Below are 56,490 nucleotides of genomic sequence, written 5' to 3'. Positions count from 1 at the left end.
AGGTTGTGCCTGCTCTGCAGTGGCACAAAAATAATCGACTCAGTTCCTGGACATTTCTCGAGCACCTACTCTGTCCCAAGTCGCACTCCTCCCAGAACCATGCAGTTTCCTCCCCGTGTTTATTTCCTCTCACGTTTCCGCCAACTGCTAACACTGCTTCTGTAGTAGACAGCATTTCCAGAGTTTAGCTGTTTCTGTTCCAAATAAGCACAATAAGGAAAAGGGATATTTTGTAAGATATAGCTTCTGGTTAGAATAGTAATCAAAGGTCATGAAATGCATATTTTTTTAGAAAACCTGACATTTGCATACTGTGTGAAACAATTGAGAAACAGTTGTTTCAAAAGCATTAGAGAATCCAAGTTTACCTAACAGTGGAAAATATTATGCATTATGCAAAACCCAACATTTTGTGATGTAAATGCAGTGAAAAGGGGACTCCAGTTGTCACAGGTTCTGTACCCTGAAACCCCCTCCCGCCTCCTGCATACATGGCAGAGCTGGCAAGAAATAAGGAGTACTCAGCAGCCAGGGGGTGTCGGTTGGGAAGATCACCAGGCAGCACATGCAAGCTGACGCTTGTGCTCGAAGTAACCCAGGGACCCAGGTGTTCACTCACAAGTGGACCAAAAACGGAGGTCCTGACCCCAGATGAGGTGGAGAGATGTGAGCGGGAGCCACCTACAGATCAAGGACGGTGCCACAGACCAACCTGCCCCTTAGGACAGGTGACCGATGGAGGCATCCAGTGGGAGAACAGTCAGTCTCACCACACTGTGCGCAGGGGCTTAAACGTGGCATCTCTTGAATAGACCCATGACACCCAGGATGAGAATCGATGTGAAAAACTGTTACTGGTCTAAAATGAGCCTGGACGACCCACAAGAAGAGAGGGAGAAATGGCTCTGAAGAGATTCTCCCTCGCTGAAGTCCTGCTAGGCTTCCTACAGACACAGCTTTCTGGAATGAGTTCACAATTCAGATTATAAATCATACAAGGAAACTGTCGTCCATCCTGCTCAACAGTCAAGACACACCGAAGAGCTGGAGTCACCCACAGGACTTGGGGATAATCAAACGCTCTAACAGAAGTAAGTAGTTTAAAATGATTCAGATAGCAAAGAAAGAAACAAAAGCTCAAGACACTGTGAAAAGAGAACAGCATTGTGAAAAAGGAATCAACTAGTCTACAAATGAAGAATGCAGTCACTGAAATTACCATGTATGCATGGACTGGCTAGAGAACTGAATAGACACAAAGGTGAAAAGAAACTTCTTGATAAGAAAAGTCAGAAGAAAATACACAGAAATAAAGAAAGAGAAAATAGAAAAGAGGTTAGGAGACAAGGAGGATACTATGAATAGAGCATATTGCTAATTCCAAAGAGAACGGGGGCGGGGGGAGAAGCAGATATTCCAGAAGTGTTAGCTAAGGATGTTCCCGAGTTGATGAAGCACATAAATGCTCAGTTTTAGGGAACACGGCAAATTCTGAACAAGATCAAACAAATGAATATATTTCTCATGCTGGAAATTGTAAATTTCACTATATGCTCCTTTCCTTCAAAGCAGGAAAGAAACTCTTACAGTAATTTTAAAAAATGAATGCTGTGTATCCTCTAACACCCTTGCTGTTAGGGCTGGAGAGACTTGGTTTGGGCTTGAGGTGAGGGTGGACAGCGAGCAGAGAGACTCTGTGAAATCATTTAAGCAGCTCAGGGGGAGCCACAAAGGGGGGGCCTGTGGGGAGATCTAGCACTGTCACATCACTGACCACACCTTTCCTTTCCAAGTTATCTTTCAGGCTTTTTGTTTGAAGTTTTGTGTCAGTTGGGTACTGGCAGGAAACAGATGGCCCACTCACACCGGGTAGTGGAGGAAGTTTAAGTAAGAGACTATTTGCAAGGACACGGTTAGGGTTTAGCTAAACCAGGGGACTGTGGGGCTGCAGAGGCCATCGATGATGAGAAGCCCTCACTACCCAGGGCCTACAGGAGGGGGAGGGCAGCTTGTACCCCACAGGCAGCTGCAGGGAGCGGCCATGCGACAACAGCTGTAGCCCTCCGTGGGGCCTTGCTGCCAACCTATTCAGGGAGACCAAACCCAACAGAAGTGCCCAGGACAGCGTGGTGGGTCCCTGTCCTTCTTTCTCAATCATGTCCCAGTTCGGACAATAACTGGTTTGATCACTTGGGCCAGGGCACTGGCTGACATAGTCTACATGGAACAGCTTCGTGAGAGACGAGGCAAAGCCGAGAGCGATACAGCGGAGCGAGGCTCAGACCAGGGGAGAATGCTCCGGAGATGTGCGGTCCAAGCATTTCCCACTGAGTGCCAAGTAGCTTTTCTTTTCGTTTTTAAGCTTTATTGAGATATAATTCACGTGCCATAAAATGCACATTTTGAAGGGCACGTTTTGGTGACTTTTTAGTATGTTCCCAGGGTTCTGCGATCATGAGCACAGTGCGTTTTAGAGCCCCACACCCAGTAGCAGTCACTCCCCAGACCCTGTCCCAAGACCTAGGCAGTCACTAGTATTCTTTCTGTCCTTGCAGAATTGCCTGTTCTGGATGTTTCCTGTCGATATCTCTTGCAGTGTGTGGCCTGTGTCTGGCTTCTTTCATTTAGCATAATGTTCACAAAGTTCATCCATGTTGCAGCCTGGATCAACATTTTATTACTTTTTATGGACAAACAACAGTGCATTGTAGATTTGCCACATTTTACTTATCCATTTACCAGGTGATAGATAATTGAATTGTTTCTACTTTTTGGCTTCCACTGTTTGAATAAAGGTGCTATGAAATTCATGTATGAGTTTTTATGTGACAGTGAATGTGTGTTTTTAATCCTGTTGGAAGTGTGTGTGTGTGCATGAGTGTGTGTGTGATTCTTCCAATTGCAGGATTTAAAAGATTTTATAATTCATTTTAGAACATGCCATTGTTTAGATGCTTCTGGCATTAAGGCTCCTAGGTAAACAGAATTTTACTGTAGTTGACTAATATTCTGAGATCAGTCGGGCAGAAGTGTGGCAGGCAGAAGTCACTGAGAGAGAGTCAACTTAACTCTGGGTTCCCTGCCAAGGCCACAGTTCTGGACCTTGTATGCAAGCTTCTAGCTGCATCTTGTTTGTTTGGACATCAGAGTATTAAATGGCCCTGGAATTAGCACTGAGGCAAGACTTTGAGGGCACAGGAGTTTGACTCTATGTAGTCTGCTCTGCCCACTGAACACATTTAAGTACTAGAATGGCTCAGGGCCTTCTCTCCCCCAGGAACCCTTCCAGAATGACTGCAATTTCAAGAGGTTTTACCTGAGCAGAGAGGAGGCTTCCTTCTCCAAGTCTTAGGGGTACGGAGGATCAAACTCAGGTCCTTGCACTTGCGAGGCAGGAGGTGGAACCACTGAGCTAAATCCCTGGCCCCTTCTCCAAAGTCTTGAACTTTCTTTGATATCAATAATAGAAACAAGGCACGGAGGGCCCGTGTTTAGCTGGAGCTTGTGGGCCTAGAAGGCACAGAAACCCAAGTTCAAATTCTGGTGTTTCCATGTTTCAGCTGTATCTATGAGAAAATCACCTGCCCTGCCCTTGACATCATTGGTAAGATGGGAAACAGAGTGCTCAGGTCTCCACCTTGAGGCTTAGAGGTAACGTGGTTACTGAGCGTGTCTGCACCAGGTGCTCAGGATCAGGAGGGGCACTTCTGTTTGGGTTAATAAGGGCGAATTAGGCCTCTGGGGCTTGAAGCATTTAGTCCATTGTTTTGAAGCAATTCTGCCCTGTTTGTTTTTAATAATGGGTTGGTTTGCTTTTAATAAGAAGAACCCAGCCCTCCTGCTCTCTGAAGCTTGTGAGCAAATGACACTCACGAGCCGGAGCTCAGGGGCAAACTCTGCAGCCACAAGCAGCCAGTGGCTGCAGGGAATGAGTGAAAAGAGGTTGTGTTCAGGAAACCGTTTCGTTTGCAGGGGAAATGCTGTGATACCTGTGATCTTATCCAGTAGCCTCATAGGCATTGGCAGCCATCTCCCAACTATTGAGCATGCCATCCCCTGGCTCCCTGTCCCTGAGGCAGGAATGATGCAGAGTAGCAGCCTCCCCACCTGGTGCACATCAGGAGGTGGAGAGAAATGAGCTACACACCTGAGTGGTAGGTGAGTCAGAGCCTCTCCAGGCCTCACTTTCCTCAGTGGTTAAATGACAGCATTGGCCCCGATGTCAAAGATGTCTCCCTTAGGACTGTGGCTGACCTCCAGGCCTGGTTTTTAGATTCTCTCCATCATCTGCCTATACATCTGGATGTATGTATGTGTTTGTCACTCGGCGGGTGTGTTTTATGTGATTCGGAGCCACCTGGAGATTGAGCTTGGGGAAGGAATGAGTGCTATTTGCTCCAGCGATTCAGCCGCCGTGAAGGAAGGAAGTGTCTTGTCATATGGTGCCTGAAGCTTCTTCTAGCCCTGACCTTGGTTGCAAATACACAGATACAGTCAGGTTCCCACCCCCAGTGCCAGGAGAAGCAGGACAGCCTTGACCCTTAGCTCCTTCCACACCACTCCCCGCTGGGCACTTCCTTTCCCGCTAACCTTTCTCCCGCTTATTTTACCCTAAAGCAATCTTTAGCTAACTCTCAGAGGCCTCCCATCTGGAACCTCTGATAGCAGGTTTACACAAAATTGCCCTCCATAATCTAAACATTTTTAAAGGGAGTTTACTACTCCAAATGGCAACCTATTTCCTTACTGGCCATAACCATTTATTTGGAATATTTCATTATAAGTTGAAATCTTTCTTCCTTTGCTGAAGTGAATTATTGCATGCAGGACCTACACAAGACACCAGCCTTCTTTCTTTTTTTCCCCCAGTACCAGGGATCAAACTCAAGACCTTTCGCTTGTGAGGCAGGTGCTGTGCCACTGAGCTAAATCCCTGGCCCTGTGACACCAGCTTTCTTTAGACCTCATTTTTCAAAGGAAAAATATCAGGAGCCACCTAATTAGGCCCTTTGCATTAGGCCCTTTGCATCTTGGGGTTCTTCGTCCATGGATTCAACCAACCCTGCATTAAAAATATTAGAAAAGGGCTGGGGATTTAGCTCAGTGGTTCCGCTGCTTGCCTCACAAGCATAAGGACCAGAGTTTGATCCTCAGTACCAAAAAAATATATATTAGAAAAAATTGTGGGCCAGGGATTTAGCTCAGTGGTGCCAATGCCTGCCTTGCAAATGCAAGGTCCTGAGTCCGATCCCTAGTACCAAAAAAAAATTGCATCTGTACTGAACATGTAAGACATGTTTTTCTTGTCATCATTTCCGAATCAGTACTGTATAATGTCTATTTACAGTGTTTACCTTGCATTAGGTTTTCTAAGGAATCTAGAGATTATTCGTGCATATGAGAGAATATGCGTAAGTTATATGCAAGTGGTGTGCTGTTTCATATAAGGAACTTAAGCATCATTGGATGGGGTATTTGTGAGGATCCTGGACCCATCCCCACCTACTTTTTAGGCTTTGGGTCTCTATAATGCTTATGGTTATTGAAACTACCCTAATAATAATTTGAACACTGAATTATAAACATTCAAATTTAGAAAAACCAGTTCTCTCAGGGGGCTCATTCATGAGGATAGAAAGATCTTTTATCAAGTAATTCCCCCAGGAGTCTTTTAAATAGCAATCTCACCCATTTTGATTCAATTTGCGGAAGGCCCATTTAGACGCATTACTAGACCACCTCTTCATGTAAAGGAAGGTAACCATTCGGCTCTCGCTCCCAACCTGCCACTAATTCATTTTCCCATTAATCTGCTTTTCCCTGGAGGCCATTTGATCTGTTTGCAGGAGGACCGGGACTAAGAGCAGCCCCTCCAGATGCCACGGCTTTCAATACCCAGACAATCCAAAGGGACACTGTGTTAGAACAGAAGTGATTAATTGAAAAGCTCACTTGAAAATTGTGTGCTGCTTTAAAGCCCTAATCGCTGATCGAGGAAGACTCCCTAAAAACAATGCCAGCAGGGGAAAATTTTTTTTTAGAGTATGCATTAATGGACTCCTTAAAATGCTGGATTCCAGGCAATAACACTTCTATAATCCTGATAATACTCACATTTGCATAGCCCAGCAGTTTCTGAAGTATTTTCACAGACATTGTGGCAGGCCTTACCCTGGGTTGGCTGGGGAAGGGCCTCCCTGGACTCATGATCAGGTTCCAGAGGGGACGTGGGTTTAAAGCTGTTGCTCTCCAGCTGGGAAGAGGCAGACAGGGTACCAGGACAGGACTTCCTGTTTCCAGTGGCACCCACTTCAGGGCTGGGGAGCAAACCCAGGCCTCACACATGCAAAGCAGGAGCTCTGCGCTGATCTTCAGCCCTAGCCCTCGAATCTCTGTTAACAACATCCTGCACCGTCTCCCTGGAGCATCGAAGCTAATGCCACCCTGTGGGACTGCTTCATCCAAGACAGGGGAGCGTGACAATGGTGGGGTTCTCTTCCCCACCTGGCAAAATATCTGGCCCTGGAGGCGCAGGAGTCCAAGCAAGTTGCTCACCATGGAAAGCAGCTAAGGCCTGCCAGCATGATTTTCGGACATTTTGAAGCAACAGATTCCTCTCTGCAGGTTCTGAAAAGTGGTTCCTTGGTGGATTTCAGTGCAAGACACCCAAACATCCTTCTGCAGCACCAAACCTTGTGCTGGAGTGTGGTGCCTCCATCAAAGCTCATGTTGAAATTTGATCCCCACCGTGAGGCACTAAGAAGGTGGAAAAGTGATCTGACTGTGATATCTGGAGCCAGAACCTTTGGGAGGAAATTAAGGTTCAATGAACCCCTAAGGGTGGGGCCCTACTCCAATGGGACTGTGGCCTTGTGAGAAGAGGAGGCCAGGTCTGAGCTTGGATGTTGTATCTTGCCAGAAGTGCCTTGAGATTCTGCAGAGAGCCTGCCATGAAGATGTCACCAGATGAGGCCCCTCGATCTTAGACCTACAGAACCATAAACTGAATAAAGCTTTGTTCTTTATAGACAACTTGGTCTGCAGTATTCAGTTACAGCAACAAAAATGACTACACTACCTTGAACAGTCTATTGAGAGACTAAATATCCAGACAACAACGGCCACAGTTTACACCAAAATATACTTTTCTCCTACAACCCCATCAACCTGCCCAGCAAGCCAAACCCTAATCTGAAATGACCAGCCAGAAAGCCAGCCTGCTCTAAGCAGAGCTGCAGGGAGCCAGATCACTCTCTGTAGTGACAGTCCAGGTCAATGAACAGTTACTTCTATAGCAATCGGCCCCAAGTGGCTGGGACTTGATTAATGATGACACCTTGCCTAATTTGTGTCCCCACTTACAGTTTAGGACCAACCAGAGAAAGCCAAATATGTGCCCCTCACCAATCCTGTAGAACACCCAGCTTCTTTGCAGCCCCCCTCCTGGGTCAGCAGCACCTGAGGAAGGCCCCCCTGGGCCCCCCTTTGCCACTCTATGAGCTCCCTGCCCATCTCCTCCCGGCCTGGCTTTAAGCTCAGCCACATCATGAGTGTTGGTGGTTGATTCCTTGCTATCGAAAAGGAAAAAATAAATAGTCTTTGCTTTACTCATTTGGTTGTCTTTATTTCCACAGTATAAATCAGAAATAATATGACTCATATACATATGCTCTTCTACACATATGCTACTGTTGTGATGTAGAAAACACGTGTGTTTAGAATGCATGGCAACTATTAGGCAGTCTCTGAAATTGTGTTATTTTGCAGGACCAGTACATTAACTCCTTGTATTAAAGAACATGATGTACATCAATAGGCACTAGTTTGAAAATACTAAGTGTGAACGTCAGCTGTCCAGTAGTATGTATATTACTCCAGATTGTAGATGTAATAATGAATATCAGGGTGGCAAAGAAAGCAGGTTCTGGGATGTTTGTTGTTTGTTTGTTTTGCTTCTGTGATACTGGGAAGGTAACCCAGGGCCTTGCTCATTCGAGACAAGTGCTCTACCCCAGCTGCTGGACTCAAACTCTGCTCCACCACCTGCTGCATTAGTCTCGGGCTCTTGGCTAGTTTTTTTCTGCTCTGAGCCTCAGTTTCCTCTTCTGTTAAAAGGTGCCCAATAGTCCTACATCAGGATTGTGAAATTAGACAGTGTAGGTAAAATGTGAAATGCTTAGCAAATGCTTTGCTTATTGTAATACTAGCCAGTAATGTGGTAGAATGGAAGAAATAAAGATAAAGGAGAAAAGGGAAATTGTAATTCTAAAACTGTACTGAAGGAAAAAACTGTAATTTACAATTTCCCTTTCAAGCTCCTCATTCCTAAATTCGTGAGTCTTAAAAAGTATAATACATCAGGCCCGCGCCTTTCTCCTGTGACATGGGTCTTCCACCAGTGGAAGACCACCTGTTAACTGAGCCAGATCTTTCATAGGTTTCACCGATTCCACAGATTTCCACCCTCCTGACACACATAACACCCAGCCCCAGACCAGAACAGGTCTCTCCCCCAGGTCTGCATTGCACTCTTGCTCAATCAGTGCTGGTTTAACTCTGCCTAATAAAGATTTTGTGCGCTTCTCACGGACACACCTTGAACACCCTCCTTCTGCTGCAGGAGTGGTGAACTACAGCCTCTTCCATGTGTGGGAAGGTGAGTGTAGGTCCCCACCTCCTCCTGGGGGAATCTCCTCAGGCCCCATCTGGTGACAGCTGTCACCATCCTATAAATGCATTTAGTTTTAGATCAGATCAATACAATTTTAAAGGGTAAAGAGAGGTCTTTGGATTTAAAAAGAAAGCACATGGGAACTGCTATCATAACGTGTTAAGCTGTCCAGAGCGGACATAGAAGCACAAGGCTGTGTGTCGTAGAAATTGTGTCAAGTGGGAGAAGAACCTTCCAGAAAAGTCAAGAGACATTCAGTGGGGCCAAGCTGGGAACCAGGCTAGGAGGGCGCTGCCAGGCGTGAGCCTGCGAGTGAACTGGACGTGAGATTGTGTTTTATCTAGAACTTTCCTTCTGCTATCTCCACAGGCGTCTCCCACTACCCAGCCCTGTGCACAGCCAGTTCTATCTCCCCGGGAGGTATGAGGGGTGGAAGAGCAGAACAGACTTCACAGGAGGAGATAAGCACAGCCAGCATGCTGACCTTCTTGTTCTTCCACCTCCTCAGGAAGCAGCGCCTCTGCATTCCATTTATCTACTGAGAAGCATTGCTCAAGTGATTCTGCCTGGAGAAAGAAAAGAGCTTTCTAGAGGCTTTGTTCTCTAGCAGGAATTCCTAAATGGCGTGCTAGGACAACATTTTGTAAAAATCCCACTTCATTGCAGATGTAATCAAACCATGCACTGAAGCCCTGACACGGGCAGGCCCAAGGCAGAACACTGAATAAAATCAGGACTAGATTTGCTGAACACTCAGCTGGTGACCCCAGGAGTTCTGAGGGGGTCCCAGACACAGGCCTTGGCTTCAAGGGCAGATAGAGCTAAGGTGGGAGACTCCGGAAGAGTAAGGACCACGGAATGAGTAGCAGAGATACACAAAAATCCGGTCATGGTGTGTGACTGTCCTCACAGAAATCAGCACTCTTCATTTCATAGTCATTTCCATCCTCACTGCATTCTAGTTTGCCTTCCTTATGCAACAGAGCTGAGAAGGCGTGGCTCTGACTTGTCCTTATGCTACAGTGCAGAAAACCAAGACCCTGGAGTCCATTTGGGTGCTGGGGTGATTCACTTTACTTGTGGACCGGAAGATATTTTTGGATGAGGTTTACAGTGGTGAGCTTTGAGTAAAGCAGATTGTCCCCCTTAACCAGTTGAAGGCTTGGCTAGAATAAAAACACCAGCCTCTCGCAGCAGTAGGATTCTCCAGGAGACTGCCTGGGGCCTTCTACAAGGCACTGCTGGGTCTCCAGCCTGCCAGCCCACACTGCAGATTTAGCCTCCAGCCTCCGTAAGCACATGCGCCAGTTCCTTATAATGGATCTTTCTGCACACACAGACACACAGACACACACACACACACACACACACACGCACATGCATACATACATCCTGTTGTTCTGTTTCTCAGGACAACTCTCCTATAGGTATTTTTTTACTGCCTGCCCTCTTCCCGAATAAAGGATTCTGAAAAATGTTGCCAAGTAAGTACTCCCCTCCCCACATTGGTAAATAAGTCTTGTTTTTGAGAAATCGAAGGCAAGCTAGCTAGGCTTTGGTTTAGTGCATTATGCAGCACCCACCAAGGGAACTGCCAGGCAAGCCACATGGTGATGGTGATAAAGGCCATGCAGAAACAGAAGGGCACTAAGAATTGAATGGCAGGTAAAAACAGAGAAAAATGTATGCAAGTATAGATTATAAGCATGTGGAATGTACGTTATGTAGATAGGCAGGAGGATGATAGATGGGAATAATCACTTGGGATGATAAAGATATTTACTATTAACAATTGTATATTGAATATCGACTTTGTCCCAGGCACAGGTTTAAGTCTTACGAAGAAAAAATTGTTAGTGTTTTCTCTTTAAGAACTTACATAACACCCACTAGGATAGATATAGTAAAAAAGATGGACAATAGTAAATGTTGACACGGATGCAGAGAAACTGAAATGCTCATGTGCTGCTAACAGAAATCAAAATGTTACTGTCTTTTTGGGAAACAGGTCCGCAGTCCCTCAAAGGGTGGAGCATAGAGTTTCTACATGATACAGAGATTCCAATGCTATGTGTGCCCAAAAGAATTGAAAACACATGTGTCTACATAGAAAGGTATGCCCGAGTATTCATAGCAGTCATTAATAATAGCAGAAAAGATCTATCAACTGATGAGTGGATAAACTGTGAGGTCCATGCAGTGGATTATTATTCAAATGGCTGCACCTTGAGACCACAATGTTAAGTGAAATAAATCCAAGACACAAGCTCAAATATTGCATGGTTTTTCTTATATAAGAAACTCAAAGTATAAATAAAGAGCAAAATAAAAGATAGTAATGGGAGCCAAACACAAAAGGACACCGATGCTGTTTATTCCATTTATGTAAAATGCTTACACTAGCTAAAACCAGAGACAGGAAGTAAATTCACAGTTGCCCAGAGCTGGAGGCCAGATGGAGTGGGCTCGGTGGGAGGACCAGGGTCCCCACCAGTGGGCATGGGCTTTATTCCTGGGGATGATGAAAATACTGGTAGTAGCTGTACAACTCAGCAACTAAAAACCACTGAATTACACATGTGAAGGGGTGAATTGTATGATGGTAAATTATATGACAATAAAACTGTTATTAAAAATTACCTAATGGTGTTGTTATGTTGCCTTTATAGATAAAATGTATGATTAATGTTTTTTTAAGAAATAGCCTGCCTGTTTGGTAAGAAATTTACATCTGGTTTCTTAATGACAGTAGCATGCCCTCAATTTGCTTCAGCTGCACTCTGAGAGGACTGTCCTGGCAATTGCCCGGGGCAGATCAGAGGTACAAGCAGGAGGAGGAGGACCCCAGCTACCTCCTCCGAGCCAGGATTTCAGGACCACAGAGAAGTGTTCGTTATTTCAGTCAACCCTCAATGGCCTGACAGAAAAGGCACACGTTTAGGAACCAAAAGGTTAGCAAATGCCACAGTAAACTGAGCGTGAGATTCAACAATGATAATACCACAAAGCAGCTGCTATTTCGAACATTCGGTCCCCAATGAACGCTATGAGATGGACTCTATGTCAGCCTCCTTTAACAGGCTGGGCAAAGCCAGGCCTTTTACCCCAGGTTGCAAAGCTAGCGAGGTGGGATGAGGCTGCAGCGTGGTGGTCCGTTCCCACTAGGCCTTGACTTCTAGACTGGGTGGCCTCCACTCTAAACCCTTGTCTGGTGGGCTACGAGACAGGATGCTGACGCTGTACCCAAGGGGCACGCTGCTTTATCTTTCAGTCGTGCCGTGGAGCTGTGCTCCCAGCAGGTCCCTTCAGTGTGAGGACAGAGGCTGGATCAGAACCTACTCCTGGGTCCCCACAGGCCAGACCCAGCCGCACGTCTGGCTGTCAGAGGCGTCCCTCCTGGCAGTGTTTCTGTGACACAGCTCTGACCTCCTCCCTGTCCTCTGGGCTTGTCATTTGCTCAAGCTCTCCTCCTCAGCCCCTCTGGCCAGCAGCAGGAGTAACAGCCACCACCACAGGGAAACTCATTGGCCAGCTCTTCCTACGCACGGTCTCATAGCAGCCTCTTTCTGACCCCAGAGGTGGATGCTATCAGTACCTGCCTTTTGCCAATAGGGAAGTAGGCGAGGCAGGGCTAGGTAACGTGTCCAAGATCCTCATGCTTTGATGGGGCCAGGACTCTCCAAAGGCCACTCCACTCAGGAACCAGAGTGCCGTGGCTCTGGCCCCATGGCATCAGTGCCAAGTGGGTACAGCACAGGTGCCCTCACCCTAAACTCCCAGTCCCGCCATCGTGTGCTTGGTACATTGTGTAGCCCATCAGATGCTGTGAAATGAATGACTGTGTGAGTGAATGAACGAGTGAATGGCTGCTGTCTAACTGCTGTGGGGGACATCACATCCCACAGACACCAGAAGTCAGTAATGTTCAGCCTCCTTGATTGATTTTATTCACTTTTCTCCCTGGGCTGTGCTTATTACTAAAACCACAGGGCAAGACTAGTACATGCACATAGTCACTTGTTTAGTTGGCCTCTTCAGACTTTATTCATATTTGCCTGATGCCTCCACGCCCTGGAGGATGACAAAAAGCTTTGCTTACCAGGTGCTGGAGAACAAAGGGATCATTTGCTTCTTACCCACTCAGATCTAGACCCATATTTAGCTCTTTGTTCCCTTTGGTTGGGCTGTTTTTGCTGAGCCCTGCCACGCATGCTTCCAAGGGTGCCACCTGGGGGCCCTGCCCTTACTCCCTGGCGCTTGTCTGCTTCTCCTCAGCACCATTACAGGAAGCGGTGCTAAGCTTACAGCCTTGAGAACAGTACTCTGTGAACCTGATTCACACACTGAGTGCCATGCGATCTTGTTCACTGCTGGCAGCTTTTTTTGGGTCATTCATCCCCCTGCATGGCACTAATAGCTTTTTCAGAGCTCTCCTGGGATGTGTACTATTTTGCATTTGTAAGCCACCTGTATGGAAGGGCCTGCAGGTTCCCAAGTGTCCTGTGCGCACTCTTCTGTTGGAGACGACAACGTTGAGGCCTCATTTGCCAGAAAATGGCAATGTGTGGCCACTACTGTGACACTGAGAATGTCCTTGTGGCACTGGATGTTCTCGCAGGGCTGCATGAGGTTGGTTGTATGACGTGACATAATGTCAGGGAGAAAAAAAGGATTTTTCACACCTTAAGGATGGTTCTGCCTGCACTGTAAAGTAGGGCGGGGGAATAAAGAGAGAGTGTGATTGATTGGGTGGGGACAGGCTAAGAGAAAGGAAAGGACCAAGTGTCAAGGTTGAAGGCTGGGAGATTTTGCCCTTCCCCGGCAGCAGGGATCTACCCGATACCACGCCAGCAGCCTGACACGCCTCATTCCTGATTGTCAGGAGAGAGAGAAGTTTCCAGCACTGTACTTTCAGCCCCTGCTCTGTGCTAGGCACCCTCTCACTATTTGTCACGATATCACTCAGGGAAAGTTATTATTGGTTTGTTTTGTAGTCTGGGAAAGTGACACACAAGGAAACTACGTGATTTGGTCATCACACTACTAAGCAAGTAAATTCTCCGTGCCATGTAGTCTTGGGGAGGAAGGAAGGACGCTCCTGAAGACACAGAGCCCGATGGTGAGTTCTGTAAAGGTCCCCTGTGGGGAGGAAGCCTAGGGACAGGAGGAACGGGCAGAGACATGAGTCACCCTGGGTGCTTTACCACCAAGAGTCCAAGGAAGCCCCGGTGTTCGTTTGTTTCCATGGCTCCCACCCACTCACAGCATTAATTTCCCCTGGGGTGCTCTGTCCACACTGGGCACTCCTTTCGCTAGTCAAATATTTGTTGCCTGTATCCATGTGCTGATACACAGTCAAGATTAGTTTTACTGCACATAATGATAAGCACACACAGTGACCCGAGACTGAAGTTTATTTTTCTCCCACATAAAAATGAACAGGTTAGCCATGCAAGAAAACACGGAGGCTCCTTGGTGTTAACAGGGACTCTGACTCCTGCCTGTCTGCTCTTCCTTCTAGCGTGTGGCTTCTTTCCTCAAAGTCACTTCATGTTCCAGGATGGCTGCTGGAACTCTTGGAAGGAGGAGACAAAAATGGAAGCGAGTAAAAGGGCCTTTATCAAATGAATCAGATTCATTTAATCAGCCCTTCAAGGAATCCTAAAAAGTGCTTCCATCTGCTTCTCATTGGCTAGGAATTAGTCATGTGTTCATTCTTGGTTACAAAGGTGATTGAGAAATATAACTGTGTTTTGGGGGTTGCTGGACAGCAGTCTGAGTGTCTAAAATGAGGACTTACTGATGGAAGTATGGAAGTCTAGTTATTCTACTAAGCAGAAATCACCAACCTCTGTTTGGTCCACATGCCACCCTGGCCTCCAGGGTGGTTTCTCGGTAAAGTTTAATTGGTACGCAGCCATGCTCATTCACTTACATGTTCTCTATGTGTGTGTGTGTGTGTGTGTGTGTGTGTGTGTGTATGTTTTATAGCAGGAGAGTTAAGTATTTGTTATGCTGTATGTTCTGCAAAGTCTAAAATATTTATTATCTGACACTTTACAGCAAAGATCCCCTCCAGGGATCACACTTTGTCTTGCAGGGCTCCCCAAACACATGTGAGGTGGCTGCTTACAGCAGCATCATCTGCAATCCTGTTATACTGATTCTGGTGCCCTGACCCAGGGAACCAGAATTTAGAGTGGATGGGGAAGGGTGGAGGAACACTGAACTCTAAATCCAAGCTCGCTAAATAACAGAGAAAAGTGAGGTTTTTGGATTAAAATTCCATCCCCAATACTTCCTGTCTGCAGAACTCTGGACAGGTTGCTTAACTTTGCTGAGCTTCACTCTTCTTCACCTGTGGAAACAGGAGAACATCATGAGCTGGTGTAGGGTTCCACCTCGGCACCACTGACATTTGGGGCTGGGTAATCCTTTGCTGTAGGAGCACCTTGTGCACTGAAAGGTGGTCAGCATCTTTCAAGGCCTTTCCCATTAGATGCCAGTGGCAATCACCAAGTTGTGACAATCCAAATTGTCTGTAGACATTGCCACATGTTGCCTGGGGAGAAAAATCATCCCTGCTTGAAGACCGATGAGATCATATATGTACTATATGAGTGTTTAGTAAGTGTGGTTGATAACTCTTACCACTGTCTACATTAGTGCTCAGAAAATACTTGTTGAACACGCTCACGGAAGAAGAAAACTGCCTCACAGAAACTATTTCTGACTTTAGGCTGGCAAACCCAGGAAAGGAATGCGAAGCTGTGATAAACAACAACACTCTATGTTAAACTCACCTGTTGCACATACATGTAATGTTAGGAATGTCGGCTGAGGGGCATTTTCAAGTGAGCCATGGGGAACATCAGTTGTTTTGTTGCCTACGACATTGCCTCATTTGGTTCTGGGGGAAACGCCCACTCCCACTTTGAGCATGTGCTTTGCATGAAGCTGACGTCTGTGTGGGTCAGTGGTGAGTCACGGGAGTAAGGACCCAGTCTCCCGGGGAAGTTCGCACTCCGGTGTGGACTCGGTGGTTAGTCCAGGAGTGGAAGCAGGGCTTGAGTCAAAGCTCACCCAGAAAACCCCAAGATTTTCTTGGTTAACTGATGATGAGGCTGCCCTTCCCACGGGACTTGAATTGGAGGTCATAAGATCTGGAATGCAACAGCAAAGGGAGGTCAGGTCTAAGAATTAGAGCCACATGTAAAAGAGGACAGAGTTGAGCAGAGACATGGAAAGAACTGGAGTTCTGATGCTTTGTCTGGATTCCCATACTCACTTATGCCTTTAAGTCCAATTTATTCTCTAACCATTCATGTTTTTGAGTTGATAAATTCCATTTTTGCTTTTATTTGTGGGGGCTAGTTTTTCTGCCTCATGAAACCAGAAGCCTGTAACTAATACTTGGTCCTGATCATAGGAAGTGTAAAACACTTGATGGGTATCTATACATATTTTCAAAAATAGACTTTGGATCCGTTGGAATGCTTTGGGTGACAAATAACAGAAAACATATCTCTAGATGTCTAAAGCAATAAAGGAAATCCGTTGACTCCTTGAAAATGTCCAGTAGTCTTTTGGACTTTAGATCTAGGCTCCTGTTCCATTTCCCCGAAGCTCTCTTTGGGTTAGCTTTGCCTCTTGGATGGCTTTCCTGGTAGTCAAACAGTAGCAGTAACAGTGGATCAGCCTCATGGACATGTGTCACACATGAAAGAAAGAGGAAGGAGAATCTTCACAGCTTGAAACCATCAATAGAAGCCCGGCCTTCACTTGGTTAGACTGCTAAATTCATGCATTCACCCTAAAACCAAGCAAGAGAGAGGGGCTCTTCCATCTGCAGCCAGAACTCGGAGCTGATGCACAGTAGGGCAGGCTCACAGCCCACTTTAGAACAAGAAAGCAACATTAAATGTCAGTGAAAACATCACCTTTTAATGACAACTTTCAGTGGCCTCCATTGGATACCAGTGCTGCTTCTGGATCCTTGAGGGTTGCTTATTTATATATTACCAGCCCCATCACTGCTGTTGGAGTTGCCTGTCTAACATCTATTCTTCCTACCAGACAGTGAGGCCAGAGTCCAAATCCAGCATCTTTTATTTCCCTCAGTTCTGCCTTGGACTCGGTGGGGACTCCCTCTCTCTATTTTTTCATCCAAAGGACAAAGACTTTTGAGGTCAGCTTACCAAAAGAGTCAAGAGTGTCTGAATTATAGTTCTGTGGCTGGCACTGGACTCCCTCCTCCAAACTAACTGGCAGAACGGATCTGGAGAAGTTACCTGCCCCTCAGGACCTCAGTTTCCTCATCTGTAGAATGAAGATAACAGTGTTATCCAACATAGCAGGTTGTTCAGAAAAATAAAATAATGTCTGTAAAAGTGCTCAGTGTGCGCCGCACCCATGCGAAGCACTTTGTACTTGCTGTCACCCTTCTGTGTCCCCACTTCCAGCACAGGGCTGAAGGAGCATTGGTGTGGGAGGTGCACAAGGTCTGAGCTAGGGGAAGAGGAAGTCACCAGCTAACCGGGCAAAGCACAGACAGCTGTCTCACCAATGATGCTTGAGGTGATTGGTGGGTGAGCATTTCCAGGCTGGCTAGAGCCTTGTGTTGACACTGACTGACTTCTATTTTCAGAAAGACCAGAAGGGAAACTGTTGGCTAACTGGTCATGATTCTCAGTGAGGAGAACAGGTGGGGTCAGCTCAGACAGAGTGGCCAGATCCTTGGAGTGGAGTGTGTAACTGGTAAGTGTCCATGGCCAGCCCATCAGCTTGGAGACAGGAACACATGGGTGCCAGAAGGTCATTACACTCGGGTTGGGGATCAGGGAACCTGATCCTCCTGTCATCTCACACTCAGCAGGACTTGTGTCTGCTGTAATATATAAAACACAGGTCAGTGAAGGCCAGGTCCGGGTTTATGCACTGGGCCTGCTGACCATGGCCATCAGAAGTATTTGGGATATAGACTCAAAAAGCAGATTCTTAGATCCCCACACTTTACCTACTCTGTTAGGGTCTCTGGAGCAAGGGTAAAGCAATCTTCAACCAACTCATCCACTGCTCTCGACCCTCTCTCTCACTTTATACAGGAGGAAAATTAAGCCCAAAGAAGTGAGATAATTTCCCCAAGGATGCACAGCTAGTTTGCGCCATGCGATTGCTGGACAGTTACATGGGGTGTTGTTAGAGCTGCATTGTTTTATGCGTGGTCACAAAGTGTTTCATCTCTGCTCTCATTTGATTTCTTCAACCAGTCTCCACATGAAGAAATAGAACTATTGTTTTTATTATGAGGAAATGTATATATATATATATATATATATATATATATATATTTTATTTTTGGTACCAGGGATCAAACTCAGGACCTTGTGCTTGCGAGGCAGGTGGTGGAACCACTGAGCTAAATCCCTGGCCCTTTATTTATATTTTTGTGTCAGTAGGCAGACATGGCCTCCTCAGGAAAGCTGCCATAGGGAAGGGTGAAGGGGGTGAAGGGAGAGCAGGGGAATGGGGAAAAAATAAGAACCAAGATCCATCATGTAAAGGTGCAAGATCCTAATGATGAATGTGACTGTATTGTATACCTAAAATGCACCAATAAACTTAATGGCAAAAAAAGTTACCACAATCCAATATAGCACTTCTATGCAAATTTTCAGATGGCACTCTTTCTTCTAGAAGGACGGGGGTGGGTGTTGTCCCATGTGACCAGCACACAGGCTGGATTTTAGCCCCTACTCTCAGTCTTGCTGGAATGGCCTCTCAGTCTTTCTGGAATGGCCTTATATAGTTTCCAACTGGCACAACTGTGCCTGACAGCTCCACTATCAAGGGAGAGGAACTTGGACTGTGGTTTGTGTCCCTCAGGACCTGATCTAGCGCTGGCCTTGTAAGTGCTCCAAAAAGGAGGTTGAAATGAATTGCTTGAGGCTGCATGACTTATCCATAGCGGGATGGAAACTTAGGGTCCTAAGCATGGCCTCAGGCTACTTGGCACAGGGGACAGCAAATTGTAACCTGGAGTGCTGTGCTTACTCCATCTTTTGGGGAGTTGACTAATATAATCTAGAAGCAAGTCACTGAAAAGGAGTCTTGCAATCAAGGCTGGATCTGCAGGGACCCCCAGCCCAGATGTGAGCATCAGGCAGTGTTGGAAATAGCACGATGCCTCCAGCTGCATTCAACAATTCACATTCTGTCTTCTGTGTTTGCCCAAAATTAAGTAAATTTTCAGGGACAGAGCAACTCCTGTCCTCAGTCCCATTCTCCTTCTAGCACTTTGCAAAAAGCCCCTGGGAAGGACAGTGGGCCTCCCGTAGCCCATAGCCAAGCCTTGACGCTTAGGCCTGCCCACAGTGCAACTCTTAGCCCTTTGATTGTTCCGCTCTTTCCACTTTCCCGTTTGGAGGCTGATGGAGAAGCATACAGCTAACGGTGTCAGGGAAGGGGCCTGCTTCCCACCCCAAGATGTCTCTCCAATCCACCCAGGAGTGGAACTTTCATGGCTTCAGCTATAAGTAACAGCACTCACCATCATCACACAGCATCTGACACCTGCAACGTGGAGATGGTTTAATTTGGCTCATGGTTTCAGAGGATTCCATCCATGGTTGGCTGGCTCCATAGTGAAAAACATGGTGGAATGGTGTGGTGGAGCAAAATTCATGGTTGCAGGGAAGCAGCGCATTGGGTACCATACATAGTACCCAAGGCCATGCCTCCATGACCCACCCAGACAAACCCAAAAGTGTGCTGGACTAATCCCCTGGGCATTTTAAGCCAATCAGTTTGACACAGGTAAGGTTAATTGCTACACCAACTATCACTGAGCTCTTTCCAGGGGCTAGACCACAGCGCAGGGCTTTCTTTGGTAACTCATTTCATCCTAAGCCACTCTGAGATAAGCATTAGTTCCCCGTTTTACAGATGAGGAAACCAAGAGAGCATTCAGTGACCTGCTCTAGGTCACACAGCTAGCAAGTATCAAGTCCAGGACTCGGACTCAGACTCAGACTGAGAAGTGTCTGACCACCAGACCTGTGCAGCTATGTCTCAGGGTAGCCACACCTTTGCCAGTTTTGACAAAGTCCTAGGCCAGGAGCTGGGCCCCAGAGCCCTATCTTTTTTTGTAGGCAAGTTTATTTTGCTACATTTATTGAGTGCCTACTGTGTGCCCAACTTCTTGCAGCTTTCTGATTTGCATGTATTTTCTCATTTAATCCTCAAAGCAACTTAGAAAGTCAAACCATTGCCGCATGGTCCTTTGTCCCTCACTCAAAAAAAGGTAGGACTCAAGCCCAGGTCTATGAGACTCTGAGAGTGCAGTAAGAAATGCTTCCTGCCCTTGAGGTAACCACTAGTAAGTTTCCTTGTGTGTCCTATTTAATACATTTTACGATCACAGAAGAATATGTTTCTGGATCTAACATATACATGTGGATGTCTTTTATGTATTTGTGAGATACACACATTTAACACTAATGAGAGCTTAACCTGCATTTTTTGTTTGTTTGTTTTGTTTTGTTTTGTTTTTGGTACTGGGGGTCGAACTTGGGACCTTGTGCCTGTGGGCCACGTGGCAGAACCACTGAGCTAAATCCCTGGCCCAACTTACATTTATTTTTTGTTTGTTTGTTTGTTTTTTGGTACCGAGGACTGAACTCAGGTCCTTGTGCTTGTGGGGCGGGTAGTGGAACCACTGAGCTAAATCCCCAGCCCTGCATTTATTTTTAAATCAGTGTTCTATGACTCCAGAGTAATAACCTGAAAATGGGCAGGGGATTTCTTGCAGAAGAATTCCAACTAATATGCAAGGAATGCAAACCAGAATTAGAAAATCATCATTTTGTATGTATTTGTTATATCTTAGAAAAAGTTTACTGTAGAAGTCCCCTGCCCCAAAGGACATGGTCTCTCTGCTATGCACGCTTTGCTCCCTTTGCTGGTCTGTCTCATGCAGCACACACTGTTAAATTCCAGGACTAATTCTCACAGGCTCTGCAGTGCACAGGGCTGAAGAAAGGCCTTGAGGATGTCCCGGACTCGCCTCCTCCCTGAGTAGCGCTCTGGCACAAAGGTTACCAGCAGTTCTCATTTTCTTTTCTCCTGACAATTCCTCCAAAATAGATCGCCCAAGTGCTTCGCCCTGTAAGCTTCCAGCATGTTCTTTCAACCCCGAAACCCAAATCAGTACAAAACCATCCCTGGGGCCACGTGTCCTGGCCAATTGCCACGGCTTCTTCCTGGAGCACCCTCCCACGAATCACAGGGAGTCTTCGAGCTGTTCATCCCCTCTGCACTCAGTGAAGGGTCCTCCTCCTCCTCCTCCTCCTCCTCCTCCTCCTCCTCCTCCTCCTCCTCTTCCTCTGCTTTCCTTCCCTCCTTCTGGGACTCCATAGACCCCATCACAGAATCATCCCTGTTCTTCAGCCTCTACGCATTGATTCTTTGATTCTCTGACCTGCTCACTATTTCAGACAATTATTACAGTTGTGGCTTATATCTTGATGTCCCCAAGACCCTCGGAGCTCATGGGTGGGCTGTGGGAGGGAGATGGGATGATATGGCTCATAGCTGACTTACTGTGGGGAGCTGGGGTCTGGTTGGAAGACGCCATCACTGGGGCCGGCCTGGAAGTGTTTATTTCCCACCTCAGCTCCTCCCCTGGCACACCCTGCATACAGCGGGCAGTTCTCTGCCTCGTCCCTGTGCCATGCTGTCCTGCTTCAGGGCCAGCTAACTGTGGGCTGAAACCTCTACAAACTGTGAGCCAAAATGAACCTCTCCTCCTTTAAGTTACAAGTCTTTAATCCTTGGTCTGGTGTTTTGTCCCAGCAACAAGAAAAGTGATGAAGACAAGTACCTATGTGTTCCAGGAATTTTGCTAGGGACAAGAATTTAGAAGGAGAATTGAAGTGCTGGGCTGCCCTTGTGGAGCACAGTGTGTTTCCAAGTTGCTTTTGGCAAACACTTCTGAAGCTCTTTGTTTGAATAACAATAATGTTGCTGATGAAGATTTTGCTGATGAGAAAAAAGGGGGAGATGGCATATTTGGAGCCCTTTCTCCTTTGCTGTTTCTCTAGTGATCATTTTATTTTTGGCGTTGCTAGGGATTGAACCCAGAGCCTCATGCATGCCAGGAGAGCGTGCCATTGAGTTACACCTCAGCCGTGATCATTTTAGTTGTGTCACTTAATTACTTCAACAACCTCATGAAGCAGGAACTATTTTTATCTCCATTTTATATGTGAAGAAATCTAGACCCAGAGAAGTTAAGTAATTTTCTCAAGGTCACGCACCTCATATGGGATAAATCCTAGTGCTGACCCAAAGTCTGACCCAGAGAAGCCTCCTTAATTACTGTATTCTCTGGAGCCCCCCAAAACCCAATGAGAAGTATCAGAAAGGCAGGAAAATGGATTATGGGACAGGAAGAAGCAGATGAGGAACAAGAGCCTGACAGGAGCATAATTTCACTCTGTTGGGCCTTGGCATAAGGAAACCTGAAAATACATTAGCTATGAACTGTGGTTCCACTGTCCTGGAGCTGTATGGTCTGAAAGGCAGCATTTCCCCAGAGTTATAAAACCAAAATCTCTCAGGGCCCAGAGGATCTTGTCTTAGTTATTCTCTCTTCCCTGAGACACAGTTTGACATCCACAGCTTAAAGGAGAGCTTTATTTTGGCTTGGGGTTACAGTTCTGGCTTGGAAGCAGAAAACAGCATGAGGAAGAGGCATAGCAGGGGAAAAGGTCCTCTCATCACGGCGTCCAGGAAGTGGGGAGAGGAAGAAGGAGGCAGGGAGGAAGCCGAGCCCCGCCAGGTCACAGCCCCGTGACGCGTCTCCTCCCGCCAGAGTGTGTCTCCTGGCAGCAAGTCAGCTTATGGCCTTCATGACTCAGTTACCTTCCCAAAGCAATGCTAGTGAGCACAAAAGGCACTTGGGGGACATTTTGATCTAAAACATAACATTCTGGGGGCCGGGGATGTAGCTCAGTGGTTCTGGTGCCTGCCTCGCAAGCGCAAGGTCCCGAATTCGATCCCCGGTACAAAAAACCCCAAACAAAACAACCCTAAAACATAACATTCTGCCCCTGGTCCCCCAAAGACTCATGCACATCTCTGTGCAAAACGCCTTTAGTCCATCTCTAACCATCACCAAAGTCTTAACAGTTCCAGCACTGCTGAAAACTCCGAGACTCAAAGAAAACCGTTAGCTGTGGACCCCTATAAAAGTCAAAAAGAAAGTTAAACACCATGGACATACAATAGCCCAAGGTATCATTTCCATTCCAAAAGGGAGAAATGGGGGGTATAGAACAGAATTGGACCAAAGAAAGACCTAAACCCAACTGGGAAAATATTAAATCTCTCCGCTCCGTATCTAGTGCGTGGGGAGAGGTGGAGCAAGACATGAACTCCAAAGGGCTTGGGCAGCCCTAATCCTCTAGCACTGTGAGTCGCAGCTCTCATTATTCCTCTCTTGGGATGGCTCTGCTCACTGCCTGTGGCTTTCCTCAGATGCTCTATGTTCTCAGCTTGTCTAATTTCCTGAGTTTCTACTGCACTTTTGCCTCTGAGGGGCACACTGCCTGGTCTTCCAGGCCTTCTTCTGAAATCCAAGTGGCATCCTCCCTGACCCCAGGACTCTTGTACTCTGCACTCCTAAAAATCCATCACCACATGGATAGTGCCAAGATCCTCTTGATCATGGCTGCAGAGGCCTCTTAGTGCCTGGATGGCTGAGCACTGTGAATAGAACCCTGGGGAACCAATTTTCGAGCAGCCCTTCTTGGGCAGGGTGCCTTGAGTTTCTCTTCTCAAAAAAAAGTCTTTTGCTTCTGGACCTTTGAGCCTATGAAAAGTTGGGTCTTGCTAATTCTGTGTTATGGCTTGTATCTAGGTGTCCCTCCAAAGCCTTTTCAGAGGTGGCTGGATCTAGAATGTATGAATTAAGTGTGGTACAGTGTGTGAATTAAGGGTGTGATACTGGGATTGAGAGTGTGTGGTTCTGGATTGGTACACTAATTGGTTTAGTAGAGTTCTGGCTGTGGATAATGGGAAGGCCCACCCTGGGTATATGTGGTACCACCTAAAAGACTGGTAGCCTGGATGAGATTAAATAGGAAGTGCTACTGCTGCTCACTGCCTCCTGCCTGCTCTGCCATGGCCTGTTTATCCACTGGAATGTCTCTCTGCTATGCAACCCTGGCTTGAAACCAGAAAACTATAGACTGAATCCTCTACAAACTGTGAGGTGAAATAAACCTTTTCTCCTTTAACTTGTGGGTGTCAGGTATTTTGTTCCAGCAACAAGAAAGTAACGGAGACACTCAAAATGTGCTCACCACACCTTCCTATTATTCTGATGCAAAGTACTTGGCTTCTTTTCAATTTTTTCAGCAGTCTTACTCTCCAAGGCATCACCTTTGGAGGTGCTTGATTTCTGGCCAAGTTGAAAAATTTTCAAATGGGTTTTTGCTCCTGACTTTCAGTATACACCTGGCTAAAAACTGCCAGTAGTACCCAAGTTACAACCTGAACATTTCCTCTACCTTGAAATTTCTAGCCTTGAAATTTCCTCTACCAGATTAATTGATCTAGTGCCCATAATATCAGTCTCCTGCAAAGTCTCAGTAAAATATAGACACATTTTCTGTCAGAGCCATAACATACATGGTCTAGAGTTCAACTACCAATGGAGTCTTTGTTCCCAAGTGAGACTTCCTGAAGCTGCTCTTTACTGTCTGCATTTTTATCAGCATTCTGGTCTACTGAGCTCTGACCAGAATCTCACATCAAGTTTGGCTTACAGCATTCTAGGGCTTCTCTAGCAGGCATCTCCAAGCCTTTACAAGTTCCTCCCATGAACAATTTCTAAAGGTTTCTAAAACACATAGTCAGGTTAACAGTCACAGCAACAGCCCACTGTTGGTACCAAATCTTAATTTCCTCATCACTGGGGCAAATACCTGACACCCACAACTTAAAGGAGTTATTGTTTATTTTGGCTCACAGTTCACAGTTTCAGTCCATATTTAGCAGGCTTAAATAGAGAAACGGCATGGTGGAAAGGCCCAGGCAGAGGAAAATTGCTTACAACAAGGTGGTCAAAAAGCAGAGAATGAAGGGAAGGGATGAGGTGAAAGATACATTCTTCCAGGTCATATCCCCAGTGGCTCACCTCTTCCAATCATACCTCTCCTCCTAACAGCAAGGCAGCTATATTGCCCACACAATTCAAGGATCTTCCAAAAGCCTTGGTTGTAAGTGCATGAGACTCTTGGGGGACAGCTCAGTCTAAATCATAACAGATCTTGACATAGTATAATCCAAACCCCATATGAGTTCAGATATGAACTCATTACCGCCTTATCACCTCATGCTCATCCAATGTGTCTGGAATACCTGGAGGGATGAGAACCTCACTAGCTCCTGACATAGTTTATCACGTTTCTGTAGCAGATGTCTCGGTTTTGCCCGCCCAGTGTTCCTGTCCCCTGTGGGTAACAGCATCCCAAGTTTCCTTCAGGGACTTGCTTGCCTCCATTTCAGGTCATTCTAATAGGGGGTCAGGGAGGGAGGGGATGCATGACGCCAAGTTAGGCCAATCAGTCTGTCTCTCATGGAAGTGTAAGTCCAGAGCCAGATGACACAAGACAGAAAATTGACAGAGTCAAGTCACCTCTGTAAGGAGGGACTGCCCTTGAGGACCCTAAGCTGCCGTGAGACCCCTGTCCTTGCTCAGCCTGCCCTTTTCCCCATGGTGCATCTTGGTTTTACTCCTGGGAGGTGACCACTGTTAACCATTTCCTGTGCTCCTTACAGAAACTTCTGCTTCATGCATGAGTAGTACTGTTAGACATCTCTTGCTGGGACACAGCAGATATCCGTCAATCCGCAGCTTCCATTTATTGTGCAAGGTCTGCTTTGGGGAATCACATACTGAATGTCAGTGGCAGCCCGTCAAGAGACTGGTAGCTATCCTAACGCATATCCTCAGCCTTCTCGCCTTGGACAGGACACCTCAGAGCCTGTAGCCACTGTGCACAGGGCACCAGCAGGAGGCTGTCCCACTGGCCCTTCCTTTGAAACGTGCTCCAGGTTGCTACCCCTCTTCAGAGTGGGTGCCCAGAACTGAGCACTACCTGCTGCTTTCCTTGTCTTTCTCCTTCTCCTGCTAAATGTGACCGGGATTCCCTGAGTGACTGGTCTGCAGCCCAGTGACCCCATCGATCTTCCTGTCCACTGGTGGACACAGCCAAGCTCCAGTTCAGTCACATCTGAGTCTCTGTTTCTACAGTTTGTTTTTGAGCCAATTTGGAACCCATGTGTATCCATATTAAACCCTTTGTTATGCGTAGCTGCATGTGAATGTTTCAGGCTTTTGCTCAACTCAGAATTATCCACAGGCTCCTGGCTCTGAGAGTGTCTACCCTAGGGTACAGTCTCACTTGGTGTACATGAAAGCTCTGTGTGCTGAAATAGACACCACTGTCAATGTGGGCATCAGGAGCCTTGGGGTTTTGAATATTCTCTGATTCACTGATTCTGCTTCTAGGATGTGCTATGAAACATGGCTCAGTATAAACCCAAACTGCAAAGAGCTAAACAGCCCACAATAGGGATTTGGGTGAATACACTGAGGTACAAATGATAAAATATCCTGTGGTTATTAAAGACTATGCTACTGAGGAGTGATTCATAATGTGAGAAGTCATTGTTGCTGTGTCACTAAGTTTCAGAAAGGATTATGAAACACTTGAGGTAATTCAGTCCCACTTTTCTGTGTATTGAAATTTGTGAAACAAAGATAGAAAGGATGCAAACAAAATTGTTAATGGAAATCTTTGTGTAAAGGGATTCCAACTGATTTTTATTTTCTACTCTTTGTCTTAATTATATTTTCAGGTGTATCTTTCTACCACAAAATATAACTTTTATAACAAAAATTAAAAAAATAAGTGAAGAGGAGCCAGGTGCGGTGATGCATGCCTATAATCAATCCCAGCTACTGAGGAGGCTAAGAGAGGATTTCGTGTTTGAGGTCAGTCGGAGCAACTTAGTGAGACCCCATCTTAAAATAACACAATACGATACGATACAAGAGCTAGGGATGTAGCTCAGTGGTACAGTATTTGCTTAGCATGAGGAAAGCCCTATGTTCAATCCTTAGTACCAAGAAAAAAGTAAAGAAGTAACATAGCATTGACACTTCACAGAATGATCCAGAGCACAAAAATGAAGTTAAAAATTGTTTAAAAATATGATGCTATCTGTACAGTCAAAGGGTAGACACTTGGAGGATTTCTGGAGATCTAATGGACAGAATGGTAATTATGGTTAATCCTTGAGATCTGCTAAGGGGAGATCCTCAGTACTCTCACCATGAAACGAAACAGAGAGCTGTGAGACGAAAATGTGTTCATTAGCCTGATTGCAGCAGTCACTTAATGATGTGAACATATGTTGAAACATCATGATGTGCCCTTGAATATGTACAGTTTTTGTCAGTTACACTGCAGTGAGGCAGAGAGACAGACTGTCTGAAAGCTCTCGAGTTCTTAGATTTGTATGTCCATACTTGAGTCAAATTAGTTTGTGTGTCAGCTGAATCACAAAGCCTAGTAGTTCTGCATGTAGGATCCCTCAGAAATGCAGGAAAAAAAGCAGAAAGCTGCAGGTGCCTCCACTCCCATAGACCCAGGGTGTCTGCTTGCGGGATCACAACTCAGGAGCCTTGGGCTGGTCGGGTTATGTGAGTGAGGGAGGGACATGGTCAGGGTGGGAGTAGTCGTGGCTAGACAGCATGTGCTCCAGCCCCGCTATTGTGAAGTGGGAAAGCAGCCCCCTGCTGCACCAGAGCTTTCAAGAGAAGCCAGAAAGCTAGATTTTTTTTTTTTTAAGTGAAGTTGTCTAATTTTTAAGTGTTGAGAAACAATTCAAATTCCCGAAAAGATGGTGTGGGCCAAATACCATGTTGCGCCAGTACTGAGTTGGTCCGCTTCTGGCCTCTTCTCCCAGGCTTTGAGAGCTGACTGAGGGGAGGCCTTGCAAGGATAGTAGGAGGGAGACAAGCTGCAGGGGAAGGGGTGCTGAGGCGGTGAGCCAGGTGTGGAGCCAGGACTGGCAGTTAGGGAATGATCCTCAGTAGCACTTGGGTCTTCAGTGTCCCCAAAGGCCACGTGGCAGAGGTTGGTCCCCAGCATGGTGAGGTGGTAGAACTTTTAAAAAGTGGGGCCTAGTGAGAGATTTTAAGGTTACTGAGGGCTAGTTGGACCCATGCCACTTCCTTTTCTTCTCTCTCTTTTTCTGGCCATGAGGTGAGTGGCTTTGTTTTGCCATATGCTCATCACCATGATGTTCTGCCTCCCCACAAGCCCAGAGGCGATGGGATCAACTGACCATGGACTGAAACCTCCAAAACCATGAGCCAAAGTAAACTCTTCCTCTTTATAAATTGATCATCTTAGGTATTTGTTTTTTCTCTTTTTATTTTTTGGTACCAGGGATCGAACTCTGGTCCTTGCCTTAGGTATTTGTTATAGTGACAGAAAGGTGACTGATGAAATCCAGGAGGAGAGTTAGTGAGGTGGGGGAGTGTTGAAGAATCTTTGCTTTATTGGAATTGATGTGCAGAATTGTTTAGAGTTATGCTGTGTGACCATTAATCCTGGCATGACATCTTCGTTGGATTAAGAAACACCCAGCAGATTAGTGAGACATTCCGAGGTGTGTGGGTGAGTCATTTAGGTATAGCCTGGGGGACCTGGCCTGTGTATCTCTGGCACCCTTCCCCTGCTCTGCTTCCTGGCCATCATGAACTAAGCAGCTTGGCTCCACCATGCTTTTCAGCCATGATGTCTCTTCCTTGGAGCCAGGTGAGCACAGGCTGAAACTGAGTAGATTAAACCTTTCCTCCCTTAAACTGTGAGTGCTAGGCAACATCCAGGAAAGCTGACTGAGGTACACTGAGTGATTCTTCAGGTTCCCAGAAGGCCCAGAAGTAGGAGACAGCTCCAGGAAGGAGATTACGTGGCTCCTGTGTGAGTCCTCTGAACACACGCACGTATGTATGTATGTCTGTATATACATTCAAGTTTGTCACCATTAAACTTTAAAGCAATACAAAAGGAATTCTATGAATATTTACAATTATTTTCTTTGTGTACTGTCTGTAAGTTTGTGTACACAGTTGTCAGCATACATTTAGTGATGCTTCAGGAAGGCTGGGTCTGTCCTTGGTCAGCAGGGATCTATAGATGTTGCCGAGCCTTTGGGTCTCACTTAGTATTTCTCTTTTGTAAAATGAGAGAACCTTGAAGATTCTACCAGGAATGAGGTGAGGAAGATCTTTTTAAGCCAGAGGCCTCATTACTCTCGGGGCTGTAGATAAGCCTGGGCTGTGGCCCAGAGGAGTCCTGCTGCTTTCTGTGGTTGGAGGGAACACACAGTAGTTAATGTTCTGGCTTGGACAATGGCTTCAGCTACATCTGAGAAGGCGCATGCAAGGTAAATGTATCCCCCTCCCCCAACTTGATTTTACTTAGATGGGATTGAGAGACATAATTTGTCAAACTTACCCAGAAGCATTCCAGAAATATTCTTTACGTCCATCACCACGACTCAGCCCAAGCCTTCTCTCTGTTCTCCTGGCCTTAGTTTCTCCTTTAGGGGCAGAGACGTCATCTTTTAAAAATTGCATTCTATTGCCCTAGTGAAAAACTAATGGACCATCTGGTTCCCCTGGGATCAAGTTGATTCCTGCCCTGGCATTCACACATTGCACCTCAACCCTGGCCTCGACTCCCATCCAGCCAAAGTAAGCATCTCTCCTTTGCTCAGGCAAGCCATGAGCAAAGGATCGGCCTTGTATTTTAAAACCCTGCTTTCTCTGCATGGGTTGTTTATTTGCATGCTGGCAAAGCCCTGCTCATCCTGGTAGGAGAGGTGATGGAGATTCAGCAGTGTGTACAAGCGATGTCATTTCCATGTACTCAGCCTCACTGTGTCTGACCTAGGGTAGCAAAAAGGTACTCAATGAATGTTATGTTGCTGGATGAGGAACGAATACAGGAAAGGAGGGGTGAGTCCTTGAATAAGTTAGTGAATGAATGACTGAATAACAGATCGAGGAATGAATGATTAGAAGGATAAATGGAAGAGCAAATGACAATGAAAGTAAATGGATGAACTAATGAATAGATACATGAATGTTGGCAATTAACTTATAGTTTGAATAAAGCCAGACTCAGCAGCCAGAAAGGAAAGCAAAAGGAAGATGTGAGACAAGTTAAAACCATGCCGTGCCACGTGTCCCTATAGCTGCCCACAGGACTAGTGTTGTCCTCTCTTCTTGGAGGCTCTGGACTCTTCTTTTGCTTTGGTGACCTTGCCCTTGGAAGTCTGGAGGAGAAGTCAATCCTTTTGCCCAGACACATCCTGCTCTGCTCTGTGCTTCATTCTCAGGACAGGCCGCTTCCTCTGCGCACATTTACGAGGCACATGCTGTGACTCTCGGGGTGGGAGGAAGGAGGGAGATGCTGAGAAGATGAATCTGGGATCTCACGTGAGCTGGCTCTTTTCTGTTACTGTTTGGAGAGCCTTACGGAATCCCAGGGGCCACAGAGTTTGTGGTGGCATCCTCCTGGTCGTTCATTGGGTAGCCTGGTCCTTCATTGGGTAGCCTGGTCCTCACCAAGGAGGCGTGGGGCTGATGGATGCTCACACCTGCCTGTTGCGGAGATTAACCTGTCCCTGTTTCCACTCCTTTCCCACATGTTATCTCATTTGATCTTAAACCACCCAGAGCTGAGTATTCCTCTCCATCTTATACAGATGTGGAGCCTGCTCTAAGAAGTTAAAGAAGGAGCCTGAGACCACACAGGGATCTATATCTAGGGGACTGGGATACAGGTTTGGTTTTGTTCTTTACTCCGGAGTACATATCCCTAAGCAGTAGGTTATATGACTATGAAGGTTTCCCCTGGGGTGTATCCTAGGATCCCAGCAGGAGGCTGACAGCAGCTCTGATGGAGTTATTGAGGTGAATTTGAGAAGGGAGCATCAGTTCAAATGGGTCAGCAGGTTTGGGAGAAATCACAAAGGCCAGGGGATGCTGGGGCTAGGGAGAGCACGGAGTTTCTCCCACCCCTAGCTAGGTCCAAGGGGTCACAGCAAAGAGCTCTTTCCCTATTGGAGAGAAGGAGCCATCCCACAGGAACTGTGCCCCTTGCTGAGAAACCCAGACAATTTGAACCCAAAGCCCGGCAGCACCGGGGCAGGGGAGTGGACACCTCACCTCCCTCTTTTCTCACTCTCCTGTCTGAAAACCGAAGCCGCCCATTACCCAAACCCACCTGGTCAGGGGTCATAGGACCCCTAGGATGCAAGCCAGGAAGGTCAGCACCCAGGGTACAGGGCAGAGTGGATGGAGGTGGGGAGCAGATCTGCAGGGCATGTCGGCCCCACCTAGCAAAGTGCTGAGCTCCAATTTCACTTTGGTAACGCTTTGAGTCTTAACCAAGTCAGGCGAGGCCAGCTTGAAACTGCACTGAGCAGGCTTTAAAATATTATCGAATTAGCTTATAAATTGTCTATTGATTAAAATTCTGAGTCAATCCAAGGCCTACGTGTGACTTGCCAAATGAGCCTTAGACTGGCATATGGAGACAGGATTCCCTCTGCCAATGGTCACAGTTGAGATCTCCGTGATCCATGATACTGTGATGTCTCTAATGGCAAGAAGACTACAGCTGAGGAATTACCACTCTGTGCTGATGCTCTCCTAGATCAAACGTTAACTAAAGATAACACAGGTAGCTTGTTAACTACGACCTGCAGGTGACACAGGTGGCTTGTTAACTGTGACCTGTCCTTTGCAAAAATGCAATCATTCCTTCCTTTGAGAGCCTGCCTCATTAGTGGCTTAAGTCCCTCTATTCCTTACATCTGCCTTTATGTCCCCTGCTATGTTGTGTAATCAATAAATACTGACAAGACCGAGGATGGTGGTTGTAGCGAGGAGAGAGCTAGGACAAGATCCTGGCTCCCCAAGTAATAAATTATTGTTCATTCTTTATTCTTTATTCTTTGTTCTTTGTCTGTTATTCTTTCGTCCTCTGCTGTACCCTCAGTCAGGCGATCGGGCATCCCCTGGTAACCTATCGGGCAAACCTTGACAACTGCTCAGACATCCCCGGTAGAATTGGAACAGAACATTTGAACTCCCAGAATAGATGTCCTTTATACCTCTACTTGCTACAAATTTCCTCCTGATTTCTTTCTTAGGTGGATGTGTACATGCGTGAGTGTGGATCTATCTCCTTCCTGGGCTGCAGCATTTTAGAAGTGTGTTTACTATCAGGTTCAACTTTAACCCCCGCCGCCATCTGAGGGCAGAGACTGGCACTGGTGGGGCCTAGAATTGCTGGTTGGATTTGCTGAGTGCTAGCATCACACGAGGGGTTTTTCCTGGACAAGGGAGGTCTATTCAAGAGCTGCTTATTGCGCTGACTTAATAGGCTTGTACTGCATGCTTTCCTGCTTTTGTACATTTTTAGAGCATGAAAGCCAGAGCTAATAGTTTTAATTACTTAACTAAAGGCCTCAATTCCTCCCTTTAAAATGTTTTAGGGCCTTTATATCTACAAGCTTCTACACACTTTTGTTCCTTATTAAAGTGAGAGTTTGGGCTGCCTTAACACTCCCTGAGGAGTGGACACATCAGGGATCGATTTGCATAAAGTCATACCTGCTCACTGCACAGATGAGGTGTCCCTCTGGTTGGCAGATGACCGAATCTCTTTCAACCTCAGTTTTCTCTTCTGAAAAATGGATAGAATAATAAGGACATGCATGTGAGAGAGCTAAAGTTAATACACATACAAGTGACTATGCTTTTTTTTTTTTTTTTTTTTTGGTATCGGGGATCAAACTCAGGACCTTGCACTTGCAAGGCAGGTTGTGGGACCACTGAGCTAAATCCCGGGCCCCAGTGGCTATGCTTTTTTTTTGGTACTGGGGATCGAACTCGGGTCTATGCTTTTTAACAGTGGAGCAAGATGGTGGATGCTGGACAATTCTTCCAGTGTGATTTTTAGAGATATCACAATAAAAGTTTGTAAAGAAAGGCAGAGACCTCAGAGATAGGTATCAGATAGCAAGCGTGGATTGTAATTTTCATTAAATGGACATCTAAGTAATTCTCAATACTTTCTTGTTATAAGGCAATTTATTTAATGCTAATTAAATGAATTATAAGTATTAAAGCAAAAAAGTTGGTATGAGATACCTCAAAAATAAAATCTAGCCAGGCATGATGGCGCAAGCCTGTAATCTCAGCACTTAGGAGGCTGAGGCAGGAGGATCTCCATGAGTTTGAGGCCAGCCTGGGAACATAGTGAATTCAAGGGCAGCCTGAACTACATGAGGAGATCCTGTCTTAAAAAATCAAACCAAACCAAACCAAAAGAAACCAACACTATGTAGGAATTTTGGAAGTAAAATTCCCTAGTCGTGTTCTAGATCAAAGATGAACAAACTTTTTCTATAAAGGATCAGAGAGTGACTACTTTAAGCTGTACGGACCAGTCCGTACTCTGTTGCAAGGAAAAAGTAGCTGTACAATCCAGAAATGACGGGTGTAGTTGTGTTCCAGTAAAGCTACTCTGTGAAAATAAGTGCCTGTTTAGATTTGGTCTGCCAGCCCGTTATTTTTTTCTTGGTTTTGTTTTTTGAGACAGGGTCTCATTATGTAGTTTAGGCTAGTCTTGAACTCACTGTGTAGCCCAGGCCTCGACCTCATGAGATCCTCCTGCCTCAGCCTTCCACTTACTGAGACCACAGGCATGTGCCGCCATGCCCAGGCCAACCCGTTTTGGATGAGCCCAGCTTTGCTATGCCGGTGAGCGCTAGAGAAATTGCCCTCTGTCTCCTCTGTTGTCATGGTAAATTATAAGAGAAGGAGTTGGCCTTTACTGAGTACTTCCTGGACACCAGGAATATACTGAACACATTCCACATAGGACATCATTTAACTCTGCAAGGGAAGTAGAAGCAAATCCCCACTGTACATTCAAGGAAACAGACAGTGAAGCTGGGACTCGAATATACTCCTGCCCTACTCCAAAGCTCAGACTCTGTCCACTTCATGTCACCCTGTAGGGAATTCAGCCTCTGAGCATTGTTTGTCCGTTGATCTTAACTATAATATTGATATGTTTGGGTTTAGGTCTACTCTTTGCATACAGTTGCGTGTCACACACGCACTGCGTTGGTCTGTGAGATTGCGTTGCCTAGTGATGCCATGGCCCTTTTAGTTTGTGTATGTATACACTGGGTGTTCAAACACAGCGAAGTCACATAGTGACATATTCTGAGAAGTGTCCTGACCACGCATTTCTTAGAACACATCCCCGTTGTTAAGCAACGCATGACTTGTTTTCTGTTTTCCTCATCTGTTCTTTGGCCCTGTGGCTGCCTTCCTGCTTTCCTTTGATTTAATTTAACATTTCTCAGCCTTTTATCCCCATTATTGTCTTATTCCCTCTCCTAGTGAGCTATTTGGACGTCTCCCCCCAGTCACATCTCCCTGAAGTTTAACATCACAAGCACACTGTGTATTTGTTTATGTACGCTTTAAAATCTGTGCTTTGTACATAAAAAAGTAAAGGTCATTTTACTACAAAAAACCAGTTTCAACACCTTTGGTGCAATATTACTCAGATTGAGAATGCAGAGTTTAATTGAATAAGTTTTAGTACTACATTGAGGTTGATATAGTGACTTATTAGTTATAGCGCTTGTAAAAATTTATCTACCTACCCATCTATCATCTATCTGTCCATCCATCCTTAACCTTCCCCAGTGTGTTAAATCAATGCTGTGCCATTCTGTGTAAAATGTAAAAACTTCACAGCTACGCAGCCCCCCCCCACCTTGTGCCACTGTGCTCATGGGTTACCGTAGCTCTTACACCAGGTGTGTCTAACCTGTGGCCTGTGGGCTGCACGTGGTTCGCGATACCTAGCACGGTGGTCCCACAAGGCCACAAACTTTTAACATTATGATGTGATAGTTAGCAATGTTTTTTCGTGACTTGGTTTCAAGGTGCTCCGGGGTGGATGGTGCAGGCGACACCAGACGCTGTGTAGGGGACACAGCATGGTGGTGATTCCACTTCCTGCGCTGGGCCACACATGCCAACTCCTGCTTTTGGAAAATGTCATATCACAAACTATAAAAACAATGGAAGTGTATTATTTATATACATTAATTGTATTACACATAAGGCCTAAAACAATTCCTTTTCACTCAGTGACATTCAGGCTAGCCAGTTTAGAAGCCTATGATCAAAGTTATAAACTTACAAATGATTCTACAATTTTTGTTTATGCAGGCATATATATTTAGAAGAAATTAAGAGAAAAAATTATTCATGTTTACCTACAAACTTACCATTTTTGATACTCTTTTTTTCCTTCTTGAAGATATAAGCTTCCTTTTGCATAACGTCCCCTTGGCTTGAATAGTTTTCTTTTTTAATAATGAGGTCTGCTAGCAATAAGTTCCTTTAGTCACATTACAGGATGTTTCTACTGGACAGTTTTTTTTTTTCTTTTATCACCTTCAAGATGTTAGTTTACTCTTCTGTACTCTGTAATTTCTAATAAAAAGTTAGGAAGCATTCAGATTTGTGTTACTTCGTTATTCATTTTCTCTAGCTGTTTCAAAATATTTCTCTTTGTTTTTGTTTTTCAGAAGTTTGACTATGTTTCAGTATCTGAGTTTCCTTTGGTAATGTTTGCTGAGTTTCTTGAATGTGTAAATTTGTGTCTAACAACAAAATTGGGACTATTTGGCCACTGTCTGTTTCTTCAAGTATTTTTTTCTGTTCCCCTTCCTTTCCCTCTAGCACTTGAACTACATGTAGTGTGATTAAAAAACAGTAAATTTAAATTTTAAAAAATTATTACAGCAAAAGACAAACAGTGGTACCTTGGTTCAAAAAATTCTTTCCATAATTCTGGTCTCAGAATTCATTGCAATCATAGAAAGAATTCTGTGACCAGTATCGTGGGATGAATGAAGTCCTTGAGCTGAGGCACCACTGTATTGCCGTCATTTCCCCTCAAAATACTCCTCGTGCTTCAAATACCCTCATCCCATCATTCTTGCTATTTTCTGAAGCAGTTCTGGAGTCCTCTTTTGTGAATGTCTTTTCATAGCTGCCTTGGTACCCTGAATCAATTCAAATGTTTATTGCAATGTATGTTAATTAAAAATAGTATGATGTGTCTTCACCCACATTTTCCACTGGAGCTGGCACCCTGTGACCTCTGGCTCTTCCCACAAATCAAATTACCCATGAAAGGTAAAAGTTTTGAATCAATTCTGGACATCAAGGCAGCCACAACTATGCAACTAAGAACATTCCAAAGACAGGACTTCCAGAACTGCTTCAGAAAGTGGAAGAAATGATGGGGCAAGTGAGTTCAAAGTGAAGGGGAGGATTTTAGGAGGAATTTATGGCACTGTGTCTTTTACCATAATAGATGTTTAAAATTAAACATTCATCTGATTTTTCAATCATATCTTGTAAACATTAGACTGCTATTTTCATAGATCACCAAAGCTCTGTTCTTTTTTTTCCCTCCATCTTTCTTCTTTTCTTCAGGGTGAATTTTACTGACCCTGCTTCAGGCTCACTGGTTCTTTCTCTTGTTACTTCCAGTCCTCTGTTAAGCCCATCCAGTGAGTTAATTTCAGATGCTTTCTTTTTTCAGTCATAGAATTTTTACTGTTTTTTTTTTGTTGTTTCTATTTCTCTTTTGATAGTTCCTATCTTTTCATTCATTACAAGTATATTTTCTTTATATCCTTGAATATAATTTTAATAGTTTCCTTAAAACCCTCTCCTGCTAACTCCACCATATGGGCTATCTTGATTAAATCTCTCTTCATTAAATAATCTTTAGTTAGGGTAACATTTTGGCTGTTTCATATATCAATTAATTTTGGTTAGTATGCTAGACATTGTGAATGATATGTTGTAGAAACTCTGGATAATGTTGCACTACTACAAATAATAATATTTAAAGAAGGGAATTAATTTGGCTGAACTTCCATCCTCCACATGGTTGGAAATAGCTCAAGTTTCTTTTAGTCTGAGGTGGGCTATTTGGCATACTTACTTTATGTCAGCTACAGTGACCCTGAACTCTGATTACTCAAGTTGGAAGCAGTTAAACCTATTGGAAATTTAACTGGGGCTTGACTTCAGGTTCAAACCCATACAAATATGAAATTCATCCTGTACTGTTTTCTATTTCCAAATGTTATATTTTTTCCAGGTTCTATTTTTTTGTTCTTGGCTCTGCAGTATCTTCAGGTGGTGTGTATAGTTAGTTACAAGTGCTTTCCCCATTCATTCAATGGTTACCCTATAGATTTAAGTGTTCACCCTTGATTTATTACTCTTAGTATAAAGGGTACTTAGTAGAGCACTTTTACCACACAGCACAGTTCAGGCAGGACCAGGAGACCAGAGTGGATGCAGCCCAGCTGAGGCTTGTGCATGGCCTGGTCTGTCCCAAGAGCTAAGCACCACAGGCCACTGTAGTTGGGATGATGAGCAGTGCCTGGCTGGTATCGGGGTGTTATGCAAGGACTGGGGACACCCAGCGCCTCCTTCTCTCAGAGCCCATGGGTGCTGCAGAGAGCCAGGCCGGTAGGAGCGAGAGCCCCTTGCTCCCCGACTGCCTTCTCAGTCTTGGCTTTCTGAGCATGTCATGGTAGGTCAAGCTCAGTGCTCCAGGCCTCCTCTGTGTGCCTCCAACTTCCTGAATTCAGGACCATTCAAACCCAACTGTCCTGGGACCTCACTTTTGCAAAGTTGCATGCACTGATAGGCAATAAGGGGTTAAGAGGAAATATTGCTCAATGTTTCTCTAACACTTGAAACTTTGTTGAGCTGGGGATTTAGCTCAGTGGTTCTGGTGCCTGCTTCTTCAAGCACAAGGTCCCGAGTTTGATCCCTGGTACCAAAAAAAAAAAAACTTTGTCTACCTAGATTATCTTTTTAAAATCCCACAACAAAAGTATAGAAAATGCCAAGAAGTGAATACTTTGAGCTCCTACCCTCAGATGTATAAAATGGCTGATCTGTGTCATCTCTTCTAGTTCTCTGATTTCACTGTCTTAGTACAAAAAGGAGTAGTTAGCATGAAACCTTTTAAATCTGTTGCCTTTGCACTTTGAGAGAACCAAATGCTCACCACTTAAACCACCAGGGGTGCACCCTGAGCTCTGAGAATGCTTTGCAAGTGCCTGGCTCTTTCTAGGTACTCAGGAAACAGACGGTGACGGTGGAGCTGTGCCCTTGTGCCCGGCCTGGCCACCCTGGTTGAATGATGCAGAGGATGACACTCTCTGGAAGCGCAGGCTGCTCGCATTAATTAAAGCATTTCACTTCTTATTTGCAAAATATTTCTCCTTTAAAAGACATTAAGTAATCAAATTTTATTTTATTTTATTTTATTTTTGGTACTGGGGATCGAACTTGGGTTCTTGCGCTTGCGCAGCAGGCGGTGAAATCACTGAGCTAAATCCTGGGCCCTAAGTAATCAAATTTTAAACAAATGCTATAATTATAGAGCATTCTTAGGAACTCTAAAAAAATATGAACTAGTGATATACATGTTTCAGTCTTTGTTCAGCAACTTGAATTTTTGCAATGCTTCATCTTTGCCTTTTTTCACGCCCATAGAGATGAGAACTGTTTCCAACCGAGGGCTTGCTGGCAGGTGTCTGGGGCTGTCTTCTCTGTGGATGAGCTCATGGCTCTTCCTTCAGAAACTCCATGAGGTAAGTTCTATTAATAGTTCCTTTCAGACACAGGAACTGAGCCCTAGACATGAAGTAAATGGCTTTCCCAGAGTCTCTCAGTCAGAGAATGGAAAATCCAGTCTTGAAACCTGAGCTCATGCTCGATCATTTCTCTTTACTTCCTCGGTCTCTTACAGAAACTGTGGACATTTCATGCACTTGTCGAAAATATATTCCTAATGATTTGACTTTGAAATTTGGTGCATATTTGCTGTGTATGAAGTGTTGTGCTGAGTGTTGTGGTGCAGAGGACATTTAAATGTGGGGCTTCACAGTCTTTCCTGTCAGGACTTCGTAGTCTAGAAATGGTATAAATATTATATGTATGTATGTATGTATATCTATGTATATATGTATATCTATACATGGTATCAATATGTATATATTTATGCACATTATTCTAATGCAAAAGAAATGGAGGTAGAGACTACAAGTTATTGACATTCTACTATGTGGCAGGAACTGTGGATATTTTATTTATATGGTCTCATTGAATTTTCTGGGGGTTTTGAGATGGAATTAGATATTGCTTCCTTAATAATTTCCCTGACATACACACGTATGAAGTAGGAGAACCCAACTGCATTAGTCAGGATTCTTTAGAGAAACAGGGAAAAAAAGCTCGATACTTAGGTAGACAGATATTTATTATGAGGATGGAACACGTGTTACAGAGTCTGAGAAGCCCTGTGATCTGCCATCTTCAAACTGGAGGAACAGGAAAGCCGGGGCATTGCTCCAGACAAGAGAACCAGAGCCACTGGCCTAAGTACCAGTCTGAGCGCCAGAAAGCTGGGAGCACTGACGTCTGAGGCGGGAGAAGATGGATGCGGCCACTGAAGCAGAAACAAGTTGCCCATACCTTCTTCACTCAGTCCGTGGGTCCAAGTGCGAATCTCCTCCACAATCTCACAGACACACCAGCCACAGAGCTTCCCCATCTACCTGGGGAGCCCTCAGACCGGTCAAGGTGACACCTAAAATTCACCACCGTACCTACACACCAGGGCTTGACCCTTGGCCCCGATGCTTGCCTCAGGATCAAACAGAATGGGAAAAGTCACTTTCAGGGAATAAGTAAAAGTACGATGGGAGGAGAGGTGACATTTGGAATCACCAGAAGAAGGAAAGGCAGGCTGGGAATGGAGCAGAGGGAGAGGCCATTTCAGCGGAAGGATCAGTAATCCCAGAGCAGTGCTGCTTGAAAGGAGGTCCAGAGGGCGGGGCGGGCGCCTTGGGAGGACCAGCGCTTGTCTGTCGGGTGACGGGTAGTGGGAGGGGCAGGTCTGTGGGGAGTGAAGGAAGTAAAGTTCCTCCTGGGGCTGATTCAGAGCTGATGTGCCTGCTATCCCGGCCCCCCGCACTGCCTTTTCTTGTCTTCCATTTCCCCTGAACGCTGAGAGGAAGAAAAACTCAAGGACTCAAATATCAGAACAGAACAACAATTTTCTGCTCTTATTGTTCTGCTCCAGTAAGAGTTTCTTCTCTTGCAGTCGGTGAGGAAACACCTTTCCTCGAGGAAAATAGCTAATGAAGATATTTTTAAAAATGTAGCCCTACTAGCAATAAAGTACTCACTAAAGTTAAATACTCAGCACCCAACTGGTAATGATTTTCACAATGGGCAGCACTCAGTGCTTGCGACGCTGTAGTGACCCAGACACTAACAGGCAAGAGAGTGAGATGAACACAGTGCAAGAATTCTGCTCGCAGCCAGGCATGGTGGCACAGGCCTGGAATCCAAAGCTGAGGCAGGAGGGTCGCCATGAGTTTGAGGCCAGCCTGGGCTACACAGCAAGGCCCGGTCTCAAAAAACCACTCCCTCCAACTACAACCACAAAAGTATTCGGCTTGCAGAAATCCACTCAAAGGCCCTCACCTAAGCCTCAGACAAAGACTTCCACCCAGAGAAGTTCCCTATAAAATTATTTAGAAGAGTTAAAAATTATTTTAAAATTCTGATGTCCAGTCTTAGAAGAAAAGTCCCATGGTGTGATATTAAGCAATGTAATTATGACTTAACAAACTTTAAACCCTAGAAATAAGTTCAGCTAGTGGGTGTGATTCCACATGCCCATAACCCCAGCACTCTGGGAGGCTGCGGCAGGAAGGTCACAGGTTTGAGTTCAGCCTGGGCAGCTTGGTGACTTAGTGAGAGCCTGTCTCAAAATCAATCAATAAAAAAAAGGACTGGGGATGTAGCTCAGGGGAAGCCCTGGGTTCAATCCCTGTACCATAAAAAAGAAGACAAATAATTTCACCTATATGCACTGTACTTGGAAACGCGAGTTGCCCTCCCTAAGTGTTACAGATGTAACTAATAAAATGAGGACTGTTTTCCTGCCTCTGGTTTGCTCTTCTCCGTCTTCCCAGACGTATCTCACTATTCAGAGTTTGTTACGCATCTGTTCAGAGTTTCACAGAAATGTTTTCCTTGTGTGCATAGGAAATGCACATTACTATTTGGAGTTGTGTTTTTCCCCTTGGGCCAGACTATCGGCATTATTCTGTAGTTTGAATTCCTCCCTTATGAAGCACTTTTTAATTACATGGGGAGATATTCAGGGTGTACCAAGGGAGAAAAGCAGGAGACAGTATTGTGCGCCAGCATGTTCTCAAATGCACACAACCAAACTTACGCTTGGAAAGGAGAATTTCTCAGAAACATTAGTTGTCTACTGCTCTGCACTTGTGTGTGTGGAGAGAGATTTAAGGAGATCATGTTTTACTTTTTGCCTTTCCCCAGACTTAGCACTTGTTAATTTTACAATCAGAACAAAGTTCTAGAAATATATATAAACAAAGTTCTAGAGATATATATAATGGATCGGAATGTCTTTCGCCTGTGAAACTCCAGCCTTCCCCTCACCTCTCTTCCTCTCCTGGAGAATTTTCCCGCTTGTGCTCCGTGTGTCTCAGGGGCGTGGACAGAGGTTGGTCATCCTTTTACCCAGGGCATCCACAGCATCTTACCAAGTCGTTTCAAAGGCCCATGCTCCTCCATGTTGAATAGAACATCCTGAAGTAGAAATCACCGCGCTTGGTGCTTAGCGTTTAACAGACCTCTGAAGTGGTTTCCCAAACACAGTTGCCTGGCGCTCAGTCGAGGTGGCGGGGCTTCATGAGGAGGAGGCAGGCCGCTCGCCTGCTAGCTCTCCCCTCTGCCTGACGTCCCCAGGCTGGGCCCTCGTAGGGACCCTCTGCCCGGCCGTGCTTTGTCCTAGTGTCCCGACTGTGCAGCTCCCGGTGGGCGCTCGGTGGGTGCCAGTGTGAGATAAAGAAAGGAGGCCACAGAGGCCTTTAGGGGCAGGGAGGCAGAAGGCTCCGGGAGCGGCCGCCTCCTCGGCGTCTGGCAGAGCGCATCTCAGGGCTAAGGTAAGGTGGGTAGGACATGGGTAAAAGCCCCGCCTGGAGGGCCTAGGAGGCTGCACAGGCAGCAGGAGCCCCCCGTGCCCTGCCGCTCACTCGCGTGCAGGGAGAGCTGCAGGCCCCGCCGTGCTCCGCGCTGTGCCGGGGCCGTGGGAGGCTGTGAGCAGAGGCGGGCTCCTCTGCGCTGTTTCGGGTCCGCTGGAAGAAAGGCGAGCTTGACGAGACAGACAGGGAGCGAGTACAGGAGCCAGCGCCTTCAGACAGCGCGAAGCCCTCTCCTGAGAGCAAATCGAAACAGGGCGCTGTGGAGCACTGAAGTGGGGAGCAGCCGGAGGGGTTTGCACTGGGTGGTCAGCCGCTCTGCTTTGTCGCAGCCGACCCCACCGTATCCCATGTCCTCCTGCCTTGGCCAGCCCCGCTCTGTCTTGCTCATGCCCATCCATGTCAGTTCTCTCCTCTTCTTCCTCCCTCCCGTTCTTCCCTCTTCTCTCCCTCCTTCTTTCCCTCTCCCTCTCTTCCTTTCTCCTCCGTTCTTTCCTTTCCTTTTCCTTCCTTGCGTCCTCCCTCAGTCCCGCCCTCTCTCCCTTCTTCCTTCTCATACTGAGTTCTATTGTAAGACATTGTGCTTGGCACTGAGGCCACCACGGTGGAACACCACACCCTGCCCCTGAGCCCTCGGAGAGGCCTGGACAGTCTGATGACAAAGCGGTGGGATCAGCACTCTGAAGAGCCCCGGCAAGAGCAATGGGGGTGAGGGTCAGGGATGCCCGCAGGGAAGATGCTCACTGGAGGGGGTGTGGGCCTTGGCATCAGAAAGCCTTCACAGTTTTGTATGGGGTGGTGCAGGAGTCACAGAAAGGGTGCAGCAGCCTGGAGAGGGGCAGCCGTCCCGGGCTGAGGGTGGCTCACTCTCGGAGCTGCTGCCTTGGGAGCTCAGCTCTTCTGGTGTTGGGCCCGTGGGCCATTCTGAAGTGCGGTGGTCACTCGGCCACAGTGGGCATCAGGCCAAGGGGCGCTGGTGGTCAAGCAGGGCCCCTCAGCCAGGGAAGGCAGGGACGTGGCCAGTTGCTCTTGGCAAATGTCAGGGGTTGGTCATGCTGGCAACTTGTCCAAAATTAATTAGAGTAGTTAACAGGAGCATTCCTAGCCCCGGGCAGCATGTCTTCCTTTTTGCAGCTTCACTGGACTCCCAGGGCAGGGCCTGAAGGGTGTGGGGGCGGGATGTGCCAGCCCACTGGCCTGGTTTCGGTAGTCAGGGCACAGGGCACGAGAGCGTGGGCCTATGTACTGCTGCGGCAGCAGGTTCGGGGATCATCCTCTTGGCTGGGCCCTTGTTCCCATCACCGAGGGGCCTCCTCTCTGGGTCTCACCTTGGCCCTGCAGCCCTGCACTCTGAAGTTGACCTCGGTTTTGGGAGCTGCTCCCCTGTATCTGAAAAGTCAGTGGGGGAGATTTGCTCTCATAGGTCGAAGTCATTTTGGCTCCCAGGGCATTCGTGACATCCTCTCTGACCCCTCCAGTTGTTTCCTGCTCTTTAAGAATAAGGTGGAAGTGACCTTAGCGTTTTCATGTGTTTGATTATTTTTAGAAAGTAGAAGATCCTTCGTGTTTTCAAAAAGAAGAGAAATGAAATACCTATATGGATAATAAGCCATTATCCATGGAAAGCAACCAGTCCCCTTGGAGAAATGGCTGATTCCCAGGCTGCAGCACAGAAAGTACAAGATAAGTCTGGAAGGTTTTGTTGTGCCAAAAGAAAAACAAGAAGTGCTTTAAAAAATTATGGAGCATGTCAAAAAGGCATGGAAGTCGGCTTGAGTGGGCCTCTACCGGCAAAGCCTATAACAGTGTGAAGCATCGGGATAAATATGGACAGTAATTCTTTTTATGGTGCTGGGGATTGAGAAAGGGCCTCAAACATGCCAGGCAAGGGCTCTGTCACTGAGCTACTCCCCAGTCCTGGCAGTCATGAGGTGTAACCACTGCATAAATAAGGCCCTATGAGCCTGTTTTGATGTAACAACTGTGAAGGTCTTTGTCACAATTAATAAACATAGAAAGAATGGTTACATAAGAAAAACCACCACCTGGCAACTGATTCAAGTAAGATTCATCACTGAATTCTAAATGGGTGAGGAAGAGTCTGATAATGAATGGGCCATGAATAAGGTCTCAGAGTCTTCCCAGGAATGATCAGCAAAGGAGAAACAGTAACCATACTGTGGAAAGAGCAAGTGATAACTAAGTGTTGGATCTGGGTGAAGGGGACATGAAGCTGAGACGGGAGATTAGGGTGTGGCAAAGCTGGCTGGGGAGGTAGATGTGACCTGTTAATTGCAAAATCCCAGGACATATGTGCAGAACAGTCCCCAAAGCACGTGGACTTCTTGGGAGAACTCGAGCAGATTTTCAGTAGGATGGCCTAGGCCGGACCTCAGGACTGAGTCTTTGTGTAAGTTAGAAATAATTTAAAATAACACCTTTGAAGAAGAGCAAAAAATAACGTTGGGATTATCTATCTTAAAAGCAATTAAAACTTAGCTGTGAAAAAAGAGTACCTGTAATTTTATGACCTTCAAGTCACCCTTGCATGTGCCATGGTAGTTAACAACCTGGAATTGTTTTTCAAACAAAAATGGAAGCACAAGGAAGTCAAATTTTATTAGTAAGGCAAAGTATCATAAATGATTTTCTCTGTACCTACATGCAGACCCACATAATTTATAACTCATTGCAATTATCAACAGTATTTTTCATTATTTTGTGTTAGTCAACTGCATAAGATTACCTCATTTATTTAATCAATAGCTGCCAAACATAAGTTGCCTGTGGTTCTTCTGACTCTCAACAAGGCTTCTGAGAATATGCTTGTGGATAAATCTCTGAGTACAACTATGAATTTGTCCTAGAATAAATTCCCAGCAATGGAATATTTGGAGCAAAGTGCAAACACATTTTTAGGTCTTTTGATATGGGTCAAAAAGTTTCAGATGCATTGTTGCATTTGTAACGCATCTGTTGTCCTTCTCTGCTTCCGATTACATCAGTTTTTCATCTTCTGATCTTTGCTAAATACAACACGGGGGACATGACTTCTCCTTTTAAGACTAATTGGTGCATTGCTCTGATTACGAGTGAGGGTGAATTTAACTACTTGTGTTTCTTCTTTTTCCAAACACAGCTAGTGATGGATTTCATCAACTCTAAAGATGCACTGGTTGAAAGATACATGATTCCTATTTTATGTACCAGTAAAGAAAGAAGATATATCCCACTCTGTTCATTTAGTAGTTGTGAAATAAGTACCTTTAAAAATGCCCTGGTCTGAGCTCTGGTTCAAGTCCGGAAATGCGGCTCCATGTGAGGCTGGGCACATTGCTTCGCCTGCCAGGGTGGTTCCTGCCAGGGTGGTTCACAAAGCCATTGTCAAAACAAAAAGGGTGATGCCTTCCCAAATGTTTTTTTCACTTTTACTAATGTTTACTAAATACTAATGCTCTGCGTCATCCATGTGTCTGCGCAGGAGGAGTTTAATGGGGAAACAATAATTGTTCTGCCTCGGAAGGTCAGGTACAGCCAAGGAGAAAGACAGGTGAGGACGGGGTGGAAGGTGACTAGGGTGAGAGAGAGGACTTGATCTTGTGGGATTTGTTCCTTCAGCAAATCTGTGTCTGTGGTCTTCTCGGTGCTGAGACCAGGCAAGGTGCTGGGGCAGGCAGCTGACTGGGATGTAGATGGGAAGGGGCCTCCCTTCTCTGAGCATCAGAACCATGAAGGAGAGACCGTTTACCCCTGTGGCATTGGCAAAAGTCAGAAGACAAAAAATGGAGGTAACTGGACACAGAGGGGAGAAAAAGAGCTGTTCTCCCAATCAGCAGAGGGAACTGTGGGAATGGTGGGCCGAGGGATGGGACCTTGGCAGACAGGGGTGGTCCACAGGTATGGGAAGCTGCAAAAACTGAGGCCAAGGATTGGATATTATCAATCCCATTTGCTGATGAGGAATCCTGGGCAGAGAGGCTGCACAATGTTCTACGGTTCCCCAGTTCACGCATTTGTTGGATTTATCAGTGTGGCTGGCTGCCCACCTGCTCTCCCATGAGGAAGTCCTGAAGAGGAGGAGGCACCATCATTTATCCTGAGTGTGCAACACCGTGAGAGCCCATCATGGATGTCCCCACACGTGTCTGCTGAAGAAGGAATGAACTAAATGGAAGTGACAGGGAGCAGATCCCTTCCTGCAGCCTTCAGGCGGGGCGAGTCTGGCTCCCAGAACCCTAAGCAGTCTCTGCAGAGGCCTATGCTGCCCAGTCCCCAGCCCTGCCTTGCCTGACTTCATGGTCTGACCACTCTGCAGTGGAGCCCCTGCAGGCCTCTGTGCAGGAGACCTGACTTAGGGGACAAGCAGTGCTCCTAGGACCCCGGGGTGCAGCAGGCAGGCCTGCTCCCGGGCTCTGCCTTCCCGCTGAGCTTTTCCTAGAGCAGCCACACAAGGGAGCTGGTCTGGCCATGGGCAAATCCCACTTCCAAGGCAATCTGCATTAAGAGAAGGATAGGTGAGAGCCATATGAGCTGTGGGAGGTGTGGCCACTCGTGTGGCCAAATCGTCTGGAAAGAGTCCTGGTGAGTGCAGCCTGCCGTCCATTCTCAGCCCTGTCTCACAGAGGACAGTGAAGCCCAGAGAGGGGATGTGACTGAGCTAAAGCCACCCAGCAGGCCAGCGGGTGCAGGGAAGGCGGCCTGCTGGTAACACGCACGGGAAGCGAGCTCCTCTCAGCTTTGCCATTGTTAGCGGGGAGCAGCCTAAGTGCACCAACCTCTCTAAGTGCCAGATTCTTCCTCTGTGAAACGAGGATGGGGAAATTATTTTAAGGTTGTTGTAAGGATTGGCTAAGGCAACAAATGGCTGAGAAGACCCTCACATTTTCCCAGAATGTAGACTGTGAAGAGCACATGTTAGCTCTTCGTACTTTGTCATTACTGTGCTGACAGCTGGGCTAGGACAGATGGTCTCCTTACTCCCAGTCCGTCTTCTACAGCCACCAGGCTCCTTGCCATCAGCATATCAGCCACAGCACACAGTTGAAGCCACTACTGAGTGAAGACCTTGTATGACTTCAGCATGACACTACTTGCTCTGTGTGTGTGTGTGTGTGTGTGTGTGTGTGTGTGTGTGGTGGGGGTAATAAGCAGGAGGAACAAAATGAAGCAACCAAATGATAGCAATACTCTGGTATCAAAGTGAGTAGGCTGCCCTAGAAGGTTTGGAGGCAGGGGAAGGAGTTATCCTTGTGCATAAGAGAAGGTGGAGTTAATTCCAGAAGGCATTCTGGGAGATCAAAGAGCCAGTCCAGGATCTCCTAGCATTCCCACAAAACCCTGCACAAAACACAACCCCCACACGTACCACCCCTGTTCTGATAGCTGATGCTTCGTCCCCCAACCCAGGGCTTAAGTGGTCCTGTCTGGAGAATTGGGGAACCCAAGACCGTCCCCTTGAGAGGACCCAGCTCTGCACCAGATCTCTTTTTCCAAACAGAAACGTGCTCCATTGTGCACCCATCTGGCATTCCTGGGACAATCAGATTAGGAGGTGTCTTGTCTCTGCTCCTGTGAGGGAGAAGACAATGTTTGTGCAAGGCCTGGAGATAAGGGTTCTACAGGGGCTGGGAGGGTGTCCAGCCAGTGTGGCATCCCTGGCAGGCAGCATCAAAACCAGGGGGTTCCTCCAGAAAGGAGCATGTTGCAAGTTTTCCAAAGCAGAGATGAAAATGACTCAAAGCCCACAAAGGGATGAGGAGACAGAGAGAGGCTGACAGTGACTTTCTTGGGCTCCATCTGACTTCATCTTCACCACGATTCCACTTCACAGAGGAAGAACCCCGAACTCAGAAGAGGCAGAGCCCAAACTGACACCACTACCCAGAAATTAGCACAGAAAAGGGCTGGGGGTCTCCGGGCTGGTGCTCATGACCCAAAATGTGTGAATAATGAGAACAGAAAGCAGCTGTCCGCTGGGACACTGCAGATCCTCAGAGACCAGCTTAGGGCCTCCGCCTCTCTGGCCACTCATCACCTCCTCATTCCTTGTAACAACTTTCCTTTACAGGTTTCCTGTACTTCTGGCCCCTACATCCTGAACTAACTGCACACCTTGTTGGAAGGGGTTCTCAGACAGGCGAGGTGCTGCTCAGAAACCCATGGGTTCAGAAAGGCAAGTAGAAAGCGCAAGGGCTATTGATTCAAGGACGTCTGCATCCCTGTCCTACCCCAGCACCTGCTGGACGTGAATGACAGTGTTCTTGATTCGCTCCCCCCCTCCCCCATTCCTCCTTGTTTTGTGGCCCTGGGGATTGAATCCCAGGCCTTTGCACTGAGCTACATCCCCAGCCCTTTAATTTTGAGACAAGGTCTCACAGAGTCACTAAGTTGCCCAGGCTGGGCTCAAACTTGCAAACTTCCTGCCTCAGCCTCTCAGAGTGCTGCCACACACAGCTTCAGTTTCCTCATCATAAAATAGAGATATTAATATACGCTTACAGGTTTGTCCAGAATTAAAGTACTAGGCACTGCTGGCACAAGGCCTCTTATGCAGAGCTTCCCTTTCCCCTGCTTTGAGTTTCCATATGGAGAGACCTCAGTGTGGGTAACACGCCTGCTTCTTTCTGGAAGCTTCTCTGGGTAGCAAATTTGAGAGTTGGACATGGGCTCAGTGCTCCACCCCTTTCCACTTTTCCTTTGGGATCCACTGCTGCCGCCGCCAGCACATTTTCACTCTGCTCCTCCATACCTTATGTTTTCTTAGGGAGGGAGGGAGGCTCACTTCCCGGAAACGCCACTGCTGTCCGCTGTTGGGGACCACGTGTGGAGCCAGGCTGACTCTGGTCAGCTGTAAGAGGAACCCCAACATTGCCAGAAGTCTGAGTGGAGCTCTGTAACTCAGGCTCCGCTGTGTCATCTTGACCCTCCCCACCCTCCCGTGAGGCTGACGTTCCTTCCCATTTCCCCGAAGGACTTCTCCAGCTCAGCCATCAGCAAGTACCTCTTGAGGACACTTCCTTAAACCAGCTGGAGAAGTGAGCCTCCTTTTCCAAGCAGCTAGACATCCCCCAACCTTTTACTGGGCCCCTCTTCTAGCAGACTGTCAGCAGTTTGTTCCTAAAGCCTGCACTAGGCTCTCTGCTTATTTTCCTGTTAATGTGAGAGGGCAGAGGTGATAGGAGAGTTAATTTTCAGAAATTACAGGGGTTTCACTACTGATCCCCACTATTTGTGAAAAAGTGAGAGTTACCCAAAGCAGTCACCATAACAGTCAGCGAGCAGGGAAACCACGGAGCAGCAAGGCTTAGACACACATGTGCACCTGCACGCCCTGTGCACTCCCTGAGAAACCCCATGCACACTTGCATGGGCTGAGGAATTAGAAATCATTTTTACCACCTTCTTAACACTTGTCAGTGCTTTTTAAAATTTTTTCTACAGTATATTTTAATTTTATTCAAAAGTGATTAAAAATAAAACTCACCTGAAAAATCTATATATAATTTTGAGAGAGAGAATTATTCCAGAGAGACTCCTTAATAATGCTTACTGGGTACCGACTGTATACCAGGCACAGTGATATTTGCTGTGGAGAACCCAAAGTTCATAAAACACGATCCTTATCCTCAAAAAGAGGTGACAGCAATACGACCTGCACGTGTGCCTGGAAGGACGCAGATGCCACCAATAACCTCTGATCAGTTTGTGGACTCCTGTGATGATCTAAGGGCCAGGTGGTGGGGACAGCATGGGCCAGTAGGGCAGGGGCAAACACAAAGGTAGGTAGGGGATAAGGGGGCAGGTAATGAGTTCTGACAAGGCATCCCGGAGACAGCCGGACCCAATGCTGCAGGAGGAGAGTCTGCACAGGAGAGGAGGGGAGGGCCGAGAGGGCATCACAAAGACCTGGGGCAGCAGAAAACCAGCCAAAAACTGGGTGGGCCAGGGAGAAGGGAGGTGCCGGGTCATTGCCAAAAGTGCTTGAACTTGGTTTTTAAGGCACAGGACTTTAAGAAAAGGTGAGACGTGATCACATTTGCATCCCGGTAGCTGTGTGAGGCTGCAGGTGGCAGGGCAAGAGGAGCAGCAGGGAGACCATTTAAGGGGAGCCCATCTCCCTAGTTTGAGTCGGAGGAGAGGGTGAAGACCTCAGCGAAGGTGATGGGAGCACAGAGAGAAAGATTCCCACAGGAGAACTACTGAGATAAGAAAGCCCCAAGGCTCTAGTGGTAGACCCTGGCCTTTTGCTATAAAGGATCAAATAGCAAAGCTTTTGGCTTTGTGAACCAGAGCGTCTCAGTCGCATCTGCTCAACTCTTGGTGTTGCAGCTGTAGACAATATATAAACAAACGGGTGTGGCTGTGTTCCCATAAAGCTTTATTTACAAAACCATTCCCTGGGCCAGAGCAGAGATTCTCACACTCGAGCCTGCACCAGAACCACCTGGAGGGCTCACTGACACAAAGCTACCCATTCCCAGGTGCTGCTGTGGCCGGTGGTCCAGAACCACACTTTGAAAATCTCTGGACTAAGAGTAGGAGAAAGAAAGAATCAAGGATAACTCAGTTCCCTACCCATAGCAGGATACAGGCGTGTCCAACTTGCAAACCGTGGGCCACTTACCATTCCTCCTACGAGGAGCAGCTTCTGACCCCTCCACCCAGGGACAGTGGTGGAGGAAAGGGCGCTCAGGGATCCAGGGTGAGAATCTCGAGTCTCTCTCTGCCTGTCCTTTCCTGCATCCTGGTGGGGACTCTGGTGCCTGTCTCAGGCAGGGAATCCTAGCTCACTGTGGAAGTCAGCAGAGGTAACCTGTGAGCCAGAAGAGGCTAACACGGGCTGGCTCTGACTTGGCTCTGGGCCTGTTTCCTCATCTTTGCTCCTTCCAGCTCACAGCGGTTCTATGGGTCGGGTTCTGAAAAGACCAAGATGGCACTGGATGGCGCTTCTCCTTCAGTGCCCCTTGCTTGCTCCGTAGTCCCCACGCCTCCAGCCAGGCCCCTCTGGGACCTTGGCCTGCCCCACCTGCCCTGATGGACAATTCTAGATTTACCAGCCCCAGAGCCCGCCCTGGAGAAAATGTGCCATGACTGTAGTCTAATAAAAGCTGATCTACGTGTTTGGGGTTGCTGCAGTTGCCCCAGAGACGTGGCTTATGGCCAGAGTGACTCCTGGTTGGGGGCACTGGGGGGAGCTGGGAAGGCAGGCTCAGTAGAGCTCGGCCTCCTCTGCTTTGCACTGAGAGTTGCTGGACTCCAGCATCAAGAGCGATACAGAAACAGGAGACGTTCATTTTCACACCGAACTCACTGAGCCCCCATTGAATGTGGTCCCCAGGACAGCTTGTCAGGCGACCTAGCCCATCTGAGCAGTAATCACAGGCAGAGCAGAGCAGAGAGAGGGCCTGCACCAAAGCTGCCCTCCTGGGTGGACTCCATGGTCCTGCTCAATCCTCAGCCCCCTCTCTCTGTGGGTTCTGCATCATTGGATTCAACTAACCGTGATCAAAAATACTGAAAAAGTATCTGCACTGACACGGAATTTGTACAGACCTTTTTCTTGCCATTATTCCCTAAGCAATGTGGTATAGCAACTATTACATAGCATTTGCATTGTATTAGGTGTAAGCAATCTGAGACGATTTAAGGTGCTGTGCGTAGGTAGTGCAGGTGCTGCACCCCGGTGTAAAGGCTTGAGCATCAGCAGGCTGGGCGTCTGTGGGGTCCTGAGCCGGTGCCCATGGCAATGTGGGGTGACCTAATCTCAGGCAGGTTTCTTACCCTTGCCGTGCCTCAGTCCTGTCATTTGTGAAATGGAGACGCTGACAGCGCGTGCTCCCCAGGGTCGTGTCTGCACCTGCAGTGCATCCTGAGAACCAGAGGGGTGCCCTTGTCATGCTGCCTGCTTGAATGCGCACCCAGGGCCCCATTGGCTGGGACCCGACGAGAAGGCCATAGGCACAGTTTAGGTGCCTGCAGTCCGCACCCCTACCAGCATGTTCTGCTGCCCCATGGGATGGGTGATGCCCAGCAGCCCTGCTGGACTTGTTGACTGAACTAGGAGCAGCCATGTGAGCCTCACTGGACTGGTCAGATCCTGTCTCCTGGGGAGCTGGCGTTTTCTGAAGTCATTCCAGGCAGCTGGGGCTGGTTCTTAAGGTAAGGATGTGTAGGCTTGAGAAGTGTAGGGTGGAAATGAGGACACAAAACCAAGGGAGGAAAGCAAAGCAAGCTTGAAGAGAAAGAGAAGTAACATCCTGCAGCAACAGGGAGAGGTGGAGCCAGATTTCTGAGTCCCAGACCAGCCTTGGGTCCACAGTGAGCTCAAGGCCAGCCTGAACTACATAGTAAGACTCTGTCTCAAAAAAAAGAAAAAATGCAGAAAAAATAAAGACGGATAGATGGGAAAGAGTCTCAGGAACAGCACAGTGGCTGCCTAGGTCCTGCTCATTTCCAGTTTCTGGATCTGAAGGTGGTGAGCAAGGGCCAGAAGTTTTAGCTTGAACCCATTCTCTTTCTCTCTGTTAACTATATAATCTTGGACAGCTAACTTACCCCTCTGTTCCTGCTTTCCTTGTCTGCATGAAGGTGCTGGACACCAAATCTTGCCATTTGGTTTCCATGTCTGTGCCCAGTTTTTCTACAATACTTGTTGAATATGTGTATGGGTCAGGTTTTGTCACTATAATTAAATACCCAAGGCAGGTAGCTTTATAAGGAGAAAAGGTTTGTTGAGCTCACCATTTTAGAGACTCAAAGCCTAAGACTGACAGCCCAGGGGAATGGTCTTTGGTGTGGATGGTGGAGGGCAGTGCATCAGGGTGGGAACTTGTGAAGAGCAAGGAGTCACAACTTGAGCCAGAGCAGAATGGTGGGCCAGGCTTTCTCCTTATAACAGCCCTTTCCTGAGAGCTGCCAAAGGGGTTGCATGAGAAGGACTCCACCCGCCCCCCCCCCAGTGACCTGCCTGTGGTGCCCACCAGGCTCTCCTTCCAAAGTTCCCCCCACCTCCCAACAGTTCCACCTGGGGGCCAAGCCTCTGAGCCCAGTGGACTCTTGGGGCCACCAACCACATTCAAACCCCGGGAGTAGTTGTGACTGGCATTGTTATTAGTGACTCTATCTTTCCCTAGATTTGGGAACGTGGTACTCATATTGCCTCCTGCGAACCTCAAGTTTCCGTCTGTAGAATGAGTAAGTACCAATCTCGCAGGGCAATTGTAGGGGTTAAGCGGTCAGTTTTCATCACCCAGCTCTGGGAACCGTTTGCTGAGTCCCATGGCATACACACCCCCACTGGACTGATCACAAGGCACCAGTGAAATGACATGGAGCACCGACTTGGAAAGAGATATACAGCAATGTCTAGGCTTTCCACTGCCCAGACACAGAAATGACCTGAGCCTAGATAGCAGTCAAGGGAAAAAGTAATTAGGAGCTGACATGCTTTTACTACATTTGTTCTTTATGTAATATGCTTAATTGTGAGTTTACATAATGAAGATTTTAGCAACTGCTGTGTTTAGTAACATGCTTGCAAAATTCTTGAAAATTTAATAATCAGCTCTTGTAAGCGGGTCCGAGCTGTGTCTGCATCCTGTTGAATTTGCTGAATCTGGGCCTAGGAAAGAGCTCAGCACATGTGCAGTGCTCAGTAAGCAGTCATCCACGTGGTTCCTGTTATTTACATTGTTACACAATATATGATTATTATAAAACAAAGCCAGGAAAGTCATTTTAAAAGCACCTTTTATGAATTTAAGGTCACTTTGTTAAACTGAGGAACACAGACTTGAATCTGCGTATGCAACACGGAGTAGTCATGAAATTACTGTGCTTGACATAAATACAGAAGTGAGACCTAGAAAAGAGCTAAAAACATTGTTTTGAAAGTTTATGAAAATTCTAATTTCTTGTGGCATTGTGTGCAGGGGTGAGACAGGAGGCAGGGCATGGCAAAGTCGGCTGGGAAGCGAGCAGGATCTGTGAACTACGGGATCCCGTTTAGAGCAAGTAACTCCCAGGACCCCGCATGGAGAACTGCTGGCCTCCCAGGAGATGTGGGCAACATGTGAGGGCCAGACACCACGTGGAGCCCACCACTGCGACCCTTCACGGGAGCCCACTCTGTGTCTTCCGACCAGGGCGTCCCTTTATTCTTGCTCTTTTTCTCCTTTCCTTTTTTATGGGATGGGGGGGCAACTTCACTCTGTGGAGCAAGATTTTCCCTTATCCCTTCACCCTTCACTTTTCAAAGAGACTCTTGGCACCGATTTTGGCTTGTCTGGCTCAGGTCTATGTTTGGGGCAAGAAGGACCTGGAAGACGTTTACCGGGCGAGCTGTTTCTAAAGGAACTGCCTGATAAGAGCAGTCACAAGTTGGAGGTAGTTCCTCACTCGGGCTGGAGGTGAAAGGAGGGATACCAGTGGGCAGGGGCGGCCTGCAGCTGGTGCCACAGCTGGAGCACACACACCCACGCAGACCACAGAGGTGACGACCCGGAGATAAGAAGAAGAGGGAGGCCTGGGAGCAGTAATATTCCATCCATTTAATATGTGCGTGCATGGACGTACCCACGAGAGCATTCCACACATTGTGAGGGTATACACATTCCATTTATGTGTCTGTTGTGGCCCAGGGCAGAAAAGATGAGCATACACACATTGCATAATTGGAGAAGCAGAGGACCAGTTACGAATCCGTGTGCAGGGTTAGGAGAGGCAGCGCAACGGTGGGGTGCCCTAGAGCTGGGAGCAGTCATGTGACCTAACTGTGCCCTCCGATGAGCTGCAAGGGCCTGGCTCAGTGGAGAAAGTCACTGGAGAGGAGCTCCTCAGAAGGCTGTGGGCTTGCAGCTGCCACCGGCCCCTTAGAAAAGTACTCCTGGGCAGGGAGGAAGGAAGAGGACAAACACCCTGGCTCCCATTCCACCACCCATGGAAAAGGCAGAGGGCCAGCCACTGATGTGCATGCTTCTCGGGAGCCACCAGGGACCTAGACCTGGGCTGGAGAAACAGAGAGCAACCTAGAGACACAAGGAAGCCGTCCAGCATGGTATTCTGGAACATGCCCTGGGATCCATATGAATAGGGAGCGCAGAAAGGCGCAAGGACTGGAGTGTCGAGGAACGTACCGAAATAAGCTCCTAGCAAGAAAGTGGGGCACAGCCACCTCTTCAGTGGAGGAATGGGACTGAGCATCTCTTGCACCTGAAGACCGCAGGGGCAGGAAGTCTGACACTTGCTGGAGGAGTGGCAGCCGTGCTAGAGAAGTCTTTGGAGGACCCTCCTTTACCCTACCGTCAGTGTTGTAACCCAGGCCTCCCCATCCGAACTCGGGGCTGGAGAGAGAATGGATTCCTTGTGGGGAAGGAAAGGGTTGGCCACAGGGAGAAGCCCAGAGTGAGGTCCATTCAGTGAAAAACAAAGCAGAATGTGTGTGTGGGCCGTAGAATGAGTCTCAGGAGTGTCTTTAAAAAACCATGTATTTATCAAGAAGGAGGAAGAGAAGACGCATTGGCTGTTAGGGTTGTAAGAAAGAAAAATCCATATCTACTTTCGTAGGGCTGCCGGAGCAAATGCTCACAAACTGGGGGGCTGCACACAGGCGCTTACCGACTCAGTTCAGGAGGCCACAAGTCAGAAACCAAGGCGGTGGTGGGGTTAGGCCCTCAGCAGGCCCAGAGGGAGAATCATCCCATGCCTCTCCCGGCTTCTGGTGCCACGGGCAATCCTGGCCATCCCTGGCTGGTTGTCGTTGATCACCAAACTGGCTGCCGGTGTGGCACACGGCCTTCCTCCTAGTGTGTCTACATCTCCAAGCTTCCCGTCCTCACCAGGGCACCAGCCACTGGGCTCAGGGGCCATATCAATCCACTATCACCTAATTGGACTTGATTGCTTCTGCACAGGCCGCTTTCTAAACGGGGTCACATTTCTAGGTGGGAGGAGGTTAGGACCTCAGCGTTTCTTCTTGGAGATACAGCACTTCAATGCACAACAGTAATGTTTACCTTTGCTTTAACAGAGAAAATTCATCCTTAGGAATTTTCCTGATGAAATAACCATTAATATCTTAAATTTCTTGTTGAAGTACAGCATAACTCAAAGAAGTGCAGACATCTTAGGTGTCCAACTCTGGAAACTGTCACAGCGATACCGCCATAGAGCCAATACGTAGGCCAAGAATCAGAACATGACCTCGTCTGAGGGGTCCTCCTTGCTGTCCCTTCGCTTGACCCTGACCCAAAGATGTGATCCGCCTAATTTTGAACTTTACATACAGAATGATGGTAAGTCCACTCATTTGTGTTTTGTTCCTTTTGTTCAACATTATATTCAAAGACACATCCATGTTGTGTGTAGCTGTTGTTTGTTTCATTCTAATAATAGATTTTATTAATAATAGAACTTATGTTAAAATTCAAATAGATTTTATTAATAATATAACAAATTTTATGTATATTTCACTGTACTACAAACAGCTACTACTGACAGTGTTGCCT

At 46.8% G+C, this 56,490-nt stretch overlaps 1 long non-coding RNA gene across 2 annotated transcripts; it reads right to left on the bottom strand.

The window, feature by feature from the left end:
• Positions 1-14,076: 14,076 nt before the first annotated feature.
• Positions 14,077-41,694, bottom strand: LOC101710865 (uncharacterized). 2 transcript variants are annotated; one of them, XR_015441530.1, is made up of 6 exons: positions 41,445-41,694; positions 35,147-35,354; positions 32,442-32,514; positions 29,272-29,356; positions 16,870-16,990; positions 14,077-16,484 (listed from the first exon to the last, which is right to left on the bottom strand). It is a non-coding gene; the product is annotated as an uncharacterized LOC101710865 (long non-coding RNA). The 2 variants fall into 2 exon arrangements; XR_204886.3 differs by lacking the exon at positions 35,147-35,354.
• Positions 41,695-56,490: the final 14,796 nt, after the last annotated feature.

This window comes from Heterocephalus glaber, unplaced genomic scaffold (assembly GCF_053883595.1).
Source record: "Heterocephalus glaber isolate CG9 unplaced genomic scaffold, H.glaber_assembly_v1.0 deba00000281, whole genome shotgun sequence".
In the NCBI taxonomy this organism is placed as follows: domain Eukaryota; kingdom Metazoa; phylum Chordata; class Mammalia; order Rodentia; family Bathyergidae; genus Heterocephalus; species Heterocephalus glaber.
Note: the sequence above shows the minus strand (reverse complement) of the source record. Positions and strands in the feature narration are given on the sequence as shown.